Raw genomic sequence first — 72089 nt, 5'->3', positions numbered from 1 at the left:
CAGGACATTCCACGGTGTTGTACAAGCTATCCCCAATGCTCGTGCAATGGATTTCCACTTTCTTCTAAGCTTCAAAATGGCTTGCTTTTCTCACAGTGACAGCTCTCTGGTCTTCATGTTGGTTCATCTTTTCTAGCAAAAATGCAGTCTACACAGGCAAAACCCAAGGCTGAAACCAAGACTAGACATTCAGAAATATTTATTGTTTAACCAATCAATCTAACAGAACACATCTGGGCAACAAGAAACACCTGTCAGTCACATGTTCCAATACTCACCTAATAATTGGGTGGTGTGATACAAAAAGTGATATATTCTAAGTTGTTTATCACATCATCACGTCCAAAAATACCAGGAAATAAAAGCTGAAATTCGGTTCTGTCACCTCATGTACATCTTTTGACCTCAAACTCAACTGTCTTCAGTGTATAGCAAAAACAAATGAATGGACCTTGCTATTCCAATACTTTTGGAGGGGACTGTAATTTTGTATTTTTTGTGTTTGTGCAGGGAAAAATAAAGATTCTACAAATTATCGCAAAAAATAATTTTAAAAGAATTTAATTGCACATGTATTTATGTTTGTATAGTCATTTCCAGATGTATTTATATTTTGTTTATTTTCCATTGTGGCAATCTGTGTTCCATACATGGGTCTGAGTGTGTGTTTCTTGTATTATTTTGATTGCAAAAAAAGAAAATAATATGTATTCATCAGGTGCTGACAGGGGCGTCATCAAGGTTTGAATACATTTTGGGTTCAGCCAAAGTCATTTGGGGCTGAGCAGGTAAGGGGTGTTCCATGCATTTTACCTTTACAGGTTAAATTGCTGTAATGTTTATCAGTCTGTTTGTTCAAAGGTACAATAGGTAATTTCAGACTTCTAACGGTCAAGAAAGGAACAAACACCTTCAAACCACAACACTGTTTGTCCTTCCTCCTTTTCTGTAAACGCACTGACGTTGAAACGCCATTGGCTGTAGCAATTAGAACCAATTTTCAATGACCAATGAGCTTGAATTATTGTACAGTTATACAATGTTTTGGTACAGTGTCAACTGAATATTTTGAAACCCAAATTTAAGGACTATAAACACAGGCAGAGGGTGAGTCAACAGTCAGTGAGACTTTTTCAGTGATAGGAAGGGATTTACAATGGTCTTTTAACAATGTTTTAACAGAAACATCTTACCTATTGTACCTGTCTCAGACAGCCTGCCCACAGTTATACTCTCATTGGCTGTCCACAATGTCAATCGCAGGAGTGTGGAAATCGGTGCTTATGTTTTTATCAGTCAGTCAGGAAGTGAGCAAACAACTCTGCACACAGCGAGAACACTCAAAAAGATTTGGGGATAAACAAAAAAGGCTGATTCCAGGCTGAAACCCCGGATGCCTGATGCTGGTGACACCACTGGATGCCGCCAGTCAACCCAGAAGTAGGCAGAATAAGGATCTTTTTTTGGCGACAGGAAATCAGGTACACAGTGGTCGAATGCACATCACTGTGCTTTATATAGTTCAGTAGGATGGTATTCTCTTCATTATAGAAGGAAGCAAAATAACATAATATTTATTTATAAAGCCTCGCTAGGCAAACTTCCTCTTTACCTGACCAGGCTTCTGTCCATAAAAGCCGCAAGTCATCGTTTCAGATCTCAAGATTGGATTACGTTAGAGGCACCCAGAACTAGAACAATTCTGGGCAATACCGCTTTTAGCTCATTTTCACCTTATTTGTGGAATAAATGTCAGGATGTATTGAAGTTAGATTGCTTTGCCCCGATCGAGTCCTTAAAGAAACGAGTGATGTATATGATACTAAAAGAGGCCGAATGTACATGCCTTTAGTGATAAATTAGGACAATCAGATCACTATTCCCTGTCTTAGGTCCTTTTTATGTTTTTATTTATGTAATTATTTTATCCCTATACAACAACCAACAGCGTGATGTTTTTATAAAACTGTCACTATAAATGTTTTATTGTAATCAGGGCTCCCCTGAAAAAGAGACCTTGGTCTCAGTGGGACTTCCCTGCAATAAAGGTTTCTATCTATCTATCTATCTATCTATCTATCTATCTATCTGTCTAATCAAGCGCATAGTAGCGGTTAATGTCATGCAGGAAATAACTTTGCTGCTAGTGGGCTGACCGTTAGACTGCCACCCTCTTGCTATCTGGGTAGCTGGTCTACATTCATTTTTTATAACTGTTACACTCATGATGGAGTTGGTCAGTTAGCCGAACCAGCCATCAACAAAGCTAACAATGTGGCAAAGAACTAACAAGTAAATTGTCTCCTTGATTTTGTGAACAGCTGATATTTTGGGGTCTAACTGTTACATTTCCAAGCTGTTTGTAAAATGATTTCCCACATGACATTATGTATGTTTCTGCATAATTATCAGATTGAGGGGGAATTGGGCTCTGGGGGCAGGTTGTTGGTCGCTAAGGGTGGCAACGGAATTCTGCCCAGGAACCAACGTCGGTCCTATGTCTATTAGGAGGGTAGGGCTATCCTAACTGATGTTTTCTATTTTAACAAGACCATTGTAAATCCCTTCCTATAATTGAAAAAGGCTCACTGACATGCTGACTCACCCTCTGCCTTTGTTTATAGTCCTTAAATTTAGGTTTCAAAATCTGCAGTTGACGGGCCGGCACAATAATACAAGCTCATTGGTTGAAAATTGGTTCTAATTGCCACAACCAATGGCATTTCAATGTCAATGTGTTCACAAAGAAGGGGTGGGTGGTCTTGTGCTTTGAGAAGACTCAAACAGTTAATGAGATGGTGTACTAGTGTATGGGTACACAGTAAGAACATGCAAAGACACAAGTGCACAGTAGCACATACTTAAACAATATTCACAGTAACAAAGACCCAGAAGTATAAGAACTTGTCACCATATCAGACAGGTACACAGGTACACGGTAACATGAACCAATGAGATCAGTACATTTACTTGAAATTGGCAGGCTGGTGGCTTAGTGCTGCACATGAGTACAGTGGTTCTCAAACACGGTCCTGGGATACCAGTGTGTATTCTGGTTTTCATTGCAACCGCAATTGCATTCCCAGTATTTTAACAGGCTGTTAATTTTTATTAATTAGGTGGTTATTCTTAATTTATCCTCTTAAACCACATAGTCTATGCATGCTATAAATAACGAATCACAAAAACGATGTTTTAAGTGAAATGTTTGCATTTGCTGAAATTAAATTCACATAAAATTAAATTGAATTGAAGTAACAATGGCTCAGGCAGTAAGAGCAGTCGCCTGGCAGTCGTGGGTTGCCGGTTTGATCCCGCCCTCAGTGTGTAAAAGTGTCCCTGAGCAAGGCACCTAACCCCCAAATGCTCCTGATGAGCTGGTTGGTGCCTTGCATGGCAGCCAATCACATTGGTGTGTGAGTGTGTGTATGAATGGGTGAATGTGAAGCATCAATTGTACAGGACTTTGGATAAAAGCGCTATATAAATGCCAACCTTTTACCATTACCATTAGATCAGCCCTAACGCTAACATCAGCCTGCTCTCCATCAAGGTTTTATCAGCACTGATTTCTGAACTGCTCCAGCCATGTATAATGTCTACTATATGTCAAACAACATGTGCTCATCACTGGGCAGATTGTTTAAGATTCAAACTTTTCAAAGAATTCATGATCTTAGAGTAGTGTACTGTGAAGTGTATTCACAATTTCATATTAAAGTCAGAGGCAATCAGCTTATTTTGCACTTTTCTAAAGCATGCTTTATTTCGAATATGCCCTATTTGGGACCACATATCTTGCATCACAATTTCACAGGGGCATGCGTAGGAACTGTAAATCACCCTCTCGTGGGGGGGGGCAGTATATTTAACATTAGTTTTAGTAACATTTAGTAATGTAGACTCACCCCGAACAGAACACGGGGAAGTGGCCGTTTCCAACAGAAGTTAACCTCCGTTCAATGGTAGTTTTTTTCTCCAGATGAATGGTGTTTATGATTATGGTTGCTTATTGATTATCCCAGATACTAGGACACTTTGATCTACATGAATTGGACCAATAATTATGCTATAGCGAAAACTATAATTAACTACACAATTTCCGTGTTAGCTCTCAATGTTCAGAACAGCACCTAAAGCACAACAACTACAGTCTTTCACAGGCTTATTTGGCTGAACTGTATGCCTGCCACTATAGTCTCTCATTAGCAATAGCTTCCCCACTACACGGTCACCTAGTAAGCAATCTGAACTGGTGGTATTTCGCAAAGCAGGATTACTGCTCTGAATAAACCCATAACGCGCCAAACATGTAGCATTCTCCGGTTGAGGTTGCAAAAAAAAAAAATCAATCTTACTTGTACAGTTGTGTTCAAGTAAATAGCACAACTGTATCAGTATCAGCATGCTTGTCCTTCTGGTGTTGCTGAAAGAATATTAATAGGGTTAAATATTAGTGGCCCCTATGCGGAGAGTCTAGATCAGTCAATAAATAACCCACGATACAAAGACAGTATTACCACTCTGCCTTCCGCTCTTTACTGGTCCGGGCTGACCAAGAATCTCCACAATGGGGCCAATACATTCACCTTCGTTTATCTGACTCCATTTAGAATAATAATTTAGATTAGTTATCTACCTTTGGTAGATGCCTTATTTATACTTTTGACTTGATCGCTATAGGAATCCTGTACTGAGATTTACTCTTCTGAACAGTCCTCTGCTGGTACCGCCGCATGTCACATCGCGCGTTATGTGCATGTCTCACGAGCTGGCTAGATATCTGCAGTCATTACAGAGGTCACAGGAATAGCTACTTTTGGGTATATCTGTTTACAGCCTAGGGACCCAAGAAGACCAACAAGCTACGGCTGTTCTTGACATGAATGAACTACCACGCGGAGGCAAGTGATTTACCATCAGCGGTCTACGGGTGCTATACGCCATGATACATTAACCGTAAATTTACATCCTCCCTAGACCAACTCGAGGGGGTAACCAAGCATTCCCTGTGTAACATTGAGTGTCAGTAAGCGAAACCACACAGATCAAGTTTTAACAATTTATTTTACCAGGCAGGTACCTACATAATTACACACTCGTTCCAAATAAAATATACATAAAAGTACTGCAAAGGAAACCAAATTACGGAGTCTTAAAAGTCATACCTGGTAATAAAAGATACATACGGGAGTCTGGCTACAGACACCCTGTACATAGAAGTGACGTGCACGGTCCCTTGCTTTTATGCCAAATCATAAGTTTGAACCAGGTGGCAGTGCCATAAATTAACCTGGAGGGGTGGTCAAATCTCGAATTTAGACCCCACCTTGGGGGTTCTTAAGTTGGGAAAATGAGCTGATTACCACAGAGGACATGTAGGTTTTCCCTTAGTTACTGAAACATGCAAGCTGACCAAGCTGACTAGCGCATGACACCAAATGTTAATGATTTCCGGCATACAGTACTCTGACTGTAGGTCTGAGTGAAAACTGCACATACCTCTCAGTTTGAGCATGGACTGGTTCTGGGAGGACTGTGGGACCATCTCACGTTGTGTCTTCAGCACAAACTGGCTGTTGATGAACTTCCTGATGCTGTTGATGTTGAAAGTTATCTGGGGGTGAACAATACTGAAGTACTCATCCAGTTTGGTGTCCATAATCTGCAGCCCCGGGACAAACTTCTGGATATTCACTCCTGTCTGTTTCACCTTCAGCTGATCAGCACAACAGACCACCCTTAACACAGCTGAGCAGTACAGGGCCAGAGTGATCACATTTATGAAGATAATATTTATTTATTTATTTTAGATAATGTTATCATTCCAATTGATAATCTTTTGGTAGCTGGTGTTAATATAGCATTAAAGCCTTACATGTTCATCAAAGACGATGTGAAAAGGGAAACCATTGCAGAATGCCTGCTCTTCAATCCACAACTTCTCTGGGTAGCATGGGGTGAAAGAGGTCCGAAAATTACCTTCGAAAAAATTTAGAAAAAAGACAATACATGAAGATGTTTTATTTTGAATGGCATACATCATTTTTCTTGCAGGGGAAAAAGCATAAGGGAGAGTGGGGTAAGTTATTATTAAGTTAAGTTATTTAGTTATTATTATACAGAATAATTGGCTTCCTTGACTGGCATTGCTCAAAAAATACTTTAAAAAATAAACAATATAATTATTAAAAAGAAACTAAAAATTGCCAGAAAGTGAACAGTACTGTACTTTATAAATGTTTCAATGGTAGTGAAGTGAAGTTTAAAGTGAGATATGGTAACATTCCGAATCCAGCAGTTTTAACAATCAACACCCTTGTTCAGCTTTCGGCACTCAGAATACCAAACACAATCGCAACAACTGTTGAAACAATTTAATTTGTTCATTACTACCAAAAGATATCAATTAGCAAATAAATTGTATTGCCACGCTGGATCGACGTTTATCAAAACTCACAATGAAGATAATTAAGAATTTTATTAAGTTAAAGAACAATCAACGTCTAAGTCTAAATATGGAGATGAACTCAATGATGTATTGTAATGTAAATTATAAAAATGTACGTAAATGTATGTTTGTTACATAAAAATGTTACAAAAATGGACAGTCACAAAATAAAGTTCAAAACCCCAGTGTGTCTCCCAAAACAGTCCCACAACATGGAAATGAAATTCCAAAGCTGAATCTTCCTGAAATCAGTGATGAAAAATGCCAGAGCAGCTCGAAATCGTAGCATAAAGACTTGAAGACTTGCCGTAAGATGTATTTCTTCACTTTGAAGGAGGTAGGCTACAGACTCCTATAGGCTTCAAGTCTTTATGCTACTTTAACAATTTATGCTAGCATGGAAACGGAGCCAGTGAATGCACAAAATGCATTGACTGAATGTCAATTTGATCCCATCTGACCTCAGCACTTTAAATGACCAAATGAGACCAAAGTTGATTGGTTTGGTGAGACACAGCATTGGCATGTTTGGCACTGAAACAGAGATGTGCGTCATACCAATGGTGGTCGGTCAGTAATGTTTAGCTGTTTTAATTCCAGAGGTCCAAGGGCGCTGATTAAAAATCAATGGTAAAATGGATTCCACCAAGTATGAGGCAATTTTGGCTGAGACTTGGCTGTCGGTGGACTTCCAATCAAAAGAATGACTCAAAATCCAAACAGAAACGGTTTTGTATTTTTTATATTATTTTCTTGTAAATATCACTTTAAAAGATGCAAGTGCAGGTCCATAGTGTTATTCTAAGTTAATGTCAGACAGCAGGAATGAGGAACCAATTGCAACCCAGTAATTAACTGATTGAATGTCTTTATTCGAGGAATGGTAGGTCAGGCAGGCAATGGTCAAACTCAGGTAAACTGTTATGGCACAGGCAAAGCAGTTCGTAATCGATGTCACAGGCAATGGTTTAATCATGGCAGAGATGGGGACTCGAGTCAGTGAGTTGGACTCGAGTCGCACTTAAATCACACATACACGGACTCCAGACTCGACTTGGACTTGTCCAAAAATGACTTGAGACTCGACTCGGACTCGTCAGTAAGGACTCGTGAACAATAAGATTCCACCAAATGCCATCGCTGTATTTCTTGCAGCATAGCTTGCTAAGATAACAGTTCCACATCTTGTGGTCTTTGAGTTTAAATAATTCAGACTAATTGATCCTAACAAAATGTTTGCAACCTAATGTGCAGAATTAAAAGAAAAGATGTGGGGGCAACCACGTCAAATTTCAAACAGACATTTGAAAACTCATGTGGAAAGGTAAGTCAGTTTACCAGCTCATCCAGCACTGTTCACTGTTGTGTTAATGTAATTAGCTAAACTGTTGTGTTGGCCAAATGACGCGTTTCAGACTCATGTTTGTGTCACCGTTTAATCAGCATCACAGAAGCACATATTTTCTTATTTTGTTGACTTCCAAGTTGTAGCGATGTTGGCTTGCATTTCAAATGGTTGATCTTGAAAAGTTACGTAAGACAGAATCATGAGTGTAAGGTATAGTAACGTTAAAACAAACTTCTTCAGGTTGGCTTGAAAAGCCCCATACATTTTCATTTTCAAAGTAGTTCAGCTGGGTTTTCAGTAAAACGGCTATGTAATGGGATTTTGATCTGGAGCAGGGTTGCACTATTTTAAAAACCTTTCAGTATGGTCTTTAAGATCAAAATGCGAGAAGGACAGGGAGTGATTTTGAATGTCTTGTGAGGTAACATTATGTACTCGTTGCATGGACATTGTTTGATATTCCAGTGTCATACAAATATGAACTGTATTTTCGAGAGAGCTTCTTTGTAATTGACGTTAACATTAAAAGCTAACATAGAACCCGAGTTTAGCATGTATTATTATTAAATCGCAGATGCAGATTAAGCCAAATCCTAGACTAAATTTAATTGGAGATTATCAATACAAAGCTGCGTTTAGTCCAGGATTAAGATTAATCTGTGTCCATGTAACCAGCCCCTATTTTGTTCCCTCATTGTATATTACAGGCCCATGATAGTGCTTACATTACATCACGAGTTACACAGAGTTCTTAAAAAATAGAATGGTATTTATTTTATTTATTTATTGATATATCGATTTTCTACCACACCAGACCTGAGGTTTCGGCAAAGCTCAGGCGTGGTAGTTCATTCATAAACGAATAAATAAATGAAATAGCCACTATCTTTTTGTGTACTTCTGATAATCCTGCTTCTTCAGTTGTCATACAACCTACTTCCTGAGGCCTAATATTATTATTGATTTATTTTATTATTATTATGATTATTATTATTATTAGGGCCCAAGCACCGTAGGGTGCGAAGGACCGTATTGTTATTGGAAGGATTATTATTATTATTATTATTATTATTATTATTATTATTAGGGCCCAAGCACCGTAGGGTGCGAAGGACCCTATTGTTATTGGAAGGATTATTAGGGCCCAAGCACCGTAGGGTGCGAAGGACCCTATTGTTATTGTAAAGATTATTAGGGCCCAAGCACCGTAGGGGGCGAAGGACCCTATTGTTATTGGAAGGATTATTATTATTATTATTATTATTATTAGGGCCCAAGCACCGTAGGGTGCGAAGGACCCTATTGTTATTGTAAAGATTATTAGGGCCCAAGCACCGTAGGGTGCGAAGGACCCTATTGTTATTGGAAGGATTATTATTAGGGCCCAAGCACCGTAGGGTGCGAAGGACCCTATTGTTATTGGAAGGATTATTAGGGCCCAAGCACCGTAGGGTGCGAAGGACCCTATTGTTATTGGAAGGATTATTATTATTATTATTATTATTATTATTATTATTATTATTATTATTATTAGGGCCCAAGCACCGTAGGGTGCGAAGGACCCTATTGTTATTGGAAGGATTATTATTAGGGCCCAAGCACCGTAGGGTGCGAAGGACCCTATTGTTATTGGAAGGATTATTATTATTATTATTATTATTATTATTATTATTATTCTTTCTCTTCCGTCAAATGGGCATTTTTGAGGGCCTTGCCATGGCTAAAAAGTCTTGAAATTTTGCAGACACATCAGAAGTGGTGGCCGTCAGGATGTATCAGATGCTCAGACCTGGGTGTGGCCGAGGGACTCCACAGCGCCCCCTATTGCGCTGACCCCCCCCCCCCCCCGCATTGTTGTCTATTGTGGGCAGGCACTTTGAGCTACATGAACCTAATTTGGTATGCATGTGTGGCTCCTCAATTGAAACACATTTCTAATTCGCATTGATGCAAAAATGCGAACAGGAAGTCAGCCATTTTGAATTTTGTGCGTTTTCACATGTACTACACTTTTAAGTACTCCTCCTAGGCGGTTCATCGCATTCACACCAAATGGGGTAAGAATGGTCTCAAGATAGTCATGATTCTAAATTGCCAGGATATTTTTGATATCTGAAACGGTATGGTCATGGCGAGGCGTACAATTTTTATGTCACGCCGCGCCAAAAGGAAGTGGCCATAATTTTGTGGTTTACATCGTCTGATCTGGCTGATATTTTACAAATATGTTCATTATGTGAGTATACTCACATCCATGTCCCAAGAAGAAGTCAATGTTATAGCGCCACCATCTGGCAACAGGAAGTGAGGTTTTTATCATATTTGTATGCGTTCCTGCTAGGGTATTCATCACATTCACACCAAATGTAGTCAGCATGATCTTAGGATAGTCCTGACTCTAAAAGCCAAAGGGATTTTTGATATCTCAAACGGTTTGGCAATGGCGAGGCATACAATACACACGTTACGAGCGAAAACAGGAAGTGGGCTTAATTCCGTTCTACATCGTCTGATTGGGCTGATATTTTACAGATATATTCACTGTTGGAGTGCAATCACATCCATATCCACATACATCTGGGCGTGGCTACGCAGCGCCCCCTATGGTTCTTTTCTAATATTGTGGACATATACTTTCACGTAAATTCACCGAATATTTTATGCATATGCGTCTCCTCAAGACACACACATTTCTCATTTGCATCCCTTAACTTTTCCAAACAGGAAGTGAGCTATTCTGGATTTTGTGTGTTTTTAAGTGTTTTTACACGTACCAAACTCTGAAATACTCCTCCTAGGGAGTTCATCACATTCACACCAAATGTGGTGAGAATGGTCTCAGGATAATCCTGATGCTAAATTGAAAGGATATTTCTGATATGTGAAACGGTACGGCTATGGCGAGGCGTACAATTTGAGGTCTCGCCGCGGCAACAGGAAGTGGTCGTAATTTCATTCTAGATGGTCTGATCTGGTTGATATTACACAAATATGTTCGTTGTGGGAGTGTAATCACATCCATATCCCAAAAATGACTCATTGTTATAGCGCCACCATCTGGCAACAGGAAGTGGCTTTAATTTTACTCGACATCTTCCGATGTGGCCGAAAATTTAGAAATATGTATATTGTTGGAGTGTAATTAAATCCATATTCCAAAAACGACTCAATGTTATAGCGCCACCATCTGGAAACTAGAACATTGAATTGACCTTAATTTCACTCAACATCTTCCGATGTGGCTGAAAATTTAGAAATAGGTTTATTATTGGAGTGTAATCAAATTCAAAAACCATACACGGCTCAATAATATAGCGCCACCATATGGCAACAGGAAGTGAGTCTCATATCATTGATGCATTCCAATAGCAACACCAACATCTTCATTGATCAAAGGGGAATTCCTGTGCACACTATACGTTGCCAAGGAAGGTGATTATTTCCAAAGTGTGTACATATTGTTAAACATGTCATTGGCACAACTGTGCCACCAAGGCGGTTGCGCCCATGGTGCTTGGGCCCGTTCATTGCTGCTTGCAGCTATATTTATTATTATTATTCTTTTTTTTTCAATGTTTTGTGCATTTTTGAGGTGCTTGCCATGAATGAAAACTCACGGAATTTTGCACACACATCAGAAGTGGTGGCTGTCAGGATCTCTCAGATGCTCAGACCTGGGCGTCGCTGAGGGACTCCACAGCGCCCCCTATCGCATTGTCTTCTATTGTGGGCAGGCACTTTGAGCTACCTGCACCATATTAAGTATGCATATAGCACTCCTCAGGCCAAACACATTTCAAATTCGCATCTAATCAAATATGCGAATAGGAAGTCAGCCATTTTGGATTTTGTGCGTTTTACACGTTCTACACTTTTAAGTACTCCTCCTAGGGGGTTCATCGCATTCACACCAACTGTGGTCAGAATGGTCTCAGGATAGTCATGATACTAAATTGCCAGGATATTTTTGATAGCTCAAACGGGACAGTCACGGGGAGGATTACAATTTTTATGTCACGCCACGCCAACAGGAAGTGGCCGTAATTTCATGGTCGACATCGTCTGATCTGGCTGATATTTTAGAAATACGTTTATTGTTGGAGTATAAACACATCCATATCCCAAGAACGGGTCAATGTTATAGCGCCACCATCTGGCAACAGGAAGTGTGGTCTTCATCATATTTGTATGCCTTCCTGCTAGAGCATTCATCTCATTCACACCAAATGTGGTCAGCATGATCTTAAGATAGTCCTTACACTAAATTGTGAAGGGATTTTTGATATCTCAAACGGTATGGAAATGGCGAGTCGTAGAGTAGACATAGTGCGTGCAAAAAAATGACTTTTTTTTCGATATCGTCCGATCAGGCTGATATTTTAGAAATATGTTCACTCTTGGAATACAATATCAAATATATACATATCAATCGGGGCGTGGCTAGACAGCGCCCCCTATAATTATTATAATCTTTTTTTTCTACGTTTTGTGCATTTTTGAGGTGCTTGCCATGGATGAAAACTCACGGAATTTTGCACACACATGAGAAGTGGTGTCTCTCAGGAACTGTCAGATGCTCAGACCTGGGCGTGGCCAAGGGACTCCACAGCGCCCCCTATTGCTTTGTCTTCTATTGTGGACAGGCACTTTGAGCTACCTTCACCTAATTTTGTAGGGTTGTGGGGCTCCTCTGCCCAAACACAATTCTCATTCACATCAAATCAAATATGTGAACAGGAAGTCAGCCATTTTGAATTTTGTGCGTTTTACACGTACTACACTTTTAAGTACTCCTCCTAGGGGGTTCATCGCATTCACACCACATGTAGTCAAAGTGGTCTCAGGATAGTTATGATACTAATTCCCAAGGATATTTTTGATATCTCAAACGGTATGGTCATGGCGAGGAGTACAATTTTCATGTCACGCCACGCCAACAGGAAGTAGCCATAAATTCATGGTCTACATTGTCTGATCTGGCTTATATTTTACAAATATGTTCAGTGTTAGAGTGTAATCACAGCCATATACCAAGAAGAAGTCAATGTTATAGCGCCACCATCTGGCAACAGGAAGTGAGGTTTTTATCATATTTGTATGCCTTCCTGCTAGGGTATTCATCAAATTCACACCAAATGGAGTCATCATGATCTGAGAATAGTCCTGACCCTAAATGACAAAAGGATTTTTGATATCTCAAACGGTTTGGCAATGGCGAGGCGTATAATACACACGTTACGCCCAAAAACAGGAAGTGGGCTTAATTCCGTTCTACATCATCTGATCGGGCTGATATTTTACAAATATATTCACTTTTGGAGTGCAATCACATCCATATCCACATTCATCTGGGCGTGGCTACACAGCGCCCCCTATGGCTCTTTTCTAATATTGTGGACATATACTTTCACGTAAATGCACCACGTCTGGTAGGCATATGGGTCTCCTCAAGACACACACATTTCTCATTTGCATCCCTTAACTTTTCCCCACAGGAAGTGAGCTATTTTGGATTTTGTGTGTTTTTAAGTGTTTTTTCACGTACCAAACTTTGAAATACTCTTCCTAGGGGGTTCATCACATTCACACAAAATGTGGTCAGCATGATATTATAGCCCTGACACACAACTGTGAACTGATTTTTAATAACTTGGAATGGTATGGCTATGGTTAGCCTTAAAATTAACTTGTAATGCTGCCCAAACAGGAAAATTATGTATTAAATAATTTCAAAAAGGTATTAAATTCTACATTGCCTGATTTTGAGGCCACAACTTTTCACATATGTTCATTGTTGGAGTGTCATCACATCCATTCAGCAATAATAGTTCACTATTTTCGCTGGAGACTCATTATATCCAGTCTTAAAACTTCAACGCAAGTCGCAACTGACTCTCCCATTTCTAATACGCGACTGCCATCTACTGGCAAAGGTTAGTATTCTTTCTCATTTTCTTGGATAAAGTGATTTCTCAATGACAAGTTTTGTTTCTTTTTGCGAGCCAGTAACCATAACGATGTATGAGTAACAGCGGCAGCCTACGTGACAAAATGTACTGACAACACCCAGCCCATAGCAACGTTTTTTCATCTACCTTAATTCTATGGATTGAATAACTAAAATAAAAGACAGGCTTTTACTGGCAGGAAAGTATCATATATTTAAAAGATTAACACATATAATGCAGATCTTGCATTGACGTTCAATGTTATTTGGTTTAAAAAAAAACGTAGTGTAGCATTTTAAGGACTCAACACAAAACAGCTGTTCGGAAAGTTAGGTTGAAAACCAAGAAGCCTTATTAAGGAATTCGAGCCGTTTCTATTTGACTTCATTCGATTGAAGTGAATGCCGTAACCCAATTAAATGTAATTCGCGTCGCAATACACACAATCGCCTACACTGTCAACGTGAAATAAAAATATATAGAGGTTTAAATCGATCCTATATTGGGACATTTGTTATGATGGCTGGTGCAACGGGCATTTTCGGTACCGTTGACCATAATCGAATGCTAGCAATTATATCATTACACTGACCAAGTCCTGTTAAAAAACACATTTTTGGTTCCTTTGTGGAAACAGTGAAGTTTTCTACATAATCTATTCTACTCACAGACTAACTGCGTCGCTGTAACTTCCCCCCATTTCTGATACGGGGATTCCATTTATTGGCAGAAATTGGTACTTTTATTTTTTTCTTCCTTCAAGTGATTTTTCAACGATAGGTTTTTGTTTTTTTCTAGCGAGCCAGTAGGCATAACGATGTATGATTTACAGCTGCAGCCTACGTGACAAAATGTATTGACAACACCCAGCCCGACGTTTCTTTGCATCTATTTTCATTATATGAATTGAATATCTAAAATAAATATTAAAGACATTTAAAGACTTAAAGACAGGTTTTAACTGGCAGGAGAGTATCATATATTTAAAAGATTAACACATATAATGCATATCGTGCATTGACGTTAAATGGTATTTTGTTAAAAAAAAAAACGTATTGTAGCATTTTCAGGACTCAATACAAAACTGCTGTTCGGAAAGTTAGCTTGAAAACCAAGAAGCCTTATTTAGGAATTCGCGCCGTTTCTATTTGACTTCATTCGATTGAAGTGAATGCCGTAACCCAATTAAATGGAATTCGCGTCGGAATACACATAATAGCCTACATTGTCAACGTGAAATAAAAATATATAGAGGTTTAAATCGATCCTATATTGGGACTTTTGTTATCATGGCTGGTGCAACGGGCATTTTCGGTACCATTGACCATAATCGAATGCTAGCATTTATATCATTAAACTGACCAAGTCCTGTTAAAAAGCACATTTTAGACTCCTTTGTGGAAACAGTGAAGTTGTCTACACAATATATTCTACTCACAGACTAACTGCGTCGCTGTAACTTCCCCCCATTTCTGAAACGGGGATTCCATTTATTGGCAAAAAGTGGTACTTTGATTTTTTTCTTCCTTCAAGTGATTTTTCAACGATAGGTTTTGGTTTTTTATATCGAGCCAGTAGGCATAACGATGTATGATTTACAGCTGCAGCCTACGTGACAAAATGACAACACCCAGCCCGACGTTTCTTTGCATCTATTTTCATTATTTTAATTGGATATCTAAAATAAATATTAAAGACATTTAATGACTGTCTTTAACTGGCAGGAGAGTGTCATATATTTAAAAGAGTAACACATGAAGTCAAAAAGAAACGGTAGCGTTTGAGGTGGCTCTGCTCGAACGCTGTGTTAACAAGAGACCGTTATGTTCAACAATGGTATCGCATGCACGTCGTTGCGTAGCCTGTCCACTGTCTGTGTGAGTCAAAAAACAGGTCAGCTTCGTTGGTTTACATGAATAGAAAACTTTCAGTTAAATCGCCAGCTATGTTAGTTTATTTTGCTTGTCATTAAACACGAATTAAGAGAACATACAATTTCGCTAGGAATTTTTGACTTAATATGAAAATACCGGATTGAGGGCAGAGACTTGGCATCTCCTTTAGATTTGGCTGAACAAATGCGTTTCAGGCAGCATAATTACCGGTGAAATGGAAAAGAATGATGCTGGCTAACTAGACTTTTAATGCAATATTATCCGACACTTCGGCGAGAAATTATTTAACCAAGATGAAAGGAAACATACAACATTTGGCCAATAGATGGCGCCCGTGTATAAGAGGGCAGTATACCTTAATGGTTTAGGCAGTGGATGAAGACATGCAAGGTCGGCGGTTCTATCCCCAGTGCGGTCACAATGAAGTTGAATAGTTTGTTTAAGCCAATGGTTTTATTTTGAGTGCATATTTATAACCGAATGACTTTTCAAGCATAAAATGTGCCTCTCGCTGTAAAATCTATGTAAATTAATTCATCTCTGCTCTCCATACAGGACTGTAGCACGTTATCACAATGTGTTTGTTGTTTTTCTTTCATTCTACATTGTCTGATGTGGCTGAAACTTCACACATGTTCATTTTTGGAGTGTAATCTCATCCATATACCAATAAAGGCTCAATGGCATAGCGCCACCATCTGGCAACAGGAAGTGACCTTAATTTCACTCGACATCTTCCGATGTGGCTGAAAATGTAGAAATATTTTTATTATTGGAGTGTAATTAAATCCATATACCAAAAATGGCTCAATGTTATAGCGCCACCATCTGGCAAAAGGAAGTGACTTTAATTTTACTCGACATCTTCCAATTTGGCTGAAAATGTACAAACATGTTAATTATTGGAGTGTAATCAAATCCATAAACCATACACGGCTCAATACTATAGCGCCACCATCTGGCAACAGGAAGTGAGTGTTATATCATTGATGCATTCCAATAGCAACACCAACATCTTCATTGATCAAAGGGGAATTCCTGTGCACACTATACGTTGCAAAGGAAGGTGATTATTTCCAAAGTGTGTACATATTGTGAAACATGTCATTGGCACAACTATGCCACCAAGGCGGTTGCGCCCATGGTGCTTGGGCCCGCTCATTGCTGCTTGCAGCTATATTTATTATTATTATTCTTTTTCTTCAGGCAAATGGGCTTTTTTGAGGGCCTTGCCATGCGTAAAAAGTCTTGACATTTTGCCCACACATCAGAAGTGGTTGCTGTCAGGAGCTCTCAGATGCTCAGACCTGGGCGTGGCCGAGGGACTCCACAGCGCCCCCTATCGCATTGTCTTCTATTGTGGGCAGGCACTTTGAGCTACCTGCACCTAATTTGGTGGCCCTATAGCGCTCCTCGGTCCAAACACATTTCTCATTCGGATCTAATCAAATATCCAAACAGGAAGTCAGCCATTTTGGATTTTCTGAGTTTTACACGTACTACACTTTTACGTACTCCTCCTAGGGGGTTCATCGCATTCACACCACCTGTGGTCAGAATGGTCTCAGGATAGTCATGATGCTAAATTGCCAGGATATTTTTGATAGCTCAAACGGGACGGTCATGGGGAGGAGTACAATTTTTATGTCACGCCGCGCCAACAGGAAGTGGCCATAATTTCATGGTCTACATCGTCTGATCTGGCTGATATTTTAGAAATACGTTTATTGTTGGACTATAATCACATCCATATCCCAAGAACAGGTCAATGTTATAGCGCCACCATCTGGCAACAGGAAGTGAGGTCTTTAACATATTTGTATGCATTCCTGCTAGGGCATTCAGCACATTCACACCAAATGCGGTCAGCATGATCTTAAGATAGTCCTTACGCTAAGTTGTGAAGGGATTTTTGATTTCTCAAACGGTATGGAAATGGCGAGTCGTACAGTACACATATTGCGTGCAAAAAAATGACTTTTTTTTCGACATCGTCCGATCTGGCTGATATTTTACAAATATGTTCACTGTAGCAGTACAATATCAGATATATACATATCAATCGGGGCGTGGCTAGACAGCGCCCCCTATAATTATTATTCTCTTTTTTTTCAATGTATTTTGCATTTTTCAGGTGCTTACCATGGATGGAAACTCACAGAATTTTGCACACACATGAGAAGTGTTGGCTGTCAGGATGTATCAGATGCTCAGACCTGGGCGTGGCCAAGGGACTCCACAGCGCCCCCTAATGCTTTGTCTTCTATTGTGGACAGGCACTTTGAGCTACCTTCACCTAATTTGGTATGCATGTGGGGCTCCTCTGAACAAACACATTTCTCATTCGCATCGAATCAAATATGTAAACAGGAAGTCAGCCATTTTGAATTTTGTGCATTTTACACGTACTACACTTTTAAGTACTCCTCCTAGGGGGTTCATTGCATTCACACGAAATGTGGTCAAAGTGGTCTCAGGATAGTCATGATACTAATTCCACAGGATATTTTTGATATCTCAAACGGTATGGTCATGGCGAGGCGTACAATTTTCATGTCACGCCGCGCCAACAGGAAGTTGCCATAAATTCATGGTCTACATTGTCTGATCTGGCTGATATTTTACAAATATGTTCACTGTTAGAGTGTAATCACATCCAAATACCAAGAAGAAATCAATGTTATAGCGCCACCATCTGGCAACGGACGTGAGGTTTTTATCATGTTTGTATGCGTTCCTGCTAAGGTATTCATCACATTCACACCAAATGTAGTCGTCATGATCTTAGAATAGTTCCGACCCTAAATGACGAAAGGATTTTTGATATCTCAAACGGTTTGGCAATGGCGAGGCGTATAATACACACGTTACGCCCAAAAACAGGAAGTGGGCTTAATTCCGTTCTACATCATCTGATCGGGCTGATATTTTACAAATATATTCACTTTTGGAGTGCTATCACATCCATATCCACAGTCATCTGGGCGTGGCTACACAGCGCCCCCTATGGCTTTTTTCTAATATTGTGGACATATACTTTCACGTAAATGCACCACGTCTGGTAGGCATAAGGGTCTCCTCAAGACACACACATTTCTCATTTGCATCCCTTAACTTTTCCCAACAGGAAGTGAGCAATTTTGGATTTTGTGTGTTTTTTAGTGTTTTTTCACGTACCAAACTTTGAAATACTCTTCTTAGGGGGTTCATCACATTCACACAAAATGTGGTCAGCATGATATTATAGCCCTGACACACAACTATGAACTGATTTTTAATATCTTGGAATGGTATGGCTATGGTCAGCCTTAAAATTAACTTGAAATGCTGCCCAAACAGTTCATGTTTTAATACAATTATGTATTAAATAATTTCATAAAGGTATTAAATTCTACATTGCCTGATTTTGAGGCTACAACTTTTCACATATGTTCATTGTTGGAGTGTCATCACATCCATTAAGCAATAATAGTTCACTATTTTCGCTGGAGACTCATTATATCCAGTCTTAAAACTTCAACGCAAGTCGCAAATGACTCTCCCATTTCTAATACGCGACTGCCATCTACTGGCAAAAGTTGGTATTGCATATATCTTGCAATGACGTTCAATGTTATTTGGTTTAAAAAAAACCGTGTTGTAGCATTTTAAGGACTCAATACAAAACAGCTGTTCGGAAAGTTAGCTTGAAAATCAAGAAGCCTTATTAAGGAATTCGAGCCGTTTCTATTTGACTTCATTCGGTTGAAGTGAATGCCGTAACCCAATTAAATGTAATTCGCGTCGGAATACACATAATAGCCTACACTGTCAACGTGAAATAAAAATATATAGAGGTTTAAATCGATCCTATATTGGGACATTTGTTATGATGGCTGGTGCAACGGGCATTTTCGGTACCGTTGACCATAATCGAATGCTAGCATTTATATCATTACACTGACCAAGTCCTGTTAAAAAGCACATCACCTTTGTGGAAACAGTGAAGTTGTCTACACAATCTGTTCTACTCACAGACTAACTGCGTCGCTGTAACTTCCCCCCATTTCTGATACGGCGATTCAATTTATTGGCAGAAAGTGGTACTTTCATTTTTTTCTTCCTTCAAGTGATTTTTCAACGATAGGTTTTTGTTTTTTTCTAGCGAGCCAGTAGGCATAACGATGTATGATTTACAGCTGCAGCCTACGTGACAAAATGTATTGACAACACCCAGCCCGACGTTTCTTTGCATCTATTTTCATTACATGAATTGAATAACTAAAAGAAATATTAAAGACATTTAAAGACTTAAAGACAGGCTTTAACTGGCAGGAGAGTATCATATTTTTAAAAGATTAACACATGAAGTCAAAAAGAAACTTTAGCGTCTGAGGTGGCTCTGCTCGAACGCTGTGTTAACATGAGACCGTTTTGTTCAACAAAGGTATCACATGCAGGTCGTTGCGAGATGACACGCACGGGCTAACAGCAGCCAGCCAGTCCACTGTCTGTGTGAGTCAAAAAACAGGTCAGCTACGTTGGTTTACATGAATAATAGACTTTCAGTTAAATCGCCAGCTATGTTAGTTTATTAGGCTTGTCATTAAACACGAATTAAGAGAACATACAATTTCGCTAGGAATGGTAAATTAATATGAAAATACTGTATTGAGGGCAGAGAGTTGGCATCTTTTAGATTTGGCTGAACAAATGCGTTTCAGGCAGCATAATTACCAGTGAAATGGAAAAGAATGATGCTGGTTAACTAGACGTTTCGTGCAATATTATCCGACACTTCGTAGAGAAATTATTAAACCAAGATAAAAGGAGACATTTGGCCAATAGATGGCACCCGTGTATAAGCGGGCAGTATAGCGTAATGGTTAGGGCGGTGGATTAAGGCACGCAAATTCAGCCGTTCGATCCCCGCTGCAGCCACAATGAATTTGAATAGTTTCTTGAAGCCAATTGTTTTCATTTCGAGTGCATGTTTATGGCCTAATGACTTTTCAAGCATGAATTGTGCCTCCCCGTGTAAAAACTATGGACATTAATTAATCTCTGCTCTCCATACAGGACTGTAGCATGTTATCACAATGTGCAAGCAAGACGTTATTTTTATTTCATTCTACATTGTCTGTTGTGGCTGAAACTTCACACGTTCATTTTTGGAGTGTAATCTCATCCATTTTCCAATAAAGGCTAAATGGCAAAGCGCCACCCGCTGGCAACAGGAAGTGAGCCTTATATTGCATTCTTAAGCATTATTTTTCAATGGGTTCATGACATTCACGGTAAATGTGGTCAGCATGATGCTAGGATGGTCCTGACAAAACAGATTTTTGATTTACTGGGATGATATAGCTATGGTCAGGCAGATAAACACATCATGCCAGACAAACAGGAAGTGGTCATACTTAAATTCTCCAATGTCTGATGTGACTGCAACTTTACACAGATGCTCAGTGTTGGAGTGTAATCAAATCCATATTCCAAAAACGACTCAATGTTATAGCAGCATCATCTGGAAACAGGAATTGACCTTAATTTCGCTGAACATCTTCGGATGTGGCTGAAAATGTACAAATATGTTTATTTCTGGAGTGTAATCAAATTCAAAAAACATACACGGATCAATAATATAGCGCCACCATCTGGCAACAGGAAGTGAGGCTTATATCATTGATGCATTCCAATAGCAGCGCCAACATCTTCATTGATCAAAGGGAAATTCCTCTGCACACTATACGTTGTCCAGGAAGGTGATTATTTCCAAAGTGTGTACATGTTGTGAAACATGTCATTGGCAGAACTATGCCACCAAGGCGGTTGCCCCCATGGGGCTTGGGCCCGTTCATTGCTGCTTGCAGCTATATTTAGGGCCCAAGCACCGTAGGGTGCGAAGGACCCTATTGTTATTGGAAGGATTATTATTATTATTAGGGCCCAAGCACCGTAGGGTGCGAAGGACCCTATTGTTATTGTAAAGATTATTATTATTAGGGCCCAAGCACCGTAGGGTGCGAAGGACCCTATTGTTATTGGAAGGATTATTATTATTATTATTATTATTATTATTATTATTATTCTTTCTCTTCCGTCAAATGGGCATTTTTGAGGGCCTTGCCATGGCTAAAAAGTCTTGAAATTTTGCAGACACATCAGAAGTGGTGGCCGTCAGGATCTATCAGATGCTCAGACCTGGGTGTGGCCGAGGGACTCCACAGCGCCCCCTATTGCGCTGACCCCCCCCCCCCATTGCATTGTTGTCTATTGTGGGCAGGCACTTTGAACTACATGAAACTAATTTGGTAACCATGTGTGGCTCCTCAATTCAAACACATTTCTCATTCGCATTGATGCAAATATGCGAACAGGAAGTGAGCTATTTTGGATTTTGTGTGTTTTACACGTACTACACTTTTACGTACTCCTCCTAGGGGGTTCATCGCATTCACACCAACTGTGGTCAGAATGGTCTCAGGATAGTCATGATGCTAAATTGCCAGGATATTTTCGATAGCTCAAACAGGATGGTAATGGCGAGGCGTGCAATTTTTATGTCACGCCGCGCCAACAGGAAGTGGTCATAATTTCATGGTCTACATCGTCTGATCTGGCTGATATTTTAGAAATATGTTTAGTGTTGAACTATAATCACATCCATATCCCAAGAACGGGTCAATGTTATAGCGCCACCATCTGGCAACAGGAAGTGAGGTCTTTATCATATTTGTATGCCTTCCTGCTAGGGCATTCATCACATTCACACGGAATGTGGTCAGCATGATCTTAGGATAGTCATGACCATAAGCTGTGAAGGGATTTTTGATATCTCAAACGGTATGGAAATGGCGAGTCGTACAGTACACATATTTCGTGCAAAAAAATGACTTTTTTTTCGACATCGTCCGATCTGGCTGATATTTTACAAATATGTTCACTGTTGGAGTACAATATGAAATATATACATATCAATCGGGGCGTGGCTAGACAGCGCCCCCTATAATTATTATTCTCTTTTTTTTCAATGTATTTAGCATTTTTGAGGTGCTTGCCATGGATGGAAACTCACGGAATTTTGCACACACATGAGAAGTGTTGGCTGTCAGGACGTATCAGATGCTCAGACCTGGGCGTGGCCGAGGGACTCCACAGCGCCCCCTAATGCTTTGTCTTCTATTGTGGACAGGCACTTTGAGCTACCTTCACCTAATTTGGTATGCATGTGGGGCTCCTCTGGAGAAACACATTTCTCTTTCGCATCGAATCAAATATGTGAACAGGAAGTCAGCCATTTTGAATTTTGTGCATTTTACACGTACTACACTTTTAAGTACTCCTCCTAGGGGGTTCATTGCATTCACACGAAATGTGGTCAAAGTGGTCTCAGGATAGTCTTGATACTAATTCCAAAGGATATTTTTGATATCTCAAACGGTATGGTCATGGCGAGGCGTACAATTTTCATGTCACGCCGCGCCAACAGGAAGTAGCCATAAATTCATGCTCTACATTGTCTGATCTGGCTGATATTTTACAAATATGTTCACTGTTAGAGTGTAATCACATCCAAATACCAAGAAGAAATCAATGTTATAGCGCCACCATCTGGCAACGGAAGTGAAGTTTTTATCATGTTTGTATGCGTTCCTGCTAGGGTATTCATCACATTCACACCAAATGTAGTCATCATGATCTTAGAATAGTCCTGACCCTAAATGACGAAAGGATTTTTGATATCTCAAACGGTTTGGCAATGGCGAGGCGTATAATACACACGTTACGCCCAAAAACAGGAAGTGGGCTTAAATCCGTTCTACATCATCTGATCGGGCTGATATTTTACAAATATATATTCACGTTTGGAGTGCAATCACATCCATATCCACATTCATCTGGGCGTGGCTACACAGCGCCCCCTATGGCTTTTTTCTAATATTGTGGACATATACTTTCACGTAAATGCACCACGTCTGGTAGACATAAGGGTCTCCTCAAGACACACACATTTCTCATTTGCATCCCTTAACTTTTCCCAACAGGAAGTGAGCTATTTCTGATTTTGTGTGTTTTTAAGTGTTTTTTCACGTACCAAAGTTTGAAATACTCTTCCTAGGGGGTTCATCACATTCACACAAAATGTGGTCAGCATGATATTATAGCCCTGACACACAACTATGAATTGATTTTTAATATCTTGGAATGGTATGGCTATGGTCAGCCTTAAAATTAACTTGTAATGCTGCCCAAACAGTTCATGTTTTAATACAATTATGTATTAAATAATTTCAAAAAGGTATTAAATTCTACATTGCCTGATTTTGAGGCTACAACTTTTCACATATGTTCATTGTTGGAGTGTCATCACATCCATTAAGCAATAATAGTTCACTATTTTCGCTGGAGACTCATTATATCCAGTCTTAAAACTTCAACGCAAGTCGCAAATGACTCTCCCATTTCTAATACGCGACTGCCATCTACTGGCAAAAGTTGGTATTGTATATATCTTGCAATGACGTTCAATGTTATTTCGTTTATAAAAAACCGTGTTGTAGCATTTTAAGGACTCAATACAAAACAGCTGTTCGGAAAGTTGGCTTGAAAACCAAGAAGCGTTATTAAAGAATTCGAGCCGTTTCTATTTGACTTCATTCGATTGAAGTGAATGCCGTAACCCAATTAAATGTAATTCGCGTCGGAATACACACAATCGCCTACACTGTCAACGTGAAATAAAAATATATAGAGGTTTAAATCGATCCTATATTGGGACATTTGTTATGATGGCTGGTGCAACGGGCATTTTCGGTACCGTTGACCATAATCGAATGCTAGCATTTATATCATTACACTGACCAAGTCCTGTTAAAAAGCACATTTTTGGTTCCTTTGTGGAAACAGTGAAGTTGTCTACATAATCTATTCTACTCACAGACTAACTGCGTCGTTGTAACTTCCCCCCATTTCTGATACGGGGATTCCATTTATTTGCTGAAAGTGGTACTTTTTTTTTTTCTTCCTTCAAGTGATTTTTCAACGATAGGTTTTTGTTTTTTTCTAGCAGCAGTAGGCATAACGATGTATGATTTACAGCTGCAGCCTACGTGACAAAATGTATTGACAACACCCAGCCCGACGTTTCTTTGCCTCTATTTTCATTATATGAATTGAATATCTGAAATAAATATTAAAGACATTTAATGACTGTCTTTAACTGGCAGGAGAGTAGCATATATTTAAAAGAGTCAAAAGTCAAAAAGAAACGTTAACGTTTGAGGTGGCTCTGGTCGAACTCTGTGTTAACATGAGACCGTTATGTTCAACAAAGGTATCGCATGCAGGTCCTTGCGAGATGACAGGCATGGGCTAACAGCAGCCAGCCTGTCCACTGTCTGTGTGAGTCAAAGAACAGGTCAGCTACGTTGGTTTACAAGAATAGAAAACGTTCAGTTAAATCGCCAGCTATGTTAGTTTATTTTCCTTGTCATTAAACACGAATTAAGAGAACATACAATTTCGCTAGGAATATTTGACTTAATATGAAAATACCGGATTGAGGGCAGAGACATGGCATCTCCTTTAGATTTGGCTGAACAAATGCGTTTCAGGCAGCATAATTACCGGTGAAATGGAAAAGAATTATGCTGGCTAACGAGTCGTTTAATGCAATATTATCAGAGAAGAAATCATAGAGAAATTATTTAACCAAGATAAAAGGAAACATACAACTTTTGGCCAATAAATGGCGTACGTGTATAAGAGGGCAGTATAGTTTAATGGTTCAGGCAGTGGATTAAACACAATAAAGCACAATAAAGTTGAATAGTTTCTTTAAGCCAATGGTTTTATTTTGAGTGCATATTTATAACCGAATGACTATTCAAGCATAAATTGTGCCTCCCGCTGTAAAATCTATGGAAATTAATTCATCTCTGCTCTCCAGACAGGACTGTAGCATGTTATCACAATGTGCAAGCAAGAAGTTGTTTTTATTTCATTCTACATTGTCTGATGAGGCTGAAACTTCACACATGTTCATTTTTGGAGTGTAATCTCATCCATATACCAATAAAGGCTCAATGGCATAGCGCCACCATCTGGCAACAGGAAGTGGCCTTAATTTCATTCTAGATGGTCTGATCTTGTTGATATTACAGATATGTTCGTTGTGGGAGTGTAATCACATCCATATCCCAAAAATGACTCAATGTTATAGCGCCACCATCTGGCAACAGGAAGTGGCCTTAATTTTACTCGACATCTTCCGATGTTGCCGAAAATTTTGAAATAGGTTTATTATTGGAGTGTAATCAAATTCAAAAACCATACACGGCTCAATATTATAGTGCCACCATCTGGCAACAGGAAGTGGGTCTTATATCATTGATGCATTCCAATAGCAACACCAACATCTTCATTGATCAAAGGGGAATTCCTGTGCACACTATACGTTGCCAAGGGAGGTGATTATTTCCAAAGTGTGTACATATTGTTAAACATGTCATTGGCACAACTATGCCACCAAGGCGGTTGCGCCCATGGTGCTTGGGCCCGTTCATTGCTGCTTGCAGCTATATTTATTATTATTATTCTTTTTTCTATATGCAAATGGGCCTTTTTGAGGTGCTTGCCATGCATAAAAAGTCTGGGAATTTTGCACACACATCAGAAATGAGGACCTTCAGGATCGCTTAGATGCTCAGACCTGGGCGTGGCCGAGGGACTCCACAGCGCCCCCTATCGCATTGACATCTATTGTGGGCAGGCACTTTGAGCTACCTTAACCAAATTTAGTACGCATATAGCACTCCTCGGACCAAACACATTTCTAATTCGCATCTAATCAAATATACAAACAGGAAGTCAGCCATTTTGGATTTTGTGCGTTTTACACGTACTGCACTTTTAAGTACTCCTCCTAGGGGGTTCATCACATTCAGACCACCTGTGGTCAGAATGGTCATAGGATATTCATGATGCTAAATTGCCAGGATATTTTTGATAGCTCAAACGGGACGGTCCTTGGGAGGCGTAGAATTTTTATGTCACGCCGCGCCGACAGGAAGTGGCCATAATTTCATGGTCTACATTGTCTGATCTGGCTGATATTTTAGAAATACATTTATTGTTGGAGTATAATTACATCCATATCCCAAGAACGGCTCAATGTTATAGCGCCACCATCTGGCAACAGGAAGTGAGGTCTTTATCATATTTGTATGCCTTCCTGCTAGGGCATTCATCACATTCACACCAAATGTGGTCAGCATGATCTTAAGATAGTCCTTACACTAAATTGCGAAGGGATTTTTGATATCTCAAACGGTATGGAAATGGCGAGTCGTACAGTACACATATTGCGTGCAAAAAAAAGACTTTTTTTTCGACATTGTCCGATCTGGCTGATATTTTACAAATATGTTCACTGTTGGAGTACAATATGAAATATATACATATCAATCGGGGCGTGGCTAGACAGCGCCCCCTATAATTATTATTCTCTTTTTTTTCAATGTATTTAGCATTTTTGAGGTGCTTGCCATAGATGAAAACTCACGGAATTTTGCACACACATGAGAAGTGTTGGCTGTCAGGAGGTATCAGATGCTCAGACCTGGGCGTGGCCGAGGGACTCCACAGCGCCCCCTAATGCTTTGTCTTCTATTTTGGACAGGCACTTTGAGCTACCTTCACCTAATTTGGTATGCCTGTGGGCCTCTTCTGGACAAACACATTTCTCATTTGCATTGAATCAAATATGTGAACAGGAAGTCAGCCATTTTGAATTTTGTGCATTTTACACGTACTACACTTTTAAGTACTCCTCCTAGGGAGTTCATTGTATTCACACGAAATGTGGTCAAAGTGGTCTCAGGATAGTCATGATACTAATTCCAAAGGATATTTTTGATATCTCACACGGTATGGTCATGGCGAGGCATACAATTTTCATGTCACGCCGCGCCAACAGGAAGTAGCCATAAATTCATGGTCTACATTGTCTGATCTGGCTGATATTTTACAAATATGTTCACTGTTAGAGTGTAATCACATCCATATACCAAGAAGAAATCAATGTTATAGCGCCACCATCTGGCAACAGGAAGTGAGGTTTTTATCATGTTTGTATGCGTTCCTGCTAGGGTATTCATCACATTCACACCAAATGTAGTCATCATGATCTTAGAATAGCCCTGACCCTAAAAGACGAAAGGATTTTTGATATCTCAAACGGTTTGGCAATGGCGAGGCGTATAATACACACGTTACGCCCAAAAACAGGAAGTGGGCTTAATTCCGTTCTACATCATCTGATCGGGCTGATATTTTACAAATATATTCACTTTTGGAGTGCAATCACATCCATATCCACATTCATCTGGGCGTGGCTACACAGCGCCCCCTATGGCTTTTTTCTAATATTGTGGACATATACTTTCACGTAAATGCACCACGTCTGGTAGGCATAAGGGTCTCCTCAAGACACACACATTTCTCATTTGCATCCCTTAACTTTTCCCAACAGGAAGTGAGCTATTTTGGATTTTGTGTGTTTTTAAGTGCTTTTTCACGTACCAAACTTTGAAATATTCTTCCTAGGGGGTTCATCACATTCACACAAAATGTGGTCAGCATGATATTATAGCCCTGACACACAACTATGAACTGATTTTTAATATCTTGGAATGATATGGCTATGGTCAGCCTTAAAATTAACTTGTAATGCTGCCCAAACAGTTCATGTTTTAATACAATTATGTATTAAATAATTTCAAAAAGGTATTAAATTCTACATTGCCTGATTTTGAGGCTACAACTTTTCACATATGTTCATTGTTGGAGTGTCATCACATCCATTAAGCAATAATAGTTCACTATTTTCGCTGGAGACTCATTATATCCAGTCTTAAAACTTCAACGCAAGTCGCAAATGACTCTCCCATTTCTAATACGCGACTGCCATCTACTGGCAAATGTTGGTATTGCATATATCTTGCAATGACGTTCAATGTTATTTGGTTTTAAAAAAAACCGTGTTGTAGCATTTTAAGGACTCAATACAAAACAGCTGTTCGGAAAGTTGGCTTGAAAACCAAGAAGCCTTATTAAGGAATTCGAGCCGTTTCTATTTGACTTCATTCGGTTGAAGTGAATGCCGTAATGCCGAATGCCGGAATACACATAATAGCCTACACTGTCAACGTGAAATAAAAATATATAGAGGTTTAAATCGATCCTATATTGGGACATTTGTTATGATGGCTGGTGCAACGGGCATTTTCGGTACCGTTGACCATAATCGAATGCTAGCATTTATATCATTACACTGACCAAGTCCTGTTAAAAAGCACATCACCTTTGTGGAAACAGTGAAGTTGTCTACACAATCTATTCTACTCAGAGACTAACTGCGTCGCTGTAACTTCCCCCCATTTCTGATACGGGGATTCCATTTATTGGCAGAAAGTGGAACTTTTATATTTTTCTTCCTTCAAGTGATTTTTCAACGATAGGTTTTTGTTTTTTTTCTAGCGAGCCAGTAGGCATAACGATGTATGATTTACAGCTGCAGCCTACGTGACAAAATGTATTGACAACACCCAGCCCGACGTTTCTTTGCATCTATTTTCATTTTTGAATAGAGTATCTGAAATAAATATTAAAGACATTTAATGGCTGTCTTTAACTGGCAGGAGAGTAGCATATATTTAAAAGAGTCAAAAGTCAAAAAGAAACGTTAACGTTTGAGATGGCTCTGGTCGAACTCTCTGTTAACATGAGACCGTTATGTTCAACAAACGTATGGCATGCAGGTCGTTGCGAGATGACGCGCATTGGCTAACAGCAGCCAGCCTGTCCACTGTCTGTGTGAGTCAAAAAAACAAGTCAGCTACGTTTGTTTACATGAATAGAAAACTTTCAGTTAAATCGCCAGATATGTTAGTTTATTTTGCTTGTCATTAAACACGAATTAAGAGAACATACAATTTCGCTAGGAATTTTTGACTTAATATGAAAATACCGGATTGAGGGCAGAGACTTGGCATCTCCTTTAGATTTGGCTGAACAAATGCGTTTCAGGCAGCATAATTACCGGTGAAATGGAAAAGAATGATGCTGGCTAACTAGACGTTTAATGCAATATTATCCGACACTTAGGAGAGAAATTATTTAACCAAGATGAAAGGAAACATACAACGTTTGGCCAATAGATGGCGTACGTGTATAAGAGGGCAGTATAGCTTAATGGTTCAGACAGTGGATTAAGACATGCAAGGTCCGCAGTTCCATCCCCGGTGCGGCCACAATAAAGTTGAATAGTTTCTTTACGCCAATGGTTTTATTTTGAGTGCATATTTATAACCGAATGACTTCTCAAGCGTAAATTGTGCCTCCCGCTGTAAAAACTTTTGAAATTAATTCATCTCTGCTCTCCATACAGGACTGGAGCATATTATTACAATGTGCAAGCAAGAAGTAATTTTTGTTTCATTCTACATTGTCTGATGTGGCAGAAACTTCACACATGTTCATTTTTGGAGTGTAATCTCATCCATATACCAAGAAAGGCTCAATGGCATAGCGCCACCATCTGGCAACAGGAAGTGACTTTAATTTTACTTGACATCTTCCAATTTGGCTGAAAATGTACAAATATGTTAATTATTGGAGTGTAATCAAATCCATAAACCATACACGGCTCAATATTATAGCGCCACCATCTGGCAACAGGAAGTGGCTTTAATTTTACTGGACATCTTCCAATTTGGCTGAAAATGTACAAATATGTTCATTTTTGGAGTGAAATCAAATCCATAAACCATACACAGCTCAATATTATAGCGCCACCATCTGGCAATAGGAAGTGAGGCTTATATCATTGATGCATTCCAATAGCAGCAGCAACATCTTCATTGATCAAAGGGGAATTCCTGTGCACACTATTCGTTGTCCAGCAAGGTGATTATTTCCAAAGTGTGTACATATTGTGAAACATGTCATTGGCACAACTGTGCCACCAAGGCGGTTGCGCCCATGGTGCTTGGGCCCGTTCATTGCTGCTTGCAGCTATATTTATTATTATTAGGGCCCAAGCACCGTAGGGTGCGAAGGACCCTATTGTTATTGGAAGGATTATTATTATTATTATTATTATTATTATTATTATTATTATTCTTTCTCTTCCGTCAAATGGGCATTTTTGAGGGCCTTGCCATGGCTAAAAAGTCTTGAAATTTTGCAGACACATCAGAAGTGGTGGCCGTCAGGATCTATCAGATGCTCAGACCTGGGTGTGGCCGAGGGACTCCACAGCGCCCCCTATTGCGCTGACCCCCCCCCCCCCATTGCATTGTTGTCTATTGTGGGCAGGCACTTTGAACTACATGAAACTAATTTGGTAACCATGTGTGGCTCCTCAATTCAAACACATTTCTCATTCGCATTGATGCAAATATGCGAAGAGGAAGTGAGCTATTTTGGATTTTGTGTGTTTTACACGTACTACACTTTTACGTACTCCTCCTAGGGGGTTCATCGCATTCACACCAACTGTGGTCAGAATGGTCTCAGGATAGTCATGATGCTAAATTGCCAGGATATTTTTGATAGCTCAAACAGGATGGTAATGGCGAGGCGTGCAATTTTTATGTCACGCCGCGCCAACAGGAAGTGGTCATAATTTCATGGTCTACATCGTCTGATCTGGCTGATATTTTAGAAATATGTTTAGTGTTGAACTATAATCACATCCATATCCCAAGAACGGGTCAATGTTATAGCGCCACCATCTGGCAACAGGAAGTGAGGTCTTTATCATATTTGTATGCCTTCCTGCTAGGGCATTCATCACATTCACACGGAATGTGGTCAGCATGATCTTAGGATAGTCATGACCATAAGCTGTGAAGGGATTTTTGATATCTCAAACGGTATGGAAATGGCGAGTCGTACAGTACACATATTTCGTGCAAAAAAATGACTTTTTTTTCGACATCGTCCGATCTGGCTGATATTTTACAAATATGTTCACTGTTGGAGTACAATATGAAATATATACATATCAATCGGGGCGTGGCTAGACAGCGCCCCCTATAATTATTATTCTCTTTTTTTTCAATGTATTTTGCATTTTTGAGGTGCTTGCCATGGATGGAAACTCACGGAATTTTGCACACACATGAGAAGTGTTGGCTGTCAGGACGTATCAGATGCTCAGACCTGGGCGTGGCCGAGGGACTCCACAGCGCCCCCTAATGCTTTGTCTTCTATTGTGGACAGGCACTTTGAGCTACCTTCACCTAATTTGGTATGCATGTGGGGCTCCTCTGGACAAACACATTTCTCTTTCGCATCGAATCAAATATGTGAACAGGAAGTCAGCCATTTTGAATTTTGTGCATTTTACACGTACTACACTTTTAAGTACTCCTCCTAGGGGGTTCATTGCATTCACAGGAAATGTGGTCAAAGTGGTCTCAGGATAGTCCTGATACTAATTCCAAAGGATATTTTTGATATCTCAAACGGTATGGTCATGGCGAGGCGTACAATTTTCATGTCACGCCGCGCCAACAGGAAGTAGCCATAAATTCATGGTCTACATTGTCTGATCTGGCTGATATTTTACAAATATGTTCACTGTTAGAGTGTAATCACATCCAAATACCAAGAAGAAATCAATGTTATAGCGCCACCATCTGGCAACGGAAGTGAAGTTTTTATCATGTTTGTATGCGTTCCTGCTAGGGTATTCATCACATTCACACCAAATGTAGTCATCATGATCTTAGAATAGTCCTGACCCTAAATGACGAAAGGATTTTTGATATCTCAAACGGTTTGGCAATGGCGAGGCGTATAATACACACGTTACGCCCAAAAACAGGAAGTGGGCTTAAATCCGTTCTACATCATCTGATCGGGCTGATATTTTACAAATATATATTCACGTTTGGAGTGCAATCACATCCATATCCACATTCATCTGGGCGTGGCTACACAGCGCCCCCTATGGCTTTTTTCTAATATTGTGGACATATACTTTCACGTAAATGCACCACGTCTGGTAGACATAAGGGTCTCCTCAAGACACACACATTTCTCATTTGCATCCCTTAACTTTTCCCAACAGGAAGTGAGCTATTTCTGATTTTGTGTGTTTTTAAGTGTTTTTTCACGTACCAAAGTTTGAAATACTCTTCCTAGGGGGTTCATCACATTCACACAAAATGTGGTCAGCATGATATTATAGCCCTGACACACAACTATGAATTGATTTTTAATATCTTGGAATGGTATGGCTATGGTCAGCCTTAAAATTAACTTGTAATGCTGCCCAAACAGTTCATGTTTTAATACAATTATGTATTAAATAATTTCAAAAAGGTATTAAATTCTACATTGCCTGATTTTGAGGCTACAACTTTTCACATATGTTCATTGTTGGAGTGTCATCACATCCATTAAGCAATAATAGTTCACTATTTTCGCTGGAGACTCATTATATCCAGTCTTAAAACTTCAACGCAAGTCGCAAATGACTCTCCCATTTCTAATACGCGACTGCCATCTACTGGCAAAAGTTGGTATTGTATATATCTTGCAATGACGTTCAATGTTATTTCGTTTATAAAAAACCGTGTTGTAGCATTTTAAGGACTCAATACAAAACAGCTGTTCGGAAAGTTGGCTTGAAAACCAAGAAGCGTTATTAAAGAATTCGAGCCGTTTCTATTTGACTTCATTCGATTGAAGTGAATGCCGTAACCCAATTAAATGTAATTCGCGTCGGAATACACACAATCGCCTACACTGTGAACGTGAAATAAAAATATATAGAGGTTTAAATCGATCCTATATTGGGACATTTGTTATGATGGCTGGTGCAACGGGCATTTTCGGTACCGTTGACCATAATCGAATGCTAGCATTTATATCATTACACTGACCAAGTCCTGTTAAAAAGCACATTTTTGGTTCCTTTGTGGAAACAGTGAAGTTGTCTACATAATCTATTCTACTCACAGACTAACTGCGTCGCTGTAACTTCCCCCCATTTCTGATACGGGGATTCCATTTATTTGCTGAAAGTGGTACTTTTTTTTTTTCTTCCTTCAAGTGATTTTTCAACGATAGGTTTTTGTTTTTTTCTAGCAGCAGTAGGCATAACGATGTATGATTTACAGCTGCAGCCTACGTGACAAAATGTATTGACAACACCCAGCCCGACGTTTCTTTGCCTCTATTTTCATTATATGAATTGAATATCTGAAATAAATATTAAAGACATTTAATGACTGTCTTTAACTGGCAGGAGAGTAGCATATATTTAAAAGAGTCAAAAGTCAAAAAGAAACGTTAACGTTTGAGGTGGCTCTGGTCGAACTCTGTGTTAACATGAGACCGTTATGTTCAACAAAGGTATCGCATGCAGGTCCTTGCGAGATGACAGGCATGGGCTAACAGCAGCCAGCCTGTCCACTGTCTGTGTGAGTCAAAGAACAGGTCAGCTACGTTGGTTTACAAGAATAGAAAACGTTCAGTTAAATCGCCAGCTATGTTAGTTTATTTTCCTTGTCATTAAACACGAATTAAGAGAACATACAATTTCGCTAGGAATATTTGACTTAATATGAAAATACCGGATTGAGGGCAGAGACATGGCATCTCCTTTAGATTTGGCTGAACAAATGCGTTTCAGGCAGCATAATTACCGGTGAAATGGAAAAGAAATATGCTGGCTAACGAGTCGTTTAATGCAATATTATCAGAGAAGAAATCATAGAGAAATTATTTAACCAAGATAAAAGGAAACATACAACTTTTGGCCAATAAATGGCGTACGTGTATAAGAGGGCAGTATAGTTTAATGGTTCAGGCAGTGGATTAAACACAATAAAGCACAATAAAGTTGAATAGTTTCTTTAAGCCAATGGTTTTATTTTGAGTGCATATTTATAACCGAATGACTATTCAAGCATAAATTGTGCCTCCCGCTGTAAAATCTATGGAAATTAATTCATCTCTGCTCTCCAGACAGGACTGTAGCATGTTATCACAATGTGCAAGCAAGAAGTTGTTTTTATTTCATTCTACATTGTCTGATGAGGCTGAAACTTCACACATGTTCATTTTTGGAGTGTAATCTCATCCATATACCAATAAAGGCTCAATGGCATAGCGCCACCATCTGGCAACAGGAAGTGGCCTTAATTTCATTCTAGATGGTCTGATCTTGTTGATATTACAGATATGTTCGTTGTGGGAGTGTAATCACATCCATATCCCAAAAATGACTCAATGTTATAGCGCCACCATCTGGCAACAGGAAGTGGCCTTAATTTTACTCGACATCTTCCGATGTTGCCGAAAATTTTGAAATAGGTTTATTATTGGAGTGTAATCAAATTCAAAAACCATACACGGCTCAATATTATAGTGCCACCATCTGGCAACAGGAAGTGGGTCTTATATCATTGATGCATTCCAATAGCAACATCAACATCTTCATTGATCAAAGGGGAATTCCTGTGCACACTATACGTTGCCAAGGGAGGTGATTATTTCCAAAGTGTGTACATATTGTTAAACATGTCATTGGCACAACTATGCCACCAAGGCGGTTGCGCCCATGGTGCTTGGGCCCGTTCATTGCTGCTTGCAGCTATATTTATTATTATTATTCTTTTTCATCAGGCAAATGGGCTTTTTTGAGGGCCTTGCCATGCGTAAAAAGTCTTGACATTTTGCACACACATCAGAAGTGGTTGCTGTCAGGAGCTCTCAGATGCTCAGACCTGGGCGTGGCCGAGGGACTCCACAGCGCCCCCTATCGCATTGTCTTCTATTGTGGGCAGGCACTTTGAGCTACCTGCACCTAATTTGGTGGCCAAATAGCGCTCCTCGGTCCAAACACATTTCTCATTCGGATCTAATCAAATATCCAAACAGGAAGTCAGCCATTTTGGATTTTCTGAGTTTTACACGTACTACACTTTTAAGTACTCCTCCTAGGGGGTTCATCGCATTCACACCAACTGTGGTCAGAATGGTCTCAGGATAGTCATGATGCTAAATTGCCAGGATATTTTTGATAGCTCAAACGGGACAGTCACGGGGAGGATTACAATTTTTATGTCACGCCACGCCAACAGGAGGTGGCCATAATTTCATGGTCTACATTGTCTGATCTGGCTGATATTTTAGAAATTTGTTTACTGTTGGAGTGTAATCACATCCATATCCCAAGAACAGGTCAGTGTTATAGCGCCACCATCTGGCAATAGGAAGTGAGGTCTTTAACATATTTGTATGCCTTCCTGCTAGGGCATTCAGCACATTCACACCAAATGCGGTCAGCATGATCGTAAGATAGTCCTTACGCTAAGTTGTGAAGGGATTTTTGATATCTCAAACGGTATGGAAATGGCGAGTCGTACAGTACACATATTGCGTGCAAAAAAATGACTTTTTTTTCGACATCGTCCGATCTGGCTGATATTTTACAAATATGTTCATTGTAGTAGTACAATATCAGATATATACATATCAATCGGGGCGTGGCTAGACAGCGCCCCCTATAATTATTATTCTCTTTTTTTTCAATGTATTTTGCATTTTTCAGGTGCTTGCCATGGATGGAAACTCACAGAATTTTGTACACACATGAGAAGTGTTGGCTGTCAGGATGTATCAGATGCTCAGACCTGGCCGTGGCCAAGGGACTCCACAGCGCCCCCTAATGCTTTGTCTTCTATTGTGGACAGGCACTTTGAGCTACCTTCACCTAGATTGGTATGCATGTGGGGCTCCTCTGGACAAACACATTTCTCATTTGCATCAAATCAAATATGTAAACAGGAAGTCAGCCATTTTGAATTTTGTGCATTTTACACGTACTACACTTTTAAGTACTCCTCCTAGGGGGTTCATTGCATTCACACGAAATGTGGTCAAATTGGTCTCAGGATAGTCATGAGACTAATTCCAAAGGATATTTTTGATATCTCAAACGGTATGGTCATGGCGAGGCGTACAATTTTCATGTCACACCGCGCCAACAGGAAGTTGCCATAAATTCATGGTCTACATTGTCTGATCTGGCTGATATTTTACAAATATGTTCACTGTTAGAGTGTAATCACATCCAAATACCAAGAAGAAATCTATGTTATAGCGCCACCATCTGGCAACGGACGTGAGGTTTTTATCATGTTTGTATGCGTTCCTGCTAAGGTATTCATCACATTCACACCAAATGTAGAGATCATGATCGCAGAATAGTCCTGACCCTAAATGACGAAAGGATTTTTGATATCTCAAACGGTTTGGCAATGGCGAGGCGTATAATACACACGTTACGCCCAAAAACAGGAAGTGGGCTTAATTCCGTTCTACATCATCTGATCGGGCTGATATTTTACAAATATATTCACTTTTGGAGTGCAATCACATCCATATCCACATTCATCTGGGGGTGGCTACACAGCGCCCCCTATGGCTTTTTTCTAATATTGTGGACATATACTTTCACGTAAATGCACCACGTCTGGAAGGCATAAGGGTCTCCTCAAGACACACACATTTCTCATTTGCATCCCTTAACTTTTCCCAACAGGAAGTGAGCTATTTTGGATTTTGTGTGTTTTTAAGTGTTTTTTCACGTACCAAACTTTGAAATACTCTTCCTAGGGGGTTCATCACATTCACACAAAATGTGGTCAGCATGATATTATAGCCCTGACACACAACTATGAACTGATTTTTAATATCTTGGAATGGTATGGCTATGGTCAGCCTTAAAATTAACTTGTAATGCTGCCCAAACAGTTCATGTTTTAATACAATTATGTATTAAATAATTTCAAAAAGGTATTAAATTCTACATTGCCTGATTTTGAGGCTACAACTTTTCATATATGTTCATTGTTGGAGTGTCATCACATCCATTAAGCAATAATAGTTCACTATTTTCGCTGGAGACTCATTATATCCAGTCTTAAAACTTCAAGGCAAGTCGCAAATGACTCTCCCATTTCTAATACGCGACTGCCATCTACTGGCAAAACTTGGTATTGTTTCTCAAGTGATTTCTCAAATACAAGTTTTGTTTATTTTTGCGAGCCAGTAACCATAACGATGTATGAGTAACAGCGGCAGCCTACGTGACTAAATGTACTGACAACACCCAGCCCACAGCAACGTTTTTTCTCATCCACCTTAATTTTATGGATTGAATAACTAAAATAAAAGACAGGCTTTTACTGGCAGGAAAGTATCATATATTTCAAAGATTAACACATATAATGCATATCTTGCAATGACGTTCAATGTTATTTGGTTTATAAAAAACCGTGTTGTAGCATTTTAAGGACTCAATACAAAACAGCTGTTCGGAAAGTTAGCTTGAAAACCAAGAAGCCTTATTAAGGATTTCGAGCCGTTTCTATTTGACTTCATTCGATTGAAGTGAATGCCGTAACCCAATTAAATGTAATTCGCGTCGGAATACACATAATAGCCTACACTGTCAACGTGAAATAAAAATATATAGAGGTTTAAATCGATCCTATATTGGGACATTTGTTATGATGGCTGGTGCAACGGGCATTTTCGGTACCGTTGACCATAATCGAATGCTAGCATTTATATCATTACACTGACCAAGTCCTGTTAAAAAGCACATTTTTGGTTCCTTTGTGGAAACAGTGAAGTTGTCTACACAATCTAATCTACTCACAGACTAACTGCGTCGCTGTAACTTCCCCCCATTTCTGATACGGGGATTCCATTTATTGGCAGAAAGTGGAACTTTTATATTTTTCTTCCTTCAACTGATTTTTCAACGATAGGTTTTTTTTTTTTTTCTAGCGAGCCAGTAGGCATAACGATGTATGATTTACAGCTGCAGCCTACGTGACAAAATGTATTGACAACACCCAGCCCGACGTTTCTTTGCATCTATTTTCATTATATGAATTGAATATCTGAAATAAATATTAAAGACATTTAATGACTGTCTTTAACTGGCAGGAGAGTACCATATATTTAAAAGAGTCAAAAGTCAAAAAGAAACGTTAACGTTTGAGATGGCTCTGGTCGAACTCTGTGTTAACATGAGACCGTTATGTTCAACAAAGGTATGGCATGCAGTTCGTTGCGAGATGACGCGCATTGGCTAACAGCAGCCAGCCTGTCCACTGTCTGTGTGAGTCAAAAAACTGGTCAGCTACGTTTATTTACATGAATAGAAAACTTTCAGTTAAATCGCCAGATAATTTTAGTTTATTTTGCTTGTCATTAAACACGAATTAAGAGAACATACAATTTCGCTAGGAATTTTTGACTTAATATGAAAGTACCGGATTGAGGGCAGAGACTTGGCACCTCCTTTAGATTTGGCTGAACAAATGCGTTTCAGGCAGCATAATTACCGGTGAAATGGAAAAGAATGATGCTGGCTAACTCGACGTTTAATGCAATATTATCCGACATTTCGGAGAGAAATTATTTAACCAGGATAAAAGGAAACATACAACTTTTGGCCAATAGATGGCGTATGTGTATAAGAGGGCAGTATAGCTTAATGGTTCAGACAGTGGATTAAGACATGCAAGGTCCGCGGTTCCATCCCCGGTGCGGCTACAATAAAGTTGAATAGTTTCTTTACGCCAATGGTTTTATTTTGAGTGCATATTTATAACCGAATGACTTCTCAAGCGTAAATTTTGCCTCCCGCTGTAAAATCTATGGAAATTAATTAATCTGTGCTCTCCATACAGGACTGGAGCATATTATTACAATGTGCAAGCAAGAAGTAATTTTTGTTTCATTCTACATTGTCTGATGTGGCAGAAACTTCACACATGTTCATTTTTGGAGTGTAATCTCATCAATATACCAAGACAGGCTCAATGGCATAGCGCCACCATCTGGCAACAGGAAGTGGCCTTAATTTCACTCGACATCTTCCAATTTGGCTGAAAATGTACAAATATGTTAATAATTGGAGTGTAATCAAATCCATAAACCATACACAGCTCAATATTATAGCGCCACGATCTGGCAACAGGAAGTGAGGCTTATATCATTAATGCATTCCAATAGCAGCAGCAACATCTTCATTGATCAAAGGGGAATTCCTGTGCACACTATTCGTTGTCCAGGAAGGTGATTATTTCCAAAGTGTGAACATATTGTGAAACATGTCATTGGCACAACTGTGCCACCAAGGCGGTTGCGCCCATGGTGCTTGGGCCCGTTCATTGCTGCTTGCAGCTATATTTAGGGCCCAAGCACCGTAGGGTGCGAAGGACCCTATTGTTATTGTAAAGATTATTATTATTATTATTATTATTATTATTATTATTATTATTCTTTCTCTTCCGTCAAATGGGCATTTTTGAGGGCCTTGCCATGGCTAAAAAGTCTTGAAATTTTGCAGACACATCAGAAGTGGTGGCCGTCAGGATCTATCAGATGCTCAGACCTGGGTGTGGCCGAGGGACTCCACAGCGCCCCCTATTGCACTGCCCCCCCCCCCCCCCCCTGCATTGTTGTCTATTGTGGGCAGGCACTTTGAGCTACATGAACCTAATTTGGTATGCATGTGTGGCTCCTCAATTGAAACACATTTCTCATTCGCATTCATGCAAATATGCGAACAGGAAGTCAGCCATTTAGAATTTTGTGCGTTTTCACATGTACTACACTTTTAAGTACTCCTCCTAGGCGGTTCATCGCATTCACACCAAATGGGGTAAGAATGGTCTCAAGATAGTCATGATTCTAAATTGCCAGGATATTTTTGATATCTGGAACGGTATGGTCATGGCGAGGCGTACAATTTTTATGTCACGCCGCGCCAAAAGGAAGTGGCCATAATTTTGTGGTTTACATCGTCTGATCTGGCTGATATTTTACAAATATGTTCATTGTGTGTGTATACTCACATCCATGTCCCAAGAAGAAGTCAATGTTATAGCGCCATCATCTGGCAACAGGAAGTGAGGTTTTTATCATATTTGTATGTGTTCCTGCTAGGGTATTCATCACATTCACACCAAATGTAGTCAGCATGATCTTAGAATAGTCCTGACCCTAAAAGCAAAACGGATTTTTGATATCTCAAACAGTTTGGCAATGGCGAGGCGTACAATACACACGTTACGAGCGAAAAAAGGAAGTGGGCTTAATTCCGTTCTACATCGTCTGATTGGGCTGATATTTTACAGATATATTCACTGTTGGAGTGCAATCACATCCATATCCACATAAATCTGGGTGTGGCTACGCAGCGCCCCCTATGGTTCTTTTCTAATATTGTGGACATATACTTTCACGTAAATTCACCGAATATGGTATGCATATGGGTCTCCTCAAGACACACACATTTCTCATTTGCATCCCTTAACTTTTCCAAACAGGAAGTGAGCTATTCTGGATTTTGTGTGTTTTTAAGTGTTTTTACACGTACCAAACTCTGAAATACTCCTCCTAGGGGGTTCATCACATTCACACCAAATGTGGTGAGAATGGTCTCAGGATAATCCTGATGCTAAATTGAAAGGATATTTCTGATATGTCAAATGGTACGGCTATGGCGAGGCGTACAATTTGAGGTCTCGCCGCGGCAACAGGAAGTGGTCGTAATTTCATTCTAGATGGTCTGATCTGGTTGATATTACACAGATATGTTCGTTGTGGGAGTGTAATCACATCCATATCCCAAAAATGACTCAATGTTATAGCGCCACCATCTGGCAACAGGAAGTGGCCTTAATTTTACTCGACATCTTCCGATGTGGCCGAAAATTTAGAAATATGTATATTGTTGGAGTGTAATTAAATCCATATTCTAAAAATGACTCAATGTTATAGCGCCACCATCTGGAAACTAGAACATTGAATTGACCTTCATTTCACTCAACATCTTCCAATGTGGCTGAAAATTTTGAAATAGGTTTATTATTGGAGTGTAATCAAATTCAAAAACCATACACGGCTCAATACTATAGCGCCACCATCTGGCAACAGGAAGTGAGTCTTATATCATTGATGCATTCCAATAGCAACACCAACATCTTCATTGATCAAAGGGGAATTCCTGTGCACACTATACGTTGCCAAGGAAGGTGATTATTTCCAAAGTGTGTACATATTGTGAAACATGTCATTGGCACAACTATGCCACCAAGGCGGTTGCGCCCATGGTGCTTGGGCCCGTTCATTGCTGCTTGCAGCTATATTTATTATTATTATTCTTTCTCTTTCGTCAAATGGGCATTTTTGAGGGCCTTGCCCTGGCTAAAAAGTCTTGAAATTTTGCAGACACATCAGAAGTGGTGGCCGTCAGGATGTATCAGATGCTCAGACCTGGGTTTGGCCGAGGGACTCCACAGCGCCCCCTATTGCACTGACCCCCCCCCCCCCCCCTGCATTGTTGTCTATTGTTGGCAGGCACTTTGAGCTACATGAACCTAAATTGGTACGCATGTGTGGCTCCTCAATTGAAACACATTTCTCATTCGCATTGATGCAAATATGCGAACAGGAAGTCAGCCATTTTGAATTTTGTGCGTTTTCACATGTACTACACTTTTAAGTACTCCTCCTAGGCGGTTCATCGCATTCACACCAAATGGGGTAAGAATGGTCTCAAGATAGTCATGATTCTAAATTGCCAGGATATTTTTGATATCTCAAAAGGTATGGTCATGGCGAGGCGTACAATTTTTATGTCACGCCGCGCCAAAAGGAAGTGACCATAATTTTGTGGTTTACATCGTCTGATCTGGCTGATATTTTACAAATAAGTTCATTATGTGAGTATTCTCACATCCATGTCCCAAGAAGAAGTCATTGTTATAGCGCCACCATCTGGCAACAGGAAGTGAGGTTTTTATCATATTTGTATGTGTTCCTGCTAGGGTATTCATCACATTCAAACCAAATGAAGTCAGCATGATCTTAGGATAGTCCTGACCCTAAAAGCCAAACGGATTTTTAATATCTCAAATGGTTTGGCAATGGCGAGGCGTACAATACACACGTTACGAGCGAAAACAGGAAGTGGGCTTAATTCCGTTCTCCATCGTCTGATTGGGCTGAAATTTTTCAGATATATTCACTGTTGGAGTGCAATCACATCCATATCCACATACATCTGGGCGTGGCTACGCAGCGCCCCCTATGGTTCTTTTCTAATATTGTGGACATATACTTTCACGTAAATTCACCGAATATGGTATGCATATGGGTCTCCTCAAGACACACACATTTCTCATTTGCATCCCTTAACTTTTCCAAACAGGAAGTGAGCTATTCTGGATTTTGTGTGTTTTTAAGTGTTTTTACACGTACCAAACTCTGAAATACTCCTCCTAGGGAGTTCATCACATTCACACCAAATGTGGTGAGAATGGTCTCAGGATAATCCTGATGCTAAATTGAAAGGATATTTCTGATATGTGAAACGGTACGGCTATAGCGAGGCGTACAATTTGAGGTCTCGCCGCGGCAACAGGAAGTGGTCGTAATTTCATTCAAGATGGTCTGATCTGGTTGATATTACACAGATATGTTCGTTGTGGGAGTGTAATCACATCCATATCCCAAAAATGACTCAATGTTATAGCGCCACCATCTGGCAACAGGAAGTGGCTTTAATTTTACTTGACATCTTCCGATGTGGCCGAAAATTTAGAAATATGTATATTGTTGGAGTGTAATTAAATCCATATTCCAAAAACGACTCAATGTTATAGCGACACCATCTGGAAACTAGAACATTGAATTGACCTTAATTTCACTCAACATCTTCCGATGTGTCTGAAAATTTTGAAATAGGTTTATTATTGGAGTGTAATCAAATTCAAAAACCATACACGGCTCAATATCATAGCGCCACCATCTGGCAACAGGAAGTGAGTCTCATATCATTGATGCATTCCAATAGCAACACCAACATCTTCATTGATCAAAGGGGAATTCCTGTGCACACTATAAATTGCCAAGGAAGGTGATTATTTCCAAAGTGTGTACATATTGTTAAACATGTCATTGGCACAACTATGCCACCAAGGCGGTTGCGCCCATGGTGCTTGGGCCCGTTCATTGCTGCTTGCAGCTATATTTATTATTATTATTATTATTAGGGCCCAAGCACCGTAGGGTGCGAAGGACCCTATTGTTATTGGAAGGATTATTATTATTATTATTATTATTATTATTCTTTTTTTTTCAATGTTTTGTGCATTTTTGAGGTGCTTGCCATGGATGAAAACTCACAGAATTTTGCACACACATCAGAAGTGGTGGCTGTCAGGTTGTCTCAGATGCTCAGACCTGGGCGTGGCTGAGGGACTCCACAGCGCCCCCTATCGCATTGTCATCTATTGTGGGCAGGAACTTTGAGCTACCTTCACAAAATTTTATAGGCATATAGCACTCCTCGGTCCAAACACATTTCTCATTCGCATCTAATCAAATATACAAACAGGAAGTCAGCCATTTTGGATTTTGTGCGTTTTACACGTACTGCACTTTTAAGTACTCCTCCTAGGGGGTTCATCACATTCACACCACCTGTGGTCAGAATGGTCTCAGGATATTCATGATGCTAAATTGCCAGGATATTTTTGATAGCTCAAACGGGACGGTCCTGGGGAGGCGTATAATTTTTATGTCACGCCATGCCAACAGGAAGTGGCCGTAATTTCATGGTCTACATCGTCTGATCTGGCTGATATTTTAGAAATACGTTTATTGTTGGAGGCTAATCACATCCATATCCCAAGAACGGGTCAATGTTATAGCGCCACCATCTGGCAACAGGAAGTGAGGTCTTCATCATATTTGAATGCCTTCCTGCTAGGGCATTCATCACATTCACACGAAATGTGGTCAGCATGATCTTTGGATAGTCATAACCATAAGATGTGAAGGGATTTTTGATATCTCAAACGGTATGGAAATGGCGAGTCGTAAAGTACACATATTGCGTGCAAAAAAATGACTTTTTTTTCGACATCGTCCGATCTGGCTGATATTTTACAAATATGTTCACTGTTGGAGTACAATATGAAATATGTACATATCAATCGGGGCGTGGCTAGACAGCGCCCCCTATAATTATTATTCTCTTTTTTTTCAATGTATTTTGCATTTTTGAGGTGCTTGCCATGGATGAAAACTCACAGAATTTTGCACACACATGAGAAGTGTTGGCTGTCAGGATGTATCAGATGCTCAGACCTGGGCGTGGCCGAGGGACTCCACAGCGCCCCCTAATGCTTTGTCTTCTATTGTGGACAGGCACTTGGAGCTACCTTCACCTAATTTGGTATGCATGTGGGGCTCCTCTGGACAAACACATTTCTCTTTCGCATCCAAGCAAATATGTGAACAGGAAGTCAGCCATTTTGAATTTTGTGCATTTTACACGTACTACACTTTTAAGTACTCCTCCTAGGGGGTTCATTGCATTCACACGAAATGTGGTCTAAGCGGTCTCAGGATAGTCATGATACTAATTCCAAAGGATATTTTTGATATCTCAAACGGTATGGTCATGGCGAGGCGTACAATTTTCATGTCACGCCGCGCCAACAGGAAGTAGCCATAAATTCATGGTCGACATTGTCTGATCTGGCTGATATTTTACAAATATGTTCACTGTTAGAGTGTAATCACATCCATATACCAAGAAGAAATCAATGTTATAGCGCCACCATCTGGCAACGGACGTGAGGTTTTTATCATGTTTGTATGCGTTCCTGCTAGGGTATTCATCACATTCACACCAAATGTAGTCATCATGATCTTAGAATAGTCCTGACCCTAAATGACGAAAGGATTTTTGATATCTCAAACGGTTTGGCAATGGCGAGGCGTATAATACACACGTTACACCCAAAAACAGGAAGTGGGCTTAATTCCGTTCTACATCATCTGATCGGGCTGATATTTTGCAAATATATTCACTTTTGGAGTGCAATCACATCCATATCCACATTCATCTGGGCGTGGCTACACAGCGCCCCCTATGGCTTTTTTCTAATATTGTGGACACATACTTTCACGTAAATGCACCACGTCTGGTAGGCATAAGGGTCTCCTCAAGACACACACATTTCTCATTTGCATCCCTTAACTTTTCCCAACAGGAAGTGAGCTATTTTGGATTTTGTGTGTTTTTAAGTGTTTTTTCACGTACCAAACTTTGAAATACTCTTCCTAGGGGGTTCATCACATTCACACAAAATGTGGTCAGCATGATATTATAGCCCTGACACACAACTATGAACTGATTTTTAATATCTTGGAATGGTATGGCTATGGTCAGCCTTAAAATTAACTTGTAATGCTGCCCAAACAGTTCATGTTTTAATACAATTATGTATTAAATAATTTCAAAAAGGTATTAAATTCTACATTGCCTGATTTTGAGGCTACAACTTTTCACATATGTTCATTGTTGGAGTGTCATCACATCCATTAAGCAATAATAGTTCACTATTTTCGCTGGAGACTCATTATATCCAGTCTTAAAACTTCAACGCAAGTCGCAAATGACTCTCCCATTTCTAATACGCGACTGCCATCTACTGGCAAAAGTTGGTATTGCATATATCTTGCAATGACGTTCAATGTTATTTGGTTTAAAAAAAACCGTGTTGTAGCATTTTAAGGACTCAATACAAAACAGCTGTTCGGAAAGTTAGCTTGAAAACCAAGAAGCCTTATTAAGGAATTCGAGCCGTTTCTATTTGACTTCATTCGATTGAAGTGAATGCCGTAACCCAATTAAATGTAATTCGAGTCGGACTACACATAATAGCCTACACTGTCAACGTGAAATAAAAATATATAGAGGTTTAAATCGATCCTATATTGGGACATTTGTTATGATGGCTGGTGCAACGGGCATTTTCGGTACCGTTGACCATAATCGAATGCTAGCATTTATATCATTACACTGACCAAGTCCTGTTAAAAAGCACATTTTTGGTTCCTTTGTGGAAACAGTGAAGTTGTCTACACAATCTATTCTACTCACAGACTAACTGCGTCGCTGTAACTTCCCCCCATTTCTGATACGGGGATTCGATTTATTGGCAGAAAGTGGTACTTTTATTTTTTTCTTCCTTCAAGTGATTTTTCAACGATAGGTTTTTGTTTTTTTCTAGCAGCAGTAGGCATAACGATGTATGATTTACAGCTGCAGCCTACGTGACAAAATGTATTGACAACACCCAGCCCGACGTTTCTTTGCATCTATTTTCATTATATGAATTGAATATCTGAAATAAATATTAAAGACATTTAATGACTGTCTTTAACTGGCAGGAGAGTATCATATATTTAAAAGAGTAACACATGAAGTCAAAAAGAGACCGTTATGTTCAACAAAGGTATCGCATGCAGGTCCTTGCGAGATGACAGGCATGGGCTAACAGCAGCCAGCCTGTCCACTGTCTGTGTGAGTCAAAAAACAGGTCAGCTACGTTGGTTTACAAGAATAGAAAACTTTCAGTTTAATCGCCAGCTATGTTAGTTTATTTGGCTTGTCATTAAACACGAATTAAGAGAACATACAATTTCGCTAGGAATTTTTGACTTAATATGAAAATACCGGATTGAGGGCAGAGACTTGGCATCTCCTTTAGATTTGGCTGAACAAATGCGTTTCAGGCAGCATAATTACCGGTGAAATGGAAAAGAATGATGCTGGCTAACGAGACGTTTAATGCAATATTATCAGACACTTCATAGAGAAATTATTTAACCAAGATAAAAGGAAACATACAACTTTTGGCCAATAGATGGCGTACGTGTATAAGAGGGCAGTATAGTTTAATGGTTCAGGCAGTGGATTAAACACAATAAAGCACAATAAAGTTGAATAGTTTCTTTAAGCCAATGGTTTTATTTTGAGTGCATATTTATAACCGAATGACTATTCAAGCATAAATTGTGCCTCCCGCTGTAAAATCTATGGAAATTAATTAATCTCTGCTCTCCAGACAGGACTGTAGCATGTTATCACAATGTGCAAGCAAGAAGTTGTTTTTATTTCTTTCTACATTGTCTGATGAGGCTGAAACTTCACACATGTTCATTATTGGAGTGTAATTAAATCCATATACCAAAAATTGCTCAATGTTATAGCATCACCATCTGGCAACAGGAAGTAGCCTTAATTTCACTCGACATCATCCGATGTGGCTGAAAATGTACAAATATGTTAATTATTGGAGTGTAATCAAATCCATGAACCATACACGGCTCAATATTATAGCGCCACCATCTGGCAATAGGAAGTGAGGCTTATATCATTGATGCATTCCAATAGCAGCAGCAACATCTTCATTGATCAAAGGGGAATTCCTGTGCACACTATACGTTGTCCAGGAAGGTGATTATTTCCAAAGTGTGTACATATTGTGAAACATGTCATTGGCACAACTATGCCACCAAGGCGGTTGCGCCTATGGTGCTTGGGCCCGTTCATTGCTGCTTGCAGCTATATTTAGGGCCCAAGCACCGTAGGGTGCGAAGGATCCTATTGTTATTGGAAGGATTATTATTATTATTATTATTATTATTAGGGCCCAAGCACCGTAGGGTGCGAAGGACCCTATTGTTATTGGAAGGATTATTAGGGCCCAAGCACCGTAGGGTGCGAAGGACCCTATTGTTATTGGAAGGATTATTATTATTATTATTATTATTATTATTATTATTATTATTATTATTATTAGGGCCCAAGCACCGTAGGGTGCGAAGGACCCTATTGTTATTGGAAGGATTATTATTATTATTATTATTATTATTATTATTATTATTATTATTATTATTCTTTTTCTTCAGGCAAATGGGCTTTTTTGAGGGCCTTGCCATGCGTAAAAAGTCTTGACATTTTGCACACACATCAGAAGTGGTTGCTGTCAGGAGCTCTCAGATGCTCAGACCTGGGCGTGGCCGAGGGACTCCACAGCGCCCCCTATCGCATTGTCTTCTATTGTGGGCAGGCACTTTGAGCTACCTGCACCTAATTTGGTGGCCATATAGCGCTCCTCGGTCCAAACACATTTCTCATTCGGATCTAATCAAATATCCAAACAGGAAGTCAGCCATTTTGGATTTTCTGAGTTTTACACGTACTACACTTTTAAGTACTCCTCCTAGGGGGTTCATCGCATTCACACCACCTGTGGTCAGAATGGTCTCAGGATAGTCATGATGCTAAATTGCCAGGATATTTTTGATAGCTCAAACGGGACGGTCATGGGGAGGAGTACAATTTTTATGTCACGCCGCGCCAACAGGAAGTGGCCATAATTTCATGGTCTACATTGTCTGATCTGGCTGATATTTTAGAACTTTGTTTATTGTTGGACTACAATCACATGCATATCCCAAGAACAGGTCAATGTTATAGCGCCACCATCTGGCAACAGGAAGTGTGGTCTTTAACATATTTGTATGCATTCCTGCTAGGGCATTCAGCACATTCACACCAAATGCGGTCAGCATGATCTTAAGATAGTCCTTACACTAAGTTGTGAAGGGATTTTTGATATCTCAAACGGTATGGAAATGGCGAGTCGTACAGTACACATATTGCGTGCAAAAAAATGACTTTTTTTTCGACATCGTCCGATCTGGCTGATATTTTACAAATATGTTCACTGTAGCACTACAATATCAGATATATACATATCAATCAGGGCGTGGCTAGACAGCGCCCCCTATAATTATTATTATCTTTTTTTTCAATGTATTTTGCATTTTTGAGGTGCTTGCCATGGATGGAAACTCACAGAATTTTGCACACACATGAGAAGTGTTGGCTGTCAGGATGTATCAGATGCTCAGACCTGGGCGTGGCCAAGGGACTCCACAGCGCCCCCTAATGCTTTTTCTTCTATTGTGGACAGGCACTTTGAGCTACCTTCACCTAATTTGGTACGCATGTGGGGCTCCTCTGGACAAACACATTTCTCATTCGCATCGAATCAAATATGTAAACAGGAAGTCAGCCATTTTGAATTTTGTGCATTTTACACGTACTACACTTTTAAGTACTCCTCCTAGGGGGTTCATTGCATTCACACGAAATGTGGTCAAAGTGGTCTCAGGATAGTCTTGATACTAATTCCACAGGATATTTTTGATATCTCAAACGGTATGGTCATGGCGAGGCGTACAATTTTCATGTCACGCCGCGCCAACAGGAAGTTGCCATTAATTCATGGTCTACATTGTCTGATCTGGCTGATATTTTACAAATATGTTCACTGTTAGAGTGTAATCACATCCAAATACCAAGAAGAAATCAATGTTATAGCGCCACCATCTGGCAACGGACGTGAGGTTTTTATCATGTTTGTATGCGTTCCTGCTAAGGTATTCATCACATTCACACCAAATGTAGTCATCATGATCTTAGAATAGTTCCGACCCTAAATGACGAAAGGATTTTTGATATCTCAAACGGTTTGGCAATGGCGAGGCGTATAATATACACGTTACGCCCAAAAACAGGAAGTGGGCTTAATTCCGTTCTATATCATCTGATCGGGCTGATATTTTACAAATATATTCACTTTTGGAGTGCAATCACATCCATATCCACATTCATCTGGGCGTGGCTACACAGCGCCCCCTATGGCTTTTTTCTAATATTGTGGACATATACTTTCACGTAAATGCACCACGTCTGGTAGGCATAAGGGTCTCCTCAAGACACACACATTTCTCATTTGCATCCCTTAACTTTTCCCTACAGGAAGTGAGCTATTTTGGATTTTGTGTGTTTTTAAGTGTTTTTTCACGTACCAAACTTTGAAATACTCTTCCTAGGGGGTTCATCACATTCACACAAAATGTGGTCAGCATGATATTATAGCCCTGACACACAACTATGAACTGATTTTTAATATCTTGGAATGGTATGGCTATGGTCAGCCTTAAAATTAACTTGAAATGCTGCCCAAACAGTTCATGTTTTAATACAATTATGTATTAAATAATTTCATAAAGGTATTAAATTCTACATTGCCTGATTTTGAGGCTACAACTTTTCACATATGTTCATTGTTGGAGTGTCATCACGTCCATTAAGCAATAATAGTTCACTATTTTCGCTGGAGACTCATTATATCCAGTCTTAAAACTTCAACGCAAGTCGCAAATGACTCTCCCATTTCTAATACGCGACTGCCATCTACTGGCAAAAGTTAGTATTGCATATATCTTGCAATGACGTTCAATGTTATTTGGTTTAAAAAAACCGTGTTGTAGCATTTTAAGGACTCAATACAAAACAGCTGTTCGGAAAGTTAGCTTGAAAATCAAGAAGCCTTATTAAGGAATTCGAGCCGTTTCTATTTGACTTCATTCGGTTGAAGTGAATGCCGTAACCCAATTAAATGTAATTCGCGTCCGAATACACATAATAGCCTACACTGTCAACGTGAAATAAAAATATATAGAGGTTTAAATCGATCCTATATTGGGACATTTGTTATGATGGCTGGTGCAACGGGCATTTTCGGTACCGTTGACCATAATCGAATGCTAGCATTTATATCATTACACTGACCAAGTCCTGTTAAAAAGCACATCACCTTTGTGGAAACAGTGAAGTTGTCTACACAATCTATTCTACTCACAGACTAACTGCGTCGCTGTAACTTCCCCCCATTTCTGATACGGGGATTCCATTTATTGGCAGAAAGTGGAACTTTTATATTTTTCTTCCTTCAAGTGATTTTTCAACGATAGGTTTTTGTTTTTTTTCTAGCGAGCCAGTAGGCATAACGATGTATGATTTACAGCTGCAGCCTACGTGACAAAATGTATTGACAACACCCAGCCCGACGTTTCTTTGCATCTATTTTCATTTTTGAATAGAATATCTGAAATAAATATTAAAGACATTTAATGACTGTCTTTAACTGGCAGGAGAGTAGCATATATTTAAAAGAGTCAAAAGTCAAAAAGAAACGTTAACGTTTGAGATGGCTGTGGTCCAACTCTGTGTTAACATGAGACCGTTATGTTCAACAAAGGTATGGCATGCAGGTCGTTGCGAGATGACGCGCATTGGCTAACAGCAGCCAGCCTGTCCACTGTCTGTGTGAGTCAAAAAAACAGGTCAGCTACGTTTGTTTACATGAATAGAAAACTTTCAGTTAAATCGCCAGATATGTTAGTTTATTTTGCTTGTCATTAAACACGAATTAAGAGAACATACAATTTCGCTAGGAATTTTTGACTTAATATGAAAATACCGGATTGAAGGCAGAGACTTGGCATCTCCTTTAGATTTGGCTGAACAAATGCGTTTCAGGCAGCATAATTACCGGTGAAATGGAAAAAAATGATGCTGGCTAACTCGACGTTTAATGCAATATTATCCGACACTTCGGAGAGAAATTATTTAACCAGGATTAAAGGAAACATACAACTTTTGGCCAATAGATAACGTACGTGTATAAGAGGGCAGTATAGCTTAATGGTTCAGACAGTGGATTAAGACATGCAAGGTCCGCGGTTCCATCCCCGGTGCGGCCACAATAAAGATGAATAGTTTCTTTACGCCAATGGTTCTATTTTGAGTGCATATTTATAACCGAATGACTTCTCAAGCGTAAATTGTGCCTCCCGCTGTAAAATCTATTGAAATTAATTCATCTCTGCTCTCCATACAGGACTGGAGCATATTATTACACTGTGCAAGCAAGAAGTAATTTTTGTTTCATTCTACATTGTCTGATGTGGCAGAAACTTCACACATGTTCATTTTTGGAGTGTAATCTCATCCATATACCAAGAAAGGCTCAATGGCATAGCGCCACCATCTGGCAACAGGAAGTGGCTTTAATTTTACTTGACATCTTCCAATTTGGCTGAAAATGGACAAATATGTTAATTATTGGAGTGTAATCAAATCCATGAACCATACACGGCTCAATATTATACCGCCACCATCTGGCAACAGGAAGTGGCTTAAATTTTACGTGACATCTTCCAATTTGGCTGAAAATGTACAAATATGTTAATTATTGGAGTGAAATCAAATCCATGAACCATACACGGCTCAATATTATAGCGCCACCATCTGGCAATAGGAAGTGAGGCTTATATCATTGATGCATTCCAATAGCAGCAGAAACATCTTCATTGATCAAAGGGGAATTCCTGTGAACACTATACGTTGTCCAGGAAGGTGATTATTTCCAAAGTGTGTACATATTGTGAAACATGTCATTGGCACAACTGTGCCACCAAGGCGGTTGCGCCCATGGTGCTTGGGCCCGTTCATTGCTGCTTGCAGCTATATTTATTATTATTATTCTTTCTCTTCCGTCAAATGGGCATTTTTGAGGGCCTTGCCATGGCTAAAAAGTCTTGAAATTTTGCAGACACATCAGAAGTGGTGGCCGTCAGGATCTATCAGATGCTCAGACCTGGGTGTGGCCGAGGGACTCCACAGCGCCCCCTAATGCGCTGACCCCCCCCGCCCATTGCATTGTTGTCTATTGTGGGCAGGCACTTTGAACTACATGAAACTAATTTGGTAACCATGTGTGGCTCCTCAATTCAAACACATTTCTCATTCGCATTGATGCAAATATGCGAACAGGAAGTGAGCTATTTTGGATTTTGTGTGTTTTACACGTACTACACTTTTACGTACTCCTCCTAGGGGGTTCATCGCATTCACACCAACTGTGGTCAGAATGGTCTCAGGATATTCATGATGCTAAATTGCCAGGATATTTTTGATAGCTCAAACGGGATGGTCATGGCGAGGCGTGCAATTTTTGTGTCACGCCGCGCCAACAGGAAGTGGTCAGAATTTCATGGTCTACATCGTCTGATCTGGCTGATATTTTAGAAATATGTTTAGTGTTGGAGTATAATCACATCCATATCCCAAGAACGGGTCAATGTTATAGCGCCACCATCTGGCAACAGGAAGTGAGGTCTTTATCATATTTGTATGCCTTCCTGCTAGGGCATTCATCACATTCACACGAAATGTGGTCAGCATGATCTTAGGATAGTCATGACCATAAGCTGTGAAGGGATTTTTGATATCTCAAACGGTATGGAAATGGCGAGTCGTACAGTACACATATTTCGTGCAAAAAAATGACTTTTTTTTCGACATCGTCCGATCTGGCTGATATTTTACAAATATGTTCACTGTTGGAGTACAATATGAAATATAGCTGCAAGCAGCAATGAATGGGCCCAAGCACCAGGGGCGCAACCGCCTTGGTGGCATAGTTGTGCCAATGACATGTTTCACAATATGTACACACTTTGGAAATAATCACCTTCCTGGACAACGTATAGTGTGCACAGGAATTCTCCTTTGATCAATGAAGATGTTGCTGCTGCTATTGGAATGCATCAATGATATAAGCCTCACTTCCTGTTGCCAGATGGTGGCGCTATAATATTGAGCCGTGTATGGTTCATGGATTTGATTACACTCCAATAATTAACATATTTGTACATTTTCAGCCAAATTGGAAGATGTCGAGTAAAATTAAAGTCACTTCCTTTTGCCAGATGGTGGAGCTATAACATTGAGCCATTTTTGGTATATGGATTTAATTACACTCCAATAATAAAAATATTTCTACATTTTCAGCCACATCGGAAGATGTCGAGTGAAATTAAGGCCACTTCCTGTTGCCAGATGGTGGCGCTATGCCATTGAGCCTTTATTGGTATATGGATGAGATTACACTCCAAAAATGAACATGTGTGAAGTTTCAGCCACATCAGACAATGTAGAATGAAACAAAAACAACAAACACATTGTGATAACGTGCTACAGTCCTGTATGGAGAGCAGAGATGAATTAATTTCCATAGATTTTACAGCGAGAGGCACATTTTATGCTTGAAAAGTCATTCGGTTATAAATATGCACTCAAAATAAAACCATTGGCTTAAACAAACTATTCAACTTCATTGTGACCGCACTGGGGATAGAACCGCCGACCTTGCATGTCTTAATCCACTGCCTAAACCATTAAGGTATACTGCCCTCTTATACACGGGCGCCATCTACTGGCCAAATGTTGTATGTTTCCTTTCATCTTGGTTAAATAATTTCTCGCCGAAATGTCGGATAATATTGCATTAAAAGTCTAGTTAGCCAGCATCATTCTTTTCCATTTCACCGGTAATTATGCTGCCTGAAACGCATTTGTTCAGCCAAATCTAAAGGAGAGGCCAAGTCTCTGCCCTCAATCCGGTATTTTCATATTAAGTCAAAAATTCCTAGCGAAATTGTATGTTCTCTTAATTCGTGTTTAATGACAAGCAAAATAAACGAACATAGCTGGCGATTTAACTGAAAGTTTTCTATTCATGTAAACCAACGTGGCTTCGAGCAGAGCCACCTCAAACGCTACCGTTTCTTTTTGACTTCATGTGTTACTCTTTTAAATATATGACACTCTCCTGCCAGTTAAAGACAGTCATTAAATGTCTTTAATATTTATTTTAGATATCCAATTAAAATAATGAAAATAGATGCAAAGAAACGTCGGGCTGGGTGTTGTCAATACATGTTGTCACGTAGGCTGCAGCTGTAAATCATACATCGTTATGCCTACTGGCTCGATATAAAAAACGAAAACCTATCGTTGAAAAATCACTAGAAGGAAGAAAAAAATCAAAGTACCACTTTTTGCCAATAAATGGAATCCCCGTTTCAGAAATGGGGGGAAGTTACAGCGACGCAGTTAGTCTGTGAGTAGAATATATTGTGTAGACAACTTCACTGTTTCCACAAAGGAGTCTAAAATGTGCTTTTTAACAGGACTTGGTCAGTTTAATGATATAAATGCTAGCATTCGATTATGGTCAATGGTACCGAAAATGCCCGTTGCACCAGCCATGATAACAAAAGTCCAATATAGGATCGATTTAAACCTCTATATATTTTTATTTCACGTTGACAATGTAGGCTATTATGTGTATTCCGACGCGAATTCCATTTAATTGGGTTACGGCATTCACTTCAATCTAATGAAGTCAAATAGAAACGGCGCGAATTCCTAAATAAGGCTTCTTGGTTTTCAAGCTAACTTTCCGAACAGCTGTTTTGTGTTGAGTCCTTAAAATGCTACACTACGTTTTTTTTTAAACCAAATAACATTGAACTTCAATGCAAGATCTGCATTATATGTGTTAATCTTTTAAATATATGATACTTTCCTGCCAGTAAAAGCCTGTCTTTTATTTTAGTTATTCAATCCATATAATTAAGGTAGATGAAAAAAACGTTGCTATGGGCTGGGTGTTGTCAGTACATTTTCTCACGTAGGCTGCCGCTGTTACTCATACATCGTTATGGTTACTGGCTCGCAAAAAGAAACAAAACTTGTCATTGAGAAATCACTTTATCCAAGAAAATTAGAAAGAATACTAACCTTTGCCACTAGATGGCAGTCGCGTATTAGAAATTGGAGAGTCAGTTGCGACTTGCGTTGAAGTTTTAAGACTGGATATAATGAGTCTCCAGCGAAAATAGTGAACTATTATTGCTTAATGGATGTGATGACACTCCAACAATGAACATATGTGAAAAGTTGTAGCCTCAAAATCAGGCAATGTAGAATTTAATACCTTTTTGAAATGATTTAATACATAATTTTCCTGTTTGGGCAGCATTACAAGTTAATTTTAAGGCTGACCATAGCCATTCCATTCCAAGTTATTAAAAATCAGTTCACAGTTGTGTGTCAGGGCTATAATATCATGCTGACCACATTTTGTGTGAATGTGATGAACCCCCTAGGAAGAGTATTTCAAAGTTTGGTACGTGAAAAAACACTTAAAAACACACAAAATCCAAAATAGCTCACTTCCTGTTGGGAAAAGTTAAGGGATGCAAATTAGAAATGTGTGTGTCTTGAGGAGACCCTTATGCCTACCAGACGTGGTGCATTTACGTGAAAGTATATGTCCACAATATTAGAAAAAAGCCATAGGGGGCGCTGTGTAGCCACGCCCAGATGAATGTGGATATGGATGTGATTGCACTCCAAAAGTGAATATATTTGTAAAATATCAGCCCGATCAGATGATGTAGAACGGAATTAAGCCCACTTCCTGTTTTTGGGCGTAACGTGTGTATTATACGCCTCGCCATTGCCAAACCGTTTGAGATATCAAAAATCCTTTCGTCATTTAGGGTCAGGACTATTCTCAGATCATGATGACTCCATTTGGTGTGAATGTGATGAATACCCTAGCAGGAAGGCATACAAACATGATAAAAACCTCACTTCCTGTTGCCAGATGGTGGCGCTATAACATTGATTTCTTCTTGGTATATGGATGTGATTACACTCTAACAGTGAACATATTTGTAAAATATCAGCCAGATCAGACAATGTAGACCATGAATTTATGGCTACTTCCTGTTGGCGCGGCGTGACATGAAAATTGTATGCCTCGCCATGACCATACCGTGTGAGATATCAAAAATATCCTTTGGAATTAGTATCATGACTATCCTGAGACCACTTTGACCACATTTCGTGTGAATGCAATGAACTGCCTAGGAGGAGTACTTAAAAGTGTAGTACGTGTAAAATGCACAAAATTCAAAATGGCTGACTTCCTGTTCACATATATGATTCGATGCGAATGAGAAATGTGTTTGTCCAGAGGAAGCCCACAGGCATACCAAATTAGGTGAAGGTAGCTCAAAGTGCCTGTCCAAAATAGAAGACAAAGCATTAGGGGGCGCTGTGGAGTCCCTCGGCCACGCCCAGGTCTGAGCATCTGACACCTCCTGACAGCCAACACTTCTCATGTGTGTGCAAAATTCTGTGAGTTTTCATCCATGGCAAGCACCTCAAAAATGCTAAATACATTGAAAAAAAAGAGAATAATAATTATAGGGGGCGCTGTCTAGCCACGCCCCGATTGATATGTATATATTTCATATTGTACTTCAACAGTGAACATATTTGTAAAATATCAGCCAGATCGGACGATGTCGAAAAAAAAGTCATTTTTTTGCACGCAATATGTGTACTGTACGACTCGCCATTTCCATACCGTTTGAGATATCAAAAATCCCTTCGCAATTTAGTGTAAGGACTATCTTAAGATCATGCTGACCACATTTGGTGTGAATGTGATGAATGCCCTAGCAGTAAGGCATACAAATATGATAAAGACCTCACTTCCTGTTGCCAGATGGTGGCGCTATAACATTGAGCCGTTCTTGGGATATGGATGTAATTATACTCCAACAATAAATGTATTTCTAAAATATCAGCCAGATCAGACAATGTAGACCATGAAATTACGGCCACTTCCTGTCGGCGCGGCGTGACATAAAAATTCTACGCCTCCCAAGGACCGTCCCGTTTGAGCTATCAAAAATATCCTGGCAATTTAGCATCATGAATATCCTATGACCATTCTGACCACAGGTGGTCTGAATGTGATGAACCCCCTAGGAGGAGTACTTAAAAGTGCAGTACGTGTAAAACGCACAAAATCCAAAATGGCTGACTTCCTGTTTGTATATTTGATTAGATGCGAATTAGAAATGTGTTTGGTCCGAGGAGTGCTATATGCGTACTAAATTTGTTTAAGGTAGCTCAAAGTGCCTGCCCACAATAGAAGACAATGCGATAGGGGGCGCTGTGGAGTCCCTCGGCCACGCCCAGGTCTGAGCATCTAAGCGATCCTGAAGGTCCTCATTTCTGATGTGTGTGCAAAATTCCCAGACTTTTTATGCATGGCAAGCACCTCAAAAAGGCCCATTTGCATATAGAAAAAAGAATAATAATAATAAATATAGCTGCAAGCAGCAATGAACGGGCCCAAGCCCCATGGGGGCAACCGCCTTGGTGGCATAGTTCTGCCAATGACATGTTTCACAACATGTACACACTTTGGAAATAATCACCTTCCTGGACAACGTATAGTGTGCACAGGAATTTCCCTTTGATCAATGAAGATGTTGGCGCTGCTATTGGAATGCATCAATGATATAAGCCTCACTTCCTGTTGCCAGATGGTGGCGCTATATTATTGATCCGTGTATGTTTTTTGAATTTGATTACACTCCAGAAATAAACATATTTGTACATTTTCAGCCACATCGGAAGATGTTGAGCGAAATTAAGGTCAATTCCTGTTTCCAGATGATGCTGCTATAACATTGAGTCGTTTTTGGAATATGGATTTGATTACACTCCAACACTGAGCATCTGTGTAAAGTTGACGTCACATCAGACATTGGAGAATTTAAGTATGACCACTTCCTGTTTGTCTGGCATGATGTGTTTTTTATGTGCCTGACCATAGCTATATCATCCCAGTAAATCAAAAATCTGTTTTGTCAGGACCATCCTAGCATCATGCTGACCACATTTACCGTGAATGTCATGAACCCATTGAAAAATAATGCTTAAGAATGCAATATAAGGCTCACTTCCTGTTGCCAGCGGGTGGCGCTTTGCCATTTAGCCTTTATTGGAAAATGGATGAGATTACACTCCAAAAATGAATGTGTGAAGTTTCAGCCACATCAGACAATGTAGAATGAAATAAAAATAACGTCTTGCTTGCACATTGTGATAACATGCTACAGTCCTGTATGGAGAGCAGAGATTAATTAATTTCCATAGTTTTTACACGGGGAGGCACAATTTATGCTTGAAAAGTCATTAGGCCATAAACATGCACTCAAAATGAAAACAATTGGCTTCAAGAAACTATTCAAATTCATTGTGGCTGCAGCGGGGATCGAACGGCTGAATTTGCGTGCCTTAATCCACCGCCCTAACCATTACGCTATACTGCCCGCTTATACACGGGTGCCATCTATTGGCCAAATGTCTCCTTTTATCTTGGTTTAATAATTTCTCTACGAAGTGTCGGATAATATTGCACGAAACGTCTAGTTAACCTGCATCATTCTTTTCCATTTCACTGGTAATTATGCTGCCTGAAACGCATTTGTTCAGCCAAATCTAAAAGAGATGCCAACTCTCTGCCCTCAATACAGTATTTTCATATTAATTTACCATTCCTAGCGAAATTGTATGTTCTCTTAATTCGTGTTTAATGACAAGCCTAATAAACTAACATAGCTGGCGATTTAACTGAAAGTTTTCTATTCATGTAAACCAACGTAGCTGACCTGTTTTTTGACTCACACAGACAGTGGACTGGCTGGCTGCTGTTAGCCCGTGCGTGTCATCTCGCAACGACCTGCATGTGATACCTTTGTTGAACAAAACGGTCTCATGTTAACACAGCGTTCGAGCAGAACCACCTCAGACGCTAAAGTTTCTTTTTGACTTCATGTGTTAATCTTTTAAAAATATGATACTCTCCTGCCAGTTAAAGCCTGTCTTTAAGTCTTTAAATGTCTTTAATATTTATTTTAGTTATTCAATTCAGGTAATGAAAATAGATGCAAAGAAACGTCGGGCTGGGTGTTGTCAATACATTTTGTCACGTAGGCTGCAGCTGTAAATCATACATCGTTATGCCTACTGGCTCGCTAGAAAAAAACAAAAACCTATCGTTGAAAAATCACTTGAAGGAAGAAAAAAATGAAAGTACCACTTTCAGCCAATAAATTGATTCGCCGTATCAGAAATGGGGGGAAGTTACAGCGACGCAGTTAGTCTGTGAGTAGAACAGATTGTGTAGACAACTTCACTGTTTCCACAAAGGAACCAAAAATGTGCTTTTTAACAGGACTTGGTCAGTGTAATGATATAAATGCTAGCATTCGATTATGGTCAACGGTACCGAAAATGCCCGTTGCACCAGCCATCATAACAAATGTCCCAATACAGGATCGATTTAAACCTCTATATATTTTTATTTCACGTTGACAGTGTAGGCTATTATGTGTATTCCGACGCGAATTACATTTAATTGGGTTACGGCATTCACTTCAATCGAATGAAGTCAAATAGAAACGGCTCAAATTCCTTAATAAGGCTTCTTGGTTTTCAAGCCAACTTTCCGAACAGCTGTTTTGTATTGAGTCCTTAAAATGCTACAATACGGTTTTTTTTAAATCCAAATAACATTGAATGTCAAAGCAATATATGCATTATATGTGTTAATCTTTTAAATATATGATACTTTCCTGCCAGTAAAAGCCTGTTTTTTATTTTAGTTATTCAATTGAGTTAATTAAGATAGATGAGAAAAAACGTTGCTGTGGGCTGGGTGTTTTCAGTACATTTTGTCACGTAGGCTGCCGCTGTTACTCATACATCGTTATGGTTACTGGCTCGCAAAAAGAAACAAAACTTGTCGTTGAGAAATCACTTTATCCAAGAAAAAGAGAAACAATACCGAAACTTAGAAAGAATACTAACCTTTGCCACTAGATGGCAGTCGCGTATTAGAAATGGGAGAGTCAGTTGCGACTTGAGTTGAAGTTTTAAGACTGGAAATAATGAGTCTCCAGCGAAAATAGTAAACTATTATTGCTTAATGGATGTGATGACACTCCAACAATGAACATATGTGAAAAGATGTAGCCTCAAAATCAGGCAATGTAGAATTTAATACCTTTTTGAAATTATTTAATATATAATTTTCCTATTTGGGCAGCATTACAAGTTAATTTTAAGGCTGACCATAGCCATACCATTCCAAGATATTAAAAATCAGTTCATAGTTGTGTGTCAGGGCTATAATATCATGCTGACCACATTTTGTGTGAATGTGATGAACCCCCTAGGAAGAGTATTTCAAAGTTTGGTACGTGAAAAAACACTTAAAAACACACAAAATCCAAAATAGCTCACTTCCTGTTGGGAAAAGTTAAGGGATGCAAATGAGAAATGTGTGTGTCTTGAGGAGACCCTTATGCCTACCAGACGTGGTGCATTTACGTGAAAGTATATGTCCACAATATTAGAAAAAAGCCATAGGGGGCGCTGTGTAGCCACGCCCAGATGAATGTGGATATGGATGTGATTGCACTCCAAAAGTGAATATATTTGTAAAATATCAGCCCGATCAGATGATGTAGAACGGAATTAAGCCCACTTCCTGTTTTTGGGCGTAACGTGTGTATTATACGCCTCGCCATTGCCAAACCGTTTGAGATATCAAAAATCCTTTCGTCATTTAGGGTCAGGACTATTCTAAGATCATGATGACTACATTTGGTGTGAATGTGATGAATACCTTAGCAGGAACGCATACAAACATGATAAAAACCTCACGTCCGTTGCCAGATGGTGGCGCTATAACATTGATTTATTCTTGGTATTTGGATGTGATTACACTCTAACAGTGAACATATTTGTAAAATATCAGCCAGATCAGACAATGTAGACCATGAATTTATGGCAACTTCCTGTTGGCGCGGCGTGACATGAAAATTGTACGCCTCGCCATGACCATACCGTTTGAGATATCAAAAATATCCTTTGGAATTAGTATCATGACTATCCTGAGACCAATTTGACCACATTTCGTGTGAATGCAATGAACCCCCTAGGAGGAGTACTTAAAAGTGTAGTACGTGTAAAATGCACAAAATTCAAAATGGCTGACTTCCTGTTTACATATTTGATTTGATGCGAATGAGAAATGTGTTTGTCCAGAGGAGTCCCACATGCATACCAAATTAGGTGAAGGTAGCTCAAAGTGCCTGTCCACAATAGAAGACAAAGCATTAGGGGGCGCTGTGGAGTCCCTCGGCCACGCCCAGGTCTGAGCATCTGATACATCCTGAAAGCCAACACTTCTCATGTGTGTGCAAAATTCCGTGAGTTTTCATCCATGGCAAGCACCTCAAAAATGCAAAATACATTGAAAAAAAAGATAATAATAATTATAGGGGGCGCTGTCTAGCCACGCCCCAATTGATATGTATATATTTCATATTGTACTCCAACAGTGAACATATTTGTAAAATATCAGCCAGATCGGACGATGTCGAAAAAAAAGTCATTTTTTTGCACGCAATATGTGTACTGTACGACTCGCCATTTCCATACCGTTTGAGATATCAAAAATCCCTTCACAGCTTATGGTCATGACTATCCTACGATCATGCTGACCACATTTCGTGTGAATGTGATGAATGCCCTAGCAGGAAGGCATACAAATATGATAAAGACCTCACTTCCTGTTGCCAGATGGTGGCGCTATATCATTGACCCGTTCTTGGGATATGGATGTGATTATACTCCAACAGTAAACGTATTTCTAAAATATCAGCCAGATCAGACAATGTAGACCATGAAATTACGGCCACTTTCTGTTGGCGCGGCGTGACATAAAAATTCTACGCCTCCCCAGGACCGTCCCGTTTGAGCAATCAAAAATATCCTGGCAATTTAGCATCATGAATATCCTGAGACCATTCTGACCACAGGTGGTGTGAATGTGATGAACCCCCTAGGAGGAGTACTTAAAAGTGCAGTACATGTAAAACGCACAAAATCCAAAATGGCTGACTTCCTGTTTGTATATTTGATTAGATGCAAATTATAAATGTTTTTGGTCCGAGGAGTGCTATATGCGGACAAAATTTTGTGAAGGTAGCTCAAAGTGCCTGCCCACAATAGATGACAATGCGATAGGGGGCGCTGTGGAGTCTCTCGGCCACGCCCAGGTCTGAGCATCTAATCGATCCTGAAGGTCCTCATTTCTGATGTGTGTGCAAAATTCCCAGACTTTTTATGCATGGCAAGCACATCAAAAAGGCCCATTTGCATATAGAAAAAAGAATAATAATAATAAATATAGCTGCAAGCAGCAATGAACGGGCCCAAGCACCATGGGCGCAACCGCCTTGGTGGCATAGTTCTGCCAATGACATGTTTCACAACATGTACACACTTTGGAAATAATCACCTTCCTGGACAACGTATAGTGTGCACAGGAATTCCCCTTTGATCAATGAAGATGTTTCTGCTGCTATTGGAATGCATCAATGATATAAGCCTCACTTCCTATTGCCAGATGGTGGCGCTATAATATTGAGCCGTGTATGGTTCATGGATTTGATTTCACTCCAATAATTAACATATTTGTACATTTTCAGCCAAATTGGAAGATGTCAAGTAAAATTTAAGCCACTTCCTGTTGCCAGATGGTGGCGGTATAATATTGAGCCGTGTATGGTTCATGGATTTGATTACACTCCAATTATTAACATATTTGTCCATTTTCAGCCAAATTGGAAGATGTCAAGTAAAATTAAAGCCACTTCCTGTTGCCAGATGGTGGCGCTATGCCATTGAGCCTTTCTTGGTATATGGATGAGATTACACTCCAAAAATGAACATGTGTGAAGTTTCTGCCACATCAGACAATGTCGAATGAAACAAAAAATACTTCTTGCTTGCACAGTGTAATAATATGCTCCAGTCCTGTATGGAGAGCAGAGATTAATTAATTTCAATAGATTTTACAGCGGGAGGCACAATTTACGCTTGAGAAGTCATTCGGTTATAAATATGCACTCAAAATAAAACCATTGGCGTAAAGAAACTATTCAACTTTATTGTGGCCGCACCGGGGATGGAACCGCGGACCTTGCATGTCTTAATCCACTGTCTGAACCATTAAGCTATACTGCCCTCTTATACACGTACGTTATCTATTGGCCAAAAGTTGTATGTTTCCTTTCATCCTGGTTAAATAATTTCTCTCCGAAGTGTCGGATAATATTGCATTAAACGTCGAGTTAGCCAGCATCATTCTTTACCATTTCACCGGTAATTATGCTGCCTGAAACGCATTTGTTCAGCCAAATCTAAAGGAGATGCCAAGTCTCTGCCCTCAATCCGGTATTTTCATATTAAGTCAAAAATTCCTAGCGAAATTGTATGTTCTCTTAATTCGTGTTTAATGACAAGCCTAATAAACTAACATATCTGGCGATTTAACTGAAAGTTTTCTATTCATGTAAACAAACGTAGCTGACCTGTTTTTTTGACTCACACAGACAGTGGACAGGCTGGCTGCTGTTAGCCAATGCGCGTCATCTCGCAACGACCTGCATGCCATACCTTTGTTGAACATAACGGTCTCATGTTAACACAGAGTTCGACCAGAGCCATCTCAAACGTTAACGTTTCTTTTTGACTTTTGACTCTTTTAAATATATACTACTCTCCTGCCAGTTAAAGACAGTCATTAAATGTCTTTAATATTTATTTCAGATATTCAATTCATATAATGAAAATAGATGCAAAGAAACGTCGGGCTGGGTGTTGTCAATACATTTTGTCACGTAGGCTGCAGCTGTAAATCATACATCGTTATGCCTACTGCTGCTAGAAAAAAACAAAAACCTATCGTTGAAAAATCACTTGAAGGAAGAAAAAAAAAAAGTACCACTTTCAGCAAATAAATGGAATCCCCGTATCAGAAATGGGGGGAAGTTACAGCGACGCAGTTAGTCTGTGAGTAGAATAGATTATGTAGACAACTTCACTGTTTCCACAAAGGAACCAAAAATGTGCTTTTTAACAGGACTTGGTCAGTGTAATGATATAAATGCTAGCATTCGATTATGGTCAACGGTACCGAAAATGCCCGTTGCACCAGCCATCATAACAAATGTCCCAATATAGGATCGATTTAAACCTCTATATATTTTTATTTCACGTTCACAGTGTAGGCGATTGTGTGTATTCCGACGCGAATTACATTTAATTGGGTTACGGCATTCACTTCAATCGAATGAAGTCAAATAGAAACGGCTCGAATTCTTTAATAACGCTTCTTGGTTTTCAAGCCAACTTTCCGAACAGCTGTTTTGTATTGAGTCCTTAAAATGCTACAACACGGTTTTTTATAAACCAAATAACATTGAACGTCATTGCAAGATATATACAATACCAACTTTTGCCAGTAGATGGAAGTCGCGTATTAGAAATGGGAGAGTCATTTGCGACTTGCGTTGAAGTTTTAAGACTGGATATAATGAGTCTCCAGCGAAAATAGTGAACTATTATTGCTTAATGGATGTGATGACACTCAAACAAGGAACATATGTGAAAAGTTGTAGCCTCAAAATCAGGCAATGTAGAATTTAATACCTTTTTGAAATTATTTAATACATAATTGTATTAAAACATGAACTGTTTGGGCAGCATTACAAGTTAATTTTAAGGCTGACCATAGCCATACCATTCCAAGATATTAAAAATCAGTTCATAGTTGTGTGTCAGGGCTATAATATCATGCTGACCACATTTTGTGTGAATGTGATGAACCCCCTAGGAAGAGTATTTCAAACTTTGGTACGTGAAAAAACACTTAAAAACACACAAAATCCAAAATAGCTCACTTCCTGTTGGGAAAAGTTAAGGGATGCAAATGAGAAATGTGTGTGTCTTGAGGAGACCCTTATGTCTACCAGACGTGGTGCATTTACGTGAAAGTATATGTCCACAATATTAGAAAAAAGCCATAGGGGGCGCTGTGTAGCCACGCCCAGATGAATGTGGATATGGATGTGATTGCACTCCAAACGTGAATATATTTGTAAAATATCAGCCCGATCAGATGATGTAGAACGGAATTAAGCCCACTTCCTGTTTTTGGGCGTAACGTGTGTATTATACGCCTCGCCATTGCCAAACCGTTTGAGATATCAAAAATTCTTTCGTCATTTAGGGTCAGGACTATTCTAAGATCATGATGACTACATTTGGTGTGAATGTGATGAATACCCTAGCAGTAACGCATACAAACATGATAAAAACCTCACTTCCGTTGCCAGATGGTGGCGCTATAATATTGATTTCTTCTTGGTATTTGGATGTGATTACACTCTAACAGTGAACATATTTGTAAAATATCAGCCAGATCAGACAATGTAGAGCATGAATTTATGGCTACTTCCTGTTGGCGCGGCGTGACATGAAAATTGTACACCTCGCCATGACCATACCGTTTGAGATATCAAAAATATCCTTTGGAATTAGTATCAGGACTATCCTGAGACCACTTTGACCACATTTCGTGTGAATGCAATGAACCCCCTAGGAGGAGTACTTAAAAGTGTAGTACGTGTAAAATGCACAAAATTCAAAATGGCTGACTTCCTGTTCACATATTTGATTCGATGCGAAAGAGAAATGTGTTTGTCCAGAGGAGCCCCACATGCATACCAAATTAGGTGAAGGTAGCTCAAAGTGCCTGTCCACAATAGAAGACAAAGCATTAGGGGGCGCTGTGGAGTCCCTCGGCCGCGCCCAGGTCTGAGCATCTGATACGTCCTGACAGCCAACACTTCTCATGTGTGTGCAAAATTCCGTGAGTTTCCATCCATGGCAAGCACCTCAAAAATGCAAAATACATTGAAAAAAAAGAGAATAATAATTATAGGGGGCGCTGTCTAGCCACGCCCCGATTGATATGTACATATTTCATATTGTACTCCAACAGTGAACATATATGTAAAATATCAGCCAGATCGGACGATGTCGAAAAAAAAGTCATTTTTTTGCACGCAATATGTGTACTTTACGACTCGCCATTTCCATACCGTTTGAGATATCAAAAATCCCTTCACAGCTTATGGTTATGACTATCCTAAGATCATGCTGACCACATTTCGTGTGAATGTGATGAATGCCCTAGCAGGAAGGCATTCAAATATGATGAAGACCTCACTTCCTGTTGCCAGATGGTGGCGCTATAACATTGACCCGTTCTTGGGATATGGATGTGATTAGCCTCCAACAATAAACGTATTTCTAAAATATCAGCCAGATCAGACGATGTAGACCATGAAATTACGGCCACTTCCTGTTGGCGTGGCGTGACATAAAAATTATACGCCTCCCCAGGACCGTCCCGTTTGAGCTATCAAAAATATCCTGCCAATTTAGCATCATGAATATCCTGAGACCATTCTGACCACAGGTGGTGTGAATGTGATGAACCCCCTAGGAGGAGTACTTAAAAGTGCAGTACGTGTAAAACGCACAAAATCCAAAATGGCTGACTTCCTGTTTGTATATTTGATTAGATGCGAATGAGAAATGTGTTTGGACCGAGGAGTGCTATATGCGTACTAAATTTTGTGAAGGTAGCTCAAAGTGCCTGCCCACAATAGATGACAATGCGATAGGGGGCGCTGTGGAGTCCCTCAGCCACGCCCAGGTCTGAGCATCTGAGACAACCTGACAGCCACCACTTCTGATGTGTGTGCAAAATTCTGTGAGTTTTCATCCATGGCAAGCACCTCAAAAATGCACAAAACATTGAAAAAAAAAGAATAATAATAATAAATATAGCTGCAAGCAGCAATGAACGGGCCCAAGCACCATGGGCGCAACCGCCTTGGTGGCATAGTTGTGCCAATGACATGTTTAACAATATGTACGCACTTTGGAAATAATCACCTTCCTTGGCAACGTATAGTGTGCACAGGAATTCCCCTTTGATCAATGAAGATGTTGGTGTTGCTATTGGAATGCATCAATGATATGAGACTCACTTCCTGTTGCCAGATGGTGGCGCTATGATATTGAGCCGTGTATGGTTTTTGAATTTGATTACACTCCAATAATAAACCTATTTCAAAATTTTCAGACACATCGGAAGATGTTGAGTGAAATTAAGGTCAATTCAATGTTCTAGTTTCCAGATGGTGGCGCTATAACATTGAGTCGTTTTTGGAATATGGATTTAATTACACTCCAACAATATACATATTTCTAAATTTTCGGCCACATCGGAAGATGTCAAGTAAAATTAAAGCCACTTCCTGTTGCCAGATGGTGGCGCTATAACATTGAGTCATTTTTGGGATATGGATGTGATTACACTCCCACAACGAACATATCTGTGTAATATCAACCAGATCAGACCATCTAGAATGAAATTACGACCACTTCCTGTTGCCGCGGCGAGACCTCAAATTGTACGCCTCGCTATAGCCGTACCGTTTCACATATCAGAAATATCCTTTCAATTTAGCATCAGGATTATCCTGAGACCATTCTCACCACATTTGGTGTGAATGTGATGAACTCCCTAGGAGGAGTATTTCAGAGTTTGGTACGTGTAAAAACACTTAAAAACACACAAAATCCAGAATAGCTCACTTCCTGTTTGGAAAAGTTAAGGGATGCAAATGAGAAATGTGTGTGTCTTGAGGAGACCCATATGCATACCATATTCGGTGAATTTACGTGAAAGTATATGTCCACAATATTAGAAAAGAACCATAGGGGGCGCTGCGTAGCCACGCCCAGATGTATGTGGATATGGATGTGATTGCACTCCAACAGTGAATATATCTGAAAAATTTCAGCCCAATCAGACGATGGAGAACGGAATTAAGCCCACTTCCTGTTTTCGCTCGTAACGTGTGTATTGTACGCCTCGCCATTGCCAAACCATTTGAGATATTAAAAATCCGTTTGGCTTTTAGGGTCAGGACTATCCTAAGATCATGCTGACTTCATTTGGATTGAATGTGATGAATACCCTAGCAGGAACACATACAAATATGATAAAAACCTCACTTCCTGTTGCCAGATGGTGGCGCTATAACAATGACTTCTTCTTGGGACATGGATGTGAGAATACTCACATAATGAACTTATTTGTAAAATATCAGCCAGATCAGACGATGTAAACCACAAAATTATGGTCACTTCCTTTTGGCGCGGCGTGACATAAAAATTGTACGCCTCGCCATGACCATACCTTTTGAGATATCAAAAATATCCTGGCAATTTAGAATCATGACTATCTTGAGACCATTCTTACCCCATTTGGTGTGAATGCGATGAACCGCCTAGGAGGAGTACTTAAAAGTGTAGTACATGTGAAAACGCACAAAATTCAAAATGGCTGACTTCCTGTTCGCATATTTGCATCAATGCGAATGAGAAATGTGTTTCAATTGAGGAGCCACACATGCGTACCAATTTAGGTTCATGTGGCTCAAAGTGCCTGCCAACAATAGACAACAATGCAGGGGGGGGGGGGGGGGGGTCAGTGCAATAGGGGGCGCTGTGGAGTCCCTCGGCCAAACCCAGGTCTGAGCATCTGATACATCCTGACGGCCACCACTTCTGATGTGTCTGCAAAATTTCAAGACTTTTTAGCCAGGGCAAGGCCCTCAAAAATGCCCATTTGACGGAAGAGAAAGAATAATAATAATAATAATAATAATAATAATAATAATAATAATAAATATAGCTGCAAGCAGCAATGAACGGGCCCAAGCACCAGGGGAGCAACCGCCTTGGTGGCATAGTTGTGCCAATGACATGTTTCACAATATGTACCCACTTTGGAAATAATCACCTTCCTGGACAACGTATAGTGTGCACAGGAATTCCCCTTTGATCAATGAAGATGTTGGTGTTGCTATTGGAATGCATCAATGATATAAGCCTCACTTCCTGTTGCCAGATGGTGGCGCTATAATATTGAGCCGTGGATGGTTTATGGATTTGATTACACTCCAATAATTAACATGTTTGTACATTTTCAGCCAAATTGGAAGATGTCGAGTAAAATTAAAGTCACTTCCTTTTGCCAGATGGTGGCGCTATAACATTGAGCCATTTTTGGTATATGGATTTAATTACACTCCAATAATAAAAATATTTCTACATTTTCAGCCACATCGGAAGATGTCGAGTGAAATTAAGGCCACTTCCTGTTGCCAGATGGTGGCGCTATGCCATTGAGCCTTTATTGGTATATGGATGAGATTACACTCCAAAAATGAACATGTGTGAAGTTTCAGCCACATCAGACAATGTAGAATGAAACAAAAACAACAAACACATTGTGATAACGTGCTACAGTCCTGTATGGAGAGCAGAGATGAATTAATTTCCATAGATTTTACAGCGAGAGGCACATTTTATGCTTGAAAAGTCATTCGGTTATAAATATGCACTCAAAATAAAACCATTGGCTTAAACAAACTATTCAACTTCATTGTGACCGCACTGGGGATAGAACCGCCGACCTTGCATGTCTTCATCCACTGCCTAAACCATTAAGGTATACTGCCCTCTTATACACGGGCGCCATCTATTGGCCAAATGTTGTATGTTTCCTTTCATCTTGGTTAAATAATTTCTCGCCGAAGTGTCGGATAATATTGCATTAAAAGTCTAGTTAGCCAGCATCATTCTTTTCCATTTCACCGGTAATTATGCTGCCTGAAACGCATATGTTCAGCCAATTATAAAGGAGATGCCAAGTCTCTGCCCTCAATCCGGTATTTTCATATTAAGTCAAAAATTCCTAGCGAAATTGTATGTTCTCTTAATTCGTGTTTAATGACAACCAAAATAAACTAACATAGCTGGCGATTTAACTGAAAGTTTTCTATTCATGTAAACCAACGAAGCTGACCTGTTTTTTGACTCACACAGACAGTGGACAGGCTACGCAACGACCTGCATGCCATACCTTTGTTGAACATAACGGTCTCATGTTAACACAGCGTTCGAGCAGAGCCATCTCAAGCGTTAATGTTTCTTTTTGACTTTTGACTTTTTAAAATATATGCTACTCTCCTGCCAATTAAAGACAGTCATTAAGTGTCTTTAATATTTATTTCAGATATTCTATTCATATCATGAAAATAGATGCAAAGAAACGTCGGGCTGAATGTTGTCAATACATTTTGTCACGTAGGCTGCAGCTGTAAATCATACATCGTTATGCCTACTGGCTCGCTAGAAACAAAACAAAAACCTATCGTTGAAAAATCACTTGAAGGAAGAAAAATATAAAAGTTCCACTTTCTGCCAATAAACGGAATCCCCGTATCAGAAATGGGGGGAAGTTACAGCGACGCAGTTAGTCTGTGAGTAGAATAGATTGTGTAGACAACTTCACTGTTTCCACAAAGGAACCAAAAATGTGCTTTTTAACAGGACTTGGTCAGTGTAATGATACAAATGCTAGCATTCGATTATGGTCAACGGTACCGAAAATGCCCGTTGCACCAGCCATCATAACAAATGTTCCAATATAGGATCGATTTAAACCTCTATATAGTTTTATTTCACGTTGACAGTGTAGGCTATTATGTGTATTCCGACGCGAATTACATTTAATTGGGTTACGGCATTCACTTCAATCGAATGAAGTCAAATAGAAACGGCTCGAATTCCTTAATAAGGCTTCTTGGTTTTCAAGCTAACTTTCCGAACAGCTGTTTTGTATTGAGTCCTTAAAATGCTACAACACGGTTTTTTTTAAACCAAATAACATTGAACGTCATTGCAAGATATATGCAATACCAACTTTTGCCAGTAGATGGCAGTCGCGTATTAGAAATGGGAGAGTCATTTGAAACTTGCGTTGAAGTTTTAAGACTGGATATAATGAGTCTCCAGCGAAAATAGTGAACTATTATTGCTTAATGGATGTTATGACACTCCAACAATGAACATA

Source organism: Conger conger, chromosome 3 (assembly GCF_963514075.1).
Source record: "Conger conger chromosome 3, fConCon1.1, whole genome shotgun sequence".
Taxonomy (NCBI): domain Eukaryota; kingdom Metazoa; phylum Chordata; class Actinopteri; order Anguilliformes; family Congridae; genus Conger; species Conger conger.
This window is presented reverse-complemented; position numbering follows the sequence as displayed.